The sequence below is a fragment of the Rutidosis leptorrhynchoides genome, chromosome 5 (assembly GCF_046630445.1).
Source record: "Rutidosis leptorrhynchoides isolate AG116_Rl617_1_P2 chromosome 5, CSIRO_AGI_Rlap_v1, whole genome shotgun sequence".
NCBI classification, from domain to species: Eukaryota; Viridiplantae; Streptophyta; class Magnoliopsida; order Asterales; family Asteraceae; genus Rutidosis; species Rutidosis leptorrhynchoides.
The window spans coordinates 42,129,201-42,201,289 of NC_092337.1; the positions used below are offsets into that span (position 1 = coordinate 42,129,201).

The following is a 72,089-nucleotide window of genomic DNA, read 5'->3' on the forward strand; positions in this document are numbered from 1 at the left end:
AAGCGTCCGGTGGTTCTCTTATGGACAAAACCGAGCAAGAGTCTTATGAGATAATCGAGAAACTAGCCGATTATTCTCATGAGTGGCATCAAGAACGCCCAATTACTCGAAATGCTCAAGTCCAAAGCGCCGGTGCTTATGATGACTTAAGCTCCCTAGGTGTAAAAATAGATGGTGTTGTCCGAAACATGGACAAAATCACCAAGGAAATCCATAGTATGAAAGTAGGTTGTGAATACTGTGGAGGTCTCCACTTAGGAAGAGATTGTGATGCCGGATTAACCATGGCTCAAAAAGAAGAAGTGGCTTTCATAAGCCAAAGAAATAATAACCAGTTTCAGGGAAGAGCCCAATTTAACCGGAACTTTAACAACCCCTACAACCCTCAAGGTCAAACTTCCAATTTTCAACAAGGGTCAGGTAGTGGGTTCCAACAACAAACTCCGGGTTTTTACCAAAAACCCCAACAGGAAGAGAAAAAGTCAAATTTAGAGAGTATGTTGGAAAAGTTAATTACATCACAAACTCAGCTTGTCACAAATATAAACCAAACCAACGAGAAAAACGAACATCAATTTAGAAACCAACAAGCATCAATTCAAAATTTAGAAAAACAAATGAGTGGTTTAGCCAATTTACTGAGCGAGAGGAAACCTGGTAGTTTACCGGGCGATACCAGTAAAAACCCACGAAATGAGCACGCAAATGTTATCACCACACGGAGTGGTCTAGCATACGATGCTCCAATAATGCCCGAAAATTCTAATTTCAGGGTTCCATTGAACTAAAATGATGAACCGGTTAAGGAGCCGGAAAAAGTGGTTGAAAAGGAAGAACAGAAAAAACCCGTAGTGAAACCATATCAACCACCGCTCCCATACCCAAGAAAACAACAACAAGAGAGGCTAGAGGCCGAAAGGTCGAAATTCCTAGATATGTTTAAACAAATTAACATAAACATGCCTTTCATTGATGTAATCTCAGGTATGCCCAAGTATGCTAAGTTTTTAAAAGACTTACTAACTAATCGGAAGAAAATGGAGGAACTTTCATTCGTCACCATGAATGCTAATTGTTTAGCAATTTTGATGAACAAAATACCGAAAAAGTTAGCTGATCCTGGAAGTTTTACCATACCATGTCTCCTGGGAGATTTGGAATGCATTAAAGCATTAGCGGATTTAGGGGCTAGCATAAATTTAATGCCTTATTCATTATATGTTAAGCTAAACCCTGAGGAACTGAAACCAACTCGAATGGCAATCCAACTAGCAAACCGCTTTGTTAAATTCCCTCGTGGAATTTTAGAGAATATGTTAGTAAAAGTAGGTACCCTAGTATTTCCGGCTGACTTTGTAATTCTAGACATGGAGGAGGACACACGTGTGCCTCTTATATTAGGTCAACCTTTCCTCAATACCGCTAGAGCTATGATAGATGTTCATGGGCAGAAATTGACCCTTAGTATTGAGGATATGAAGGTTACCTTTTCCGTTGACCATGCCTTGCAATACCCCGAGTCTACTGATGATCAATGTTATTATTTGCAAACCGTAGACACATATTCGGAGTTATTGCAGGAATTTCCAGAATTGCAAGGTACAGGAGAATGCATTTTTGCGGAAGGTGATGATGAAACAATGGTGGAAGAAGTGGAGATGTTGACCACTTTGATGGCTAACGGGTATGAGCCAAATGATGAAGAGTACAGAAAGTTGGATTTAGGGAATGAATACCGATGTAAAACATCGATTGAAGAACCTCCCGTTTTAGAACTAAAGCCACTTCCAAATCACTTGGAATATGCTTACCTACAAGAAGGTTCTACTCTCCCGGTGATCATTTCATCCGAACTCTCTGTAAGTGAGAAATCTAAGCTTGTTTCCATGTTAAAAGCCCATAAAACGGCTCTAGCATGGAAAATTCATGACATCAAGGGTATAAGTCCCTCTTATAGTACACATAAGATATTAATGGAAGATAACTATAAGCCGTGTGTACAAAGACAAAGGCGACTCAACCCCAATATGCAAGAAGTTGTTAAGAAGGAGATTGTAAAACTCCTAGATGCGGGTCTTATTTATCCAATTTCGGATAGTCCTTGGGTGAGTCCGGTCCAATGCGTGCCCAAAAAGGGTGGCATGACCGTTGTCACAAATGAAAACGACCAATTAATTTCTACCAGGACTATCACGGGTTGGAGGGTATGCATTGACTACAGGAAATTAAATGATGCTACCCGAAAAGACCATTCTCCCCTTCCTTACATTGATCAAATGTTGGAAAGATTAGCGGGAAAGAATTTTTATTGTTTTCTTGACGGTTTCTCGGGATATTTCCAAATCCCTATAGCACCCGAGGACCAAGAGAAAACGACCTTTACATGTCCTTATGGTACTTTCTCCTATCGGCGTATGCCTTTTGGCTTATGCAATGCTCCTGCTACCTTCCAAAGGTGCATGGTAGCTATTTTTCATGACATGATTGAAGACTTTATGGAAGTATTCATGGATGACTTCTCAGTCTTCGGTGATTCTTTTAACTCATGTCTTAAAAATCTTGAGCGTATGTTGATTAGGTGTGAAGAATCAAATCTTGTACTAAACTGGGAAAAATGCCATTTTATGGTAAAAGAGGGAATTGTATTGGGTCATAAAATTTCTTGTGCAGGTCTTGAGGTGGATCGGGCTAAAGTGGAAGTAATAGCCAAATTACCACCACCAACGAATGTGAAAGGTGTTAGAAGTTTTCTGGGGCACGCCGGTTTTTACCGGCGGTTCATTAAAGATTTTTCCAAAATTGCAACCCCCATGAACAAACTTCTTGAGAAGGACGCTCCATTTGTCTTTACGGACGAGTATCTTACCGCCTTTAATCTTCTTAAAGCAAAGCTCACGCAGTCACCGATTCTCATATCGCCGAATTGGTCAATACCATTCGAACTTATGTGTGACGCCAGTGACTTTGCTATTGGTGCCGTCTTGGGGCAAAGAATAGAAAAACATTTCAAGCCCATTTACTATGCTAGTAAGACACTGCAAGGAGCCCAACTTAATTACACTACCACCGAGAAGGAACTCCTTGCAATCGTCTTTTCGTTTGACAAATTCCGATCCTATTTAGTGCTAGCAAAGACGGTTGTCTACACCGACCACTCGGCTTTAAAGTACTTGATTTCTAAGCAAGATGCTAAACCCCGTTTAATACGTTGGGTCTTGCTTTTGCAAGAATTCGACATCGATATAAAAGATAAAAAGGGTGCCGAAAACCTAGCTGCCGATCACCTTTCTCGACTTGAGAACCCGAATCTTGGGGTTCTACATGAGACCGTTATCCAAGATAATTTTCCTGATGAAAATCTCATGAGAGTTGAGAAAATTGATGATCCATGGTTTGTAGACATTGCCAACTATCTTGCGGGTGGATTCCTTGAAACGGGTATGTCACACCAGAAAAGAAAGAAATTCTTTAGTGACTTAAAATACTATTTTTGGGAACACCCATATCTCTTTAAACAGTGTCCCGATGGGATAATCCGTCGGTGTGTTTCAGGAAAGGAATGCACCGAAATTCTACTTGACTGTCACCTTGGTCCCACAGGTGGGCACTTTGGTCCCCAAATCACGAGGAAGAAAGTTTACGAGGCCGGTTTCTATTGGCCTACCATATTCAAAGATGCCTACGCTGTCTGTAAAGCTTGTGACGCGTGCCAACAGGCCGGTCAAATAACTAAACGGGATGAAATGCCTCAACAAAGCATCCAAGTATGCGAGGTGTTCGATGTTTGGGGAATTGACTTTATGGGCCCCTTTCCAAAATCTCATTCTTACCTCTACATACTTGTCGCCATAGATTATGTTTCTAAATGGGCGGAGGCAAAACCTCTACCAACAAATGATGGCCGAGTAGTGGTAAACTTTTTTATGGAACTTTTCTCTAGGTTCGGCACACCAAAAGCTCTTATAAGTGACCGGGGCACCCACTTTTGCAATAAGCAATTGGAAAAGGTGTTGAAAAGATATGGAGTAATCCATAAAATTTCGACATCTTATCATCCCCAAACGAGTGGGCAAGTAGAAAACACCAACCGGTCATTAAAACGCATACTTGAAAAGACCGTTGGTGACAATCCCAAAGAGTGGTCAACCAAGTTAAACGATGCATTGTGGGCTTTTCGCACGGCCTACAAAACACCGATTGGAACAACTCCTTTCCGTATGGTATACGGAAAAGCATGCCATCTCCCGTTGGAGATTGAACATAAAGCACATTGGGCGCTAAGGGCATGCAATTTGGATTACCAAGAAGCGGGTCGGTTACGTTTGACCCAACTAAATGAATTAGACGAGTTGAGGCTTGAAGCCTATGACAACTCTCTAATTTACAAGAAAAAAACCAAACAATGGCACGACAAAAGATTGAAACGTCCAAAGGAATTCATGGAAGGCGATCGTGTCCTTGTTTATAATTCCTGTTTCAAGTTATCACCCGGAAAGCTTAAGTCCCGATGGACGGGACCGTTTGTTGTTAGAAAGGTGTACCCTTATGGTACAGTCGAAATGGAGAACGGGAAGGGTGATATTTTTAAAGTGAATGGCCACCGGGTCAAACACTATGTTGATGGTCCCCTAGAAATTGAGGATGAGGTTAGCCTCAACTTCAAGAAAAACGCCTAAATCTAAATGGGGACGAGTTTGGTGAACGACTCGTAAAAAAAAAAAACGGGTTCACAATTGTAATTAGGTTTGTATTGTGTGCACGATAAATTTTAGTTTGGTACAAAATGATTAACGTATGACCTCTAAACACGCGCGACTCAGAAAATCTGATCAGTGAGTTTTAGTGAAACAGGACGCCGTCCCAAAACCCTAGACGCCGTCCCACTTAAAGAATCGAGACGCCGTCCCAAAACGCTAGACGCCGTCCCACATTACAAACCGGGACGCCGTCCCAAAACGCTAGACGCCGTCCCCACTCTTAAACCGAGACGCCGTCCTGTTGGCCGAGACGCCGTCCTGAACCCCTGATTCAGAAAATAATACGCGTTTTATACACCTACCCACTCATTTCTTATCCACAAAACACACTCTTCTCTATTTTTCTCTGCCCTAACACGTACCACTCTCCAAAAACCCTAATCTCTACCTCAAATTCACGATTTCTTCTTCAAATTCAAGCTTCAAATCATGAACTTTTTGGTATGGATACTCCATTTTTACACTTTTCTTTATCAATTACTTGAATTGTATGTCTATATCTATAAATTGGTGAAGGATAAGTGTGGGGTGTTTGATTTGCATGATTATTGTTAAGATTAACATACCTTAGTAGTTTAATTGCCCTTAATGTGTTTATTTTGCAAAGATTACATGTTTTTAAGGGTTTGTTCATGATTCTAGGGTTTGTAGAAATTAAATCCGAATTTGGGATGCTTAATTTATGATGTTGAGTTTATGTATGATGTTTATGATTCTTGTGAAGTATATGATTGTGTTGGTGATGTTGATGTCAACTTGGCCGGGTCATTTTTGAATGTTAGTGAATTTCTAAGCATATTGTTGAATTGTAATGAATTTATGAAATGTGTATGCTTGTTTTTCATTTGTAAGGGCCTGTTGAATCAAATTAATGGAATGGAATGCCATAATGTATGATGTTAAGATGGTCATTTGAGCTAAAAATTGTGAAAATTGTATTATGATTTGTGATGAATATGATTAGAATGCAAAGTTAAATGTTATGACCTATGACACAACATACTTGAATCTTTGAGTCCTAAGTTTGTGCTACATTGTGAAGTTATGATTTTCATTTTTTTTGAAGGTGTACTAACGAATTCATGTTGACTTTGGTTGACTTTGGTTTAAAATTGTGAACATGCACTTTCGTTTAAATGAATCATAATGCTTTTGAACTAGGAATTGAATGATGAAGTTCTCCTGCTACTCGGTTATGTTTTTAGCTAACATTAACACGACGGTTTCTATGTTCTTTTGGTTTGGTGTATAATGTTTTGCAGGGACAATCAAGCAGAAGAGGACCGGCAAAAAGAGGAAGGACAGCAGGTTTGGCTCCTCCACGACAACCACCACCACCACAACAACAACATCATTCATCATCGTCTTCCGGAGAAGAAGAGGAGGAGGATCTAAACGATCCTCGAGTTTGGTTAACACAGGTTCAGAACGATGAAGACTATACGGAAACATTTGAGAGAATAAACCGTAGGCCGATTAATGCAACTTGGTATTTTATCTGGGGGCCATTGGAAGAGGCGGGCATGCGCCGACATGTTTCTAATTTACTCGCCATTCCTTACGGTAGAGTAGTCACCCACGTTTGGGAACAGGTTTTTAGCATCAATGAACCAATCTATCCGGTGCTGCTTAAAGAATTTTACTCTACCATGCGGTTTAACAATGTCAGCGATTATTTATCGAATGAGTTTCTACGGTTTCGTCTCGGGGGCCAAGATAGGGGTATAAGCAGTTTACAGCTTTGTAGAGTTCTGGGAATTTTTGAGGAATTCACCGATAATCAGTTAGGTGAATACTTACGGGCTTCTGATTACGTTGGCCGACATGTTTTTGATGACACTTCTTATTGGCGCAGAATTTGTAAGCCAAATAATGCGCCTGCACATTTTAGATCAAGCAAGCACAGGTACAACGAAATCGCAGCCCGGGATGATAAGCTGCTTCATCGACTCATCGCATGCACGTTTAATGCGAGGATTGAGGGTCATGAGAAGGTGAAAACATTAGATTTGTGGATTATGGATCAAATCAAGCGGGGTTCCTATACCGACATTCCTGGGCTAATCGGTAATTATTTCCTTGCCATTGCGACTGAGACACGGCTACGGAAGCCACTTCTGGGAGGCCACTACATCACCCGAATTGCCCGACATTTTAACATTGATTTCAGTAGATTACAGGAGTACACGAGCGTAATGAAACCATTAAAAAAGGTTTTTTATATTAATGCTGAAATCATTATGAAAGATAGAAATGGGCATTTGGTACCTTTTGTGGCAGTTGGTGCAGGTGACGCAAGTGGCAGTGGTGTTCAGCAAGAGCAGCAGCAGGAAGAGGAGGCGGAAATGGAGGCACAGACTAACGTCGGTGAACAGGTTCCGTGGCATCCGTCCCAATCGAGTTGGGACAGTTTGGTTGGTAGTGTTAATAACATGAGGTTGAGCCCGAACGAACAAAGGATGCACAACGATCGAATGTGGGGTAGTCAGCAGTGAATGGAGCAACGACAGATTGCTCAAGTGCACGATCAGGGATGGATGAGTTATGGTATTGATTGGAATAACCATAACTCAGAGTTGTTTTATTCCAACCCCGAGCAGTACTATGGGACGACACGTCTAACACCCCAATATTACACGGATCCTCAAAACCCACCTCCGCCTCACCCGATTTATGATAATACCGCTGCGTTGCAGGATGCTCGGAACAGATTTGAGCAGCAATATCCACAGGGACGCCCGTACAGAGATGGTTCGGGTAATTATTTTTGGCCGTTTGATAACTAGGCCTGCGTGCCTTTGATCATTTTGTACTTTGTTTTGCGACAATTTAATTTGTGTGGTGTGATTTTAGACAATATTTCGGTTTGTAATAATGTACTAATGGTGTGGTTTGATAAACGGTTGTGGTTGTAAAAACACCGTTATTTTTATTGTGATTTGTGTGGTTTGTTAATTTGTGCAGCATGATTGAACTTCAAAGACTGGCATTAAGTTCAGCGACATTTGATATTATGATGTGTGTATGATGATAATCGCGGACTGGACGATGCCCTTATGCTGGCAGTAAGTTCAGCAGCATCCGTCTACATGTTCCACGATTTACAGGTTAAAAAATTGAAAATTTCTACAATCGCCCTATCACTTTGCCCTCTAAATTTAATCCTTTTTCTGATTTCATGCAATGAGGGCCTTGCATGATCTCAAGTGTGGGGTGGGGAGTAGAAATTTATCGGGAACTCGTTTTACTAAAATTAAGGCGTTCAAGGCAACATAACTTGTAAAAGGTTAAATTTTATAAATTGATTTTAAAATTTATCGACGGATTAAGATCAGGTATAACAACCGAATTTCCGTTATAAATATAAATTTTTAAAAGATATTTTATAAACTTAATTGATTATAAGATTATTTAAAAAAAATTTAAAATTTTCAAGTAGCCTTAAAAACGATTAAAAGCCCAAAAACCACATTATACACATTATGGTCTTAAAATCTAGAAAATAAATGTTGGTTTACATTTTAAATTATTAATAGTCTTTGAAGTTGCACTATCATTCAATTATTTGAATGAAAATCCTACTAGTTTAGTAAGCTAACTTGTAGGTCACTTGTACCAAAACGAGTGTAAACCGTGAGAGAGCGGTGATTGTATAGCGTGGTCGGAAACCGGATCTCGCGCCAGATCGAAAACCTTAAGGACGATCCTCATTGTTTCTCCTAACAAGGACAATGTTGCGTCCGACCACCTATTATGACCAATAGGATGTATCCATTCCATCCTTAAGGAAGTAAAGTCTTCCGAATGACACACTTACTGATTCAATTCAGAAGATGTAGTCCAGACCAGTTGTAGGGTGATAAAAACTCTTGAAAAGTCATTACTAACATCGACTGGAAATCTACCAGGCCTCAACGTCAAACAGGGAAACTGGTAGTCAAGGTTTGTCTCAATGAGGGGGATTAACTAGTAAAACGGGGGGGCACCATGTATACACAAAATGTTAGTGATTTATCAGATCCCCGGAAGGATAACCTCCAGAAAGGTAAGATATCAGCTTTTAAGACTGATGAACCTCAATCTTAATGATTGATTTAACGGATTAGATGATTACCTCATAATTGTCAATGATATCCGGACGTAATGTGTATCCTCCTAAGCACATTATTTTCTACCGACATCTCATGATGTTAGGTACCGTGGGAGGGATTGGCTTGACCAATAGCGGGAAACCCGCACTCATTTTTCAAAATTCAGAAAATCCGACAAAATCGGAAAACGTGTCTAGTATTAAAAACTAGCATGATATTTTCAAAACCATAAAACGTTTTCATCAAGGTCCTGATTTTCCTCGGATCAAATTTTTCGGATACTTGGCTCTAATCTACCAAAAATGTGTGTGTGTGTTTCCATTGTGAATATAGCGTGCGAGTGATTTCAATAAAAGTGTACTATACTTAAAGCGTGTGTTTCCATAGTGTATATAGCGTGAGTGTGTTACTTAAAGCGTGTGTTTTATATAGTGTGACTTGTGTTTCATATCAACGTGTGTGTTTTGTGTGTTACGAGTGATTCATGTAATATTTGTAATCTATATTGTGTGATTATGTTTGATATTGTTCTACTTTGTAACGAAAGAATTGCTTGAGGACAAGCAAGGTTTAAGTGTGGGGTGTTTTGATATTGCTCAATAACATCATATATATCTATCGAAATATCATTAAAAACGCTCTAGAATCAAGGATGATGAAGGTGTTCTACAAATAATAAACCAAGATGCGCAAGTTTATATCGGAAGAATGATTTACAAAGAATTTTGATGATTTATGACATTGGTTGATCCTGATACGAGTTAGGGTCAAGATAGCACTCTAAAATGATAAAACAAATCTTCCAAGGTGATAGGCTTCGTCTGAATGAAGTAATATTGAAAAGAAAACGAAACAGTCAAAATCAGTAATTCGGGACGCCGTCCAGGGATTGAAGACGCCGTCCTGGCTTTTGATCTGGGACGCCGTCTAGGGGGTTCGAGACGCCGTCTTGACCTTTAATTCGGGACGCCGTCCTGCATTTTGGGACGACGTCCCGTAGTAGGTGTGGCCGACTTTTTGGCTTTTTACCTAATTTCTTCACTTTAAAACTTCAGTTTTTGAGTGACTGTTGAATGAGAATACGAACCAGGGAGTTTAGAGGCGATTTTCAGGAGCAAATTGGAGAACTCCAACCTCTTTGAAGAGGCTCAACATCAAGGCATCATCCATCAAAACCTTTTTCATCCAAGAACTCTTGTTCTTGTAGGTTATTTACTTGTTCTCAGCAATGATTTCAGTTAATAATTTGATTGTATTGTTGTCTGTTACCATGATTGTTGGCTAGTTTCTATAATGTTTGTCTAGATTAATAACCAAGGTATTGGATGTAATCTTATTGATTGAATGTATTATGCGTGATAGATTGAAGCTTGAATTAAGAACCATGCTTATTGTTGTTAAAATCATTTGTATCTAGTTAATTGATATGTTGTTGATAAAGAGAACTCTTGTTGATGTATCATATTGATTTACAATCAACTTGTCTTAGATTGATTGTTTGCTAAACCAGACCAAGGGGGTAAACTAGATTAAAACGGTTAAACAAAACAGGAATGAATTGTGTAGAGCGAACGCAAAGACAATTGTTATTCAAGTCTTTGATTTTGTTGATCAACTAGTCACAAACTAAAAGGTCTAAGTTATAGGGAATCCTCGCTTAGTAATTCTAGTTTGAGTACTTGCTAAAGAGAACTCTTGGCGAGTCGATTTAGGTGATTAGCATGCTTATAGTTATTTGATTACAAATACAAGAACCATAGTGAAAAGGGAACCCTTGATCTTGTTATTGTATTTGCGTGTTTATCCGAGAGAACTCTTAGTGAACCTATTAGATAACTACACACATAATTATTCAATCAGGACTTAATATCTAAAAATACATCCAATACCGAGGGTAAAATATCTAGATAAACATTTCATCTCTTTGATTTAATTCAAAACTATCTTACTTGCTTTATTTGTATTTATCATCATTTCATAAACTTAAAAGACAAAAATATTATTTTTACATTTAACCTTCTTTGATTTGGCTAAATCGTTAAATAGCCATCAAAACATAAAACTTGTACTTTTAACTTTCATTCACTTAGTTAATCATAATATAGTTTCTAATTCTAGTTTGACTGATATAACTGTCCTTGGAACGATACACGGAACTAAACCAGTTACTATACTACTACACGATCGGGTACACTGCCCGTTAGTGTGTAGCAATCTCTAAAACCGGTATTTTCCATACGATAATTCATATACCACTTTTCGCATAGTTTGCTGAAGGTAGTGCGTTTTATTATTGATTGTATCTTTTTTTTTTTACTTTATATTGTGTTTGTCATGTTTTGGTATCTATTTTATTGGTTGTTACTCTACGTTTCTTATGTATTTTGATGCGTTTAGTTTATTGTTACACGTATGTTTTCAATATTCGGTTTTTTATATTGTTTGTTGTCGTATGGTAATAATAGTGATAATAATGATGATGCATGTGCTATACAATCAGGTATTGTCAATTTGGGTTCGATTTCATCGGCTGTGTCACCTCGGCAGTTAGTGAGTAGGTGCTCTTTACAACAGAGGAATAAACTATGCCTGTGAGGAACCCATCGGTTCCAGCTGCAGCTGCAATTGTTAGGGATCAGGCTAACTGCAGCGAGGGTTCTGTTTTTATGGAACAGTCTGTACGCACAACCTCCAGTCAACAGACAACCTTTAATTTTATGGTAGGATTTACATTTAAGTATTTTGATTTTATGTACGATGTACGATTTTGACTTTTGGTGTTTGTTGAAGGTGCATGCATTTTTTCGGCTATAGTTGGTACCTACCGATCTATGGATACTGGAGGTATTATCTTTAAGTTTTCCTTTGCAACTATTCTTAGTGTACTGCTGTGTATAGTGTTATATTCTTTGTTGTTTTTAAAGGTTATTTTAAATATAGTTCATGTTACGTTTTAATACATGTTGAAGGTAATAACGGATTTGGCTTTACAATCATCGGATAATTGTCAATTGATAGAATATGCTTACATCTCATCCATTTAAGACTAATATAAAAATTGTAACGGATTATACTTGGTCAATGTTGTTGCTATAGTTGATTTATGGGTCAAAGTTGGTATGAACATGTTCACTTGGGATGATATTTCTATTACTATATTACTGGTTTGGGTCGAAAATGGATTTGTACTTGTGCTTTTGGGTCAAATCTGCCAGAACAAATGGAATTTGGGTGATGATTGTTACTGTGTACTCAGTGGCGAATCCAGGATGAAAATTCAATGGGGTCCTAATTTTTTTTTCCAAAACTAATTAAATTTAATGGCTACTTTAGTGGTTGTTTACCTTCAAAAAGCCTTACATTTTAAAAATATATATGAGGTCATATAGCTAAATTTAGTGGTGTCCTATACAATTTGAAAGGTACATTGTATAAATTTTTTTCCCACTAATGAGGTCATAGGACTCCACACCATACACCATATGGTGTAGATTCGCCCCTGTGTGTACTTACACCGGGTCAAGAATGGTGTTGGATTATAACTATGGGTTATTATTGCATATGGTGTGTTGAATTAGAGTATTTTGGCTTTTTCAATTGTTCCGAAAGTGAATTGGGTTATAAGTGCTACTATATGATTCGTGGTTTGGTTGGAAATCAAAATTTCTATGTTGGGATTGTTATTGATTATTTGATTAGTGGGCTGAATAGTCGTTTATCTGGGTTTCTAAAAATGTGCGATGGGATTATAGTACTTTCTTTAACTGTTAGGCCTATTTGTTATAGTTGTTATAGGTATAGGTATGTGTAGTTGAATGTATTCTTAATGGTGGACCAAAGTTTATGGGATTTTAAATACAAGGGCTACAATCATAATAGTGGACTTAATGGATTCCTTTTGGGCTCTGGATGGGCTGATGTGTATGGGAATTTTTTGGACTCAAGAACGTAGATTGAAGGTAAATGTTGCTTGAACTATGAAGTCTTATTTTTTTATGTAACATGTAATGTTTTAAAGTTTGCTTTAGGATTTATATATTTTGCTTTATATTTGGTAGAGATGTTATTAATCATTAATAATATTACTTTTGCTTTAGGATTTTTGTATTACTCTGACTTTTTTGTTGTTTAATCATTTTCTTATTTACTATGTCATTATATATGTAAAAGCATACTGTATTTAATTAATGATATTTTTTTCCCAAAAATTATACTAGGGAGATCGTATTTGTATTACTCTGAAAAATCAAATGAAAAAGAAACATGAACAACTTCTCAAAGAGCAAGAAGCTTTTATTGTTCAAAACATATTCGTCCAGAACAATCATAACATCAATAAGCTTAATCATTGGGTTCATAGTTCAAGGTTGATGATATTTAACAAGTCATCTATCATACCCGTCCCTTCAATGACTGGAGTGGCAACAATGGCTTTAGGTTCATCCCTTTTACTGATCTTTTAACATGCCAACTACCTGAAAAACATACAGCAGGTATAACATTTACAAACAAATATAATATACATTACCAATGATTAATACTTATATGCATCATTAATAATATAAAAAGATACTAACTTCTATTTTTTACTTGCTCTTAAAATTAACGTTTGTTGCAGATGTAATTGGAAATGTTCAGTACTATGATAGGGAGCCCAAATCCTATGGGTTCAATACTGATGACAAGTCGAAATATATAAATCTGGAATTGAAAGACCTTGAGTAACATCACTTAATCTTTTCTTTCATTGTCTAATATTTATTACCTTGCCATTTGTTTGTTTCGTTTATGACCACTAAAACTTTTGTTAATTTAATTTTTTTAGAGGTTCGGTTATTTCATGTCCTTAAAAGTGTATTGCCTTTTTCTAATCGATAATAATTGACTCCTAAGTTGATATTTTTCAGACTTGAATCAATTGACGTCATATTACATATACAATACAATGTTAATTTGTAATTGACTTCCTCTTATTTGTAATAAATCTAACAGAGTAATTGACATTTTGTGGTCAAAATTGGAATCACAAAATGGATATCTGATTAAGGGATTTTTGTCATTTAAAACAACTAATTAATTCCTAAAAACAAAAAATGGTATATCTTTACCAACATAGTCTTATTTCCTTCTTACATGTCATAACATAGAATTGAAATTTCTTATTTATAAAATTGAAAACTACTATTACATGACATACATTCACAATATACATTTTCCATGTATATTTCAGTTCATCTGTATTTAAGACATTGTTTTACTAATTTTTAAAGTTCTGCATCAGATTCTACCTACATGGCTACCGAGATTACACGTCCTTCCTTTTTCAAAGTCTTGAGATATCCTAACGAGAAAGAAATGGTAATGTTATTTTTATTTTATAACACAATTCCTTCCTACTAAATCTTTCAACATTTTACATATATAAATCATAAAAAAATTAAAATGTGCTCTTTTATGCTCTTAAACAGATGCTGCCTAAAGCTTGATCGAGACTCCATTACATTCAAACCAGGGACGTATCTGTGACGCCCCGTACAAAATCATCGTGTACAGTACATCAACAACAGGATCATTACAAGGTCAAACACTATATGCTGTTTGAAAACCGATATGCATTCATAAAAGATAACGTTTTTACAAAAGATGAATAAGAAACATTAACATGAGTACATGATACTAAGGTCATTACAAAGCTATTGTTCTGAAAATAACATAAGTTGCGAATGCAAAGTAAAAGTTCTATGCTTGAGACATCTCTAAGTAATGCAGCGGAAGTCTAACACAGCAAGTCTGTAACAGCAAGTCTATACACCGAGACTAGAATAGCAAGGCTAACAGCGGAAGCAACATCGTCTAAGCACCTGAGAATTACATGCTTAAAAAGTTAACACGAATGTTGGTGAGCTATAGTTTGTTTGTATCAGTAATGTAACGTAGGCCACGAGATTTCAGTGCTGCAAACAGCGTATCAAAACAGTATGTTCAAATCAGTATGAATAAGTATATGTATAACCGTGGGCACCCGGTAACTAGACTTAACGTTTATAACCCCCTGAAAGTGCACTTGGCAAGTGCGTATGACTTACGAAGTATTAAACACCCGTTAAATGCTAGCGCGACTAGCCCGAGTGGGGATGTCAAACCCTATGGATCCATATCTAAAATTCGCGTTCACCGGTTCAAAAACCAATGACTAAACGTTACCGTGCTAAAGGGAATGTTTATGCCGTTATATAACCCACACATATATAAAGTTTAAGTACTCGTGCCTAGTATGTAAAACATAAAATCCGCATGTATTCTCAGTTCCCAAAATAAGTTAAAGTAAAAAGGGAATGCTATAACTCACAGTGATAAAAGCGGTAAAGTCGGTAATGAAAGTACGCAAGTAGTAAGTCGGTCCGAAAGGTCGTCAACCTAAATCAAAGGTTACTAGGTCAGTAGGTTGTCTTAATAAGTTCTAATAGTGCATAAAATAAGTTTAAGTGTCATCATCATCATCATTCATCATCATAAAAGCTAAGTGAGTTTGACAAGAATAGAGATCGAAACAATAGGCTGACTTCGGTCAGCTTCTACGACCTCTACGTAAATCGAAAAGATGCATGGTCAGTGGCTATGGCTCCGTATATGAGTCCCCTAACAGCTGACCGATTTTCAGGACCTAACTCGTCTTCGTTTGACCGTGGCGACGGTTTAAGTGCGAGTAGGTCAGAAATTTCAGCACAACATTAATAGGGTGTAGTGACTCTCGGAGGGCCATAAATCCTAAAACGTAATTCGGATTAAGACGAGGCCTAAACGGAAAATCATCTACTCGAACCAAAATAACTAAAAATCAACTTTACAGTAGCCCAGGTGGTCTGATCATATACGAAAATCAGTGGACAAGTGCTCCGGTGGGGTTCTTGGTGCTCGATGCCCATCACGGTTCTCATCCTTGATGCTTGTAGCTTCAAGTGTACAACTCGTTGATGGTTTAACATCACTTTGACCAAGATTCACCATCAATACATAATATGTTAAGACCAAGTAAGAATACAACTCATTCATGAGTCTTAGATGGATGATGAACCAAGGTTACATCATATCCTTAGTCTTAACACTAATACAAGTCACAATAACAACTAAAGTTACAAACTTTACATCAATTTAACAAGTATGAACACAATCTAAGTCAAAAGAGGTGATGGAACCCTAAGCTAGAGAGCTTGGATCCATTTCACACAAGTTACAAGGTTACAAAGCTAGAAAGCTTGAACCTTTAAGTGTTCTTGAAGATCTTGAAGCATAAGGCTTGGATCTTTAAGATAAATGAAGATAACAAACATAAGTTTGAATCTTTTTCATAAAACAACATGATCAAAGCAAAAAGAACTTAGATCTAACAAAAAGATATGAAGATTCAAGCTAGAAAGCTTGCATCTTGATTGTTCTTGAAGATCTTGAAGCATAAAGATTGGATCTTGAAGATGCATGAAGATTACAAATAAAAGTTTGAATCTTTATCATAAAATAGAAAGCTTAAAGTATAAAAGAAGTAGATCTACAAAAGTTATGAAGATTCAAGCTAAAAGCTTGAATCTTCCATGTTCTTGAAAGATTCATGCTTGAATCAACAAGATATAAGTAAGATCAAAGCTAAAAGGAACTTTGATCTCCATAAAATGATGATGATGATCATGAATTTGAAAAGGAAAAGAAGAAGGAAAAGAAGACTTACAAGTAATGCTAGAAAGGAAAGAAAGAGAGAAAGAACAAGTGTGTGAAAAAAAAACCAAAATGATCAAGTGTGGAAATGAGAGGCTAAAGGCTAGTATTTATAAGCAAAGAGTGATCACATGGATTGATGACATGGCAAGATCTAGGGTGGTGGTGGTGGATGGTTTATGGAGGGGGAGGGGAAGGACAAAAAGTTTACTTTTTGGCTAATGGTGTCTAAAGTGTGTCCTTTTGCTAGAATCTTATGTAACAAAGTTAATTATCCTTATCCATAATGCTAGCATGACTCACTAATTATTTATTTATTTATTTATTATTATGGGCCACTAGTAAATATATTTGGGCTAATTAATTGGGTCACTAGCTAGAGTAGGGTGGGCTTGAGCCCAACAAGGTAAAAAGTCCAAAAAGGCTAACTATTGGGCTTTAGCAATTAAATAAATAAAATTAAGCATCCAAAGGCCCAAGTAATTATTATTATAAAATAATAATTAATATTTCGTTGTCCAAAAGTTCCGGTTCCAACAAAAGTCAAACGTACGCGCAGTCCGCGTTTTAATCGTAACGGCAAGTAACGCTAACGGTTATAAAGCATCCAATGGACAAGTTAAGCATTCTAATCATACCAAGGCACGTTTTAAAGTATATATGAATATAAAACACGTGTGCCAAGGTTCCAGAGTAATAAAGTAACGCAGTACGCACAAATACGCAGTTTCGCAAAAATACAAGGCACAAAAGCAAGTCGAAAAAGCCGGGTCGTTACAGTATCTCAAGACGAATTTCTGTTCAGTCACGGTTGGACTAATGTAATTAAGGATCATGACCTTAAACCAAAAGACGTATTCATTTTTGAAGAAATTGAGAAAACAAATATACGCATGATCTTTATTGACTCGAGCGGTGTTGAAAAGTTTAATCCTCAAGGCATGGTTCCTATGTGTCAAATAATCATACTTCATCCAGAAATTGAAAAATTGGTAAGAATGCTAATTACCCAAATTTGAAATAACTAATCTAACCGTTCATATCTAAAATATAAATATACTCATTTATATTTTTCACATGCATATATTTCCTATAAAGTGGGTTACTAAGGACACCACAAAGTACATGATGCCAAATCATGAACCTACGAGTTTAGTGAAGGTGATGTCTATCTTTATGTATCTTTTTATCAATAATTTCAACAACTTAATTGCATTTGTTGAATTCGAACATTGTTTGTTTACATGTCAACTGTTAAGTTTTATATTTACGATGTTGTGTTCCTTTTGTAAGAATTTCATTAACATTTTATACTAACTTTTAAATAGGACCCGCTGTGCAACGCACGGGCTCTTAAAGGCTAGTTATCAATAATAGTAACAACGTAGTTACTGTTCAAAACGTAGTTACTATTCAATCTGTCTAATTTGTTCATTTCACATGCTATCATTTTTATACGTGATAATAAAATATAACTGTAAAATATTTACCAGTTTTTTAGTATCATTTGTCTTCGGATTCGATTTCAAGGTAGATATATGATATTTAATTTTTTTAAACAATACAACTAACACGACGTGTATTTGGTTCTACGTGTATTAATCCAATCTATTTATTTTTGATACAAAACATATGTTGTAAAAAATTGTTCTGATTTAATTTCCATTCACAATCCACAATTATATAGCAAAGTTTATACATCAACTCCAACAAATAATTAAGAAATAATAAAGTTGGGTAAATTTCGAAATATAAATTTCTAATTATAAATCAATTTAGGCAAAGTCAAACACTCAAACACAGTACTACTAAACACTTGGGGTTAGAACTATAAATATTGAAACATCAGGTACTGAAAATGAAATATAAACAAAATTAGTAAATCTAACGTCTACTACTTAAAAAATTGGTTATTTAACCCTTTGTCATTTTCCCTTTTCAGCAAATAAATAAATAAAAATGAAACTCTGATTCCTCATCTATCTTCCCCTCCGTCTCTTTCTGCTTTGTTTCAAGAAAACAAAGACGAAGAAGAATACAATAAACAGAAGCACACGATAGTTATGGTGTCCACGCGTCGCAGTGGATCTATTCCCAACAATAACAGCAGCAACAACAACATGCGATCGTCTTCTTCTTCTGAACACAAACCCCCTTCTCCCAAACGCCAAAAGCTTCCAAATGTTATTATTCCCTTTCTTTTAAATAAATTTATTAAACAAATTTTTTAATTTAATTTCTTTTGTAAATTTACGGAGTATTATTTAATTGAATATTTTTTTAGGCTGATAACGGATGTGCATCGGAGAAATCAACGCCACATGAACAATCACAACCGCTTGTTGTGGACGATTCGAAGGAATTGAGTTCACCGCCGGTGTTAGATCCGCCGGAAAATGTCGCCGAAGGCTTTAATCGGAACAGTGAAGGTGAAATTGTTAGTGTTGCCAAGACTGATGCCGCTCCGGCTGCTTCTGTTGTTACTCCGATCGCACAAGGTTGGTTCTGTATGTATATAATTTGTATGTATATGTATATAAAATATATGTATAGTTCATGTATGTAATTAGACTACTGATAGTAGTTAGTTGTTCTGCATTTTTAATACAGTAAGAAGAGTGTAGTTACAGAACTGTTAGGGTTTAGAATAAAAGTAGAAGTCAACATATAATGTGTTAATTTTTAATTGCCAGCTGTTTAAAGAAGTATAAATTTTATAGTTTTTTTGTATGCATGCTTGCATGTATGTATACAGGACCCTATAGTGTTTCTTGTTTTGCACCCGGAAATTTAATAGTTTTTATGCGTGTACGAGTGTGGTTAAAAAAGTTATAAAGGTGTTGACTATAAGTAGAAGTCAACATATAATGATGTAATCAATTAGGCTAAAATTTGTTGTAGTTTTGGTATGATTTTGAGTTGATTAATGGATTAAGGCTTAGAGTTTGTATTGGCTGTTATTAAGGGTCGGTGCCAGTTTCAGCAGATAAGGCAAGAGGTTCGGTTTCTTTATGGAAACAGCAAAATCAGAGTAGTGAGATGGCCACACCTTGGTGCAGGCTATTTGCTCAGTCATCATTGGTTAGTTTATTTGGCTAAAGTTGAATAATTTTTATGAGTTTTATTGATTCAGCAGATGGTTTATGAAATGCATTGTATTGCAGAACCAAACCATTACTGTTTATACAACCACTTTTGTAGTCGGATCAAACAAGAATGCTAATCTTATCATTAAGACTACAAGTGCCATTCTTTGCACTATTAAGCTTACCGAGGTACTTTGTAATATTTCTTGCCAACATTGTTTTCATTTTAGGAGTTCATGTTGCATCATATGCATACTTATCATTTGTCGACAGGATAAGCTTGATGGCAGTGTTGTTGCTGTGCTTGAAATCAAAGGCAAAGGATCTGTGCATGTTAATGGAAATAGTATTAAGAAGGGTACAACATGCGTTTTAAAATCAGGGGATGAAGTTGTTTTTGGAAGTTTAGGCAGTCATGCTTATGTATCCTTTGCTTAACATAAGCCCTTATGTCAGTCAATTCTATGAGGTGTTTGGATGTGGTTTTTGGTAAAATTTGTGTCAAATAATTTGACAATCAGGTTTAATACGCAAATAAAACACTCCTTTATGCAATGCCTTTGCACATTTTATTATTTATATTTGTTGTTCTACATTTTGTTTTTGCTTAATTTCCATTTCAATAGATTTTCCAGCAGCTACCAAGTGATATTTTGTCAAGAACACATACATTTGTTCGTTGTGGAGGCTTGAAACCACTTCATATTGTTAAAAGGACTAAGGATCCATCAGCTGTTGCAGGTGCTTCTATACTGGCCTCACTGTCAAATATAAGACCAGATATGTCCCGTTTGAAGTCAACTGGTCTAACTGATCCTAAAACCTGTTTGGGGTTAGAGCCACGTCAGCGTAATCAAGATGATGAGCTTGACGGTTTAGAAGTAAATTCAGCTACACATACTGGTAATGATGGACCACCTGAAATTGGAGACATAAGCAAAAGCACACCTTTGGGAAGTAACCTAAACACTAATATTGTTGAAACGGGCAATGTAAGCCTTCTATAATCATTCTTTTGCTTAAGGTTTTAATATACTACAGTTTACTAGTTATGATTGGGCTTAAAAGCAAATATATTTTTTAACAGGCATTGGAACCAACGTTATTACCAACAATACCTGTTAGGTCTGCAATGTTGAAGGAAGAGATTCTTTCCGGGATTATTGATGGACGAGAAGTTGAAGTTTCTTTTGACGAATTCCCATATTATTTAAGGTTTTATTTTTAATTGGCACTATTGTAATATTATAGATGTTTTTGTGACCATATCATCCCTGTATCTGGCAATAAAAAATTGTAAATTCTGCTTTTTTATGCAGCGAGAATACCAAAATGGTGCTAATTGCGGCTTCTTACATACACTTAAAGCACAGAGACAAAGTTAAATATGCTTCCGAACTCCCCACGGTGAACCCTAGAATATTGCTTTCTGGTCCTGCAGGTATGGTTTAAATTATGTTTACTTATCATTTAGTTGGTTTAAATATCTGAAATAACGCTTTGCTATACATCATCTTTTCAGGATCTGAAATTTATCAGGAAATGCTTGCAAAGGCACTTGCTCATTATTACGGGGCCAAATTGCTTATATTTGATAGCCATTCATTTCTGGGCGTAAGCTTTAATCTTTCTGCATTTACACAATCAACAACATACTATACTTCTTTGCAAATGATGAATCATTTGTACGATTCTTTCAGCGTTTTTCATCAAAAGCTGAGCTATTGAAAGAAGTGATCACTAGTAATGTTCCTAAGCAAAGTACCCCGAGTGAACTGGATGCTACGGGAAATGAAAATGTTCCATCTTCGTCTCCCCTTGAACTTAAACAGAAAATGGAGGTCGACGTTGTCCCCTCTGTTGCAGGAACCTCCAAAAGCCCTGCATTTAAATTAGGTATTGTGAATCTAGCTGCTTAATCGTTGTTTAATTTGTTGTCTTCCTCTTTTTAACCAATCAAAATTAAATTGTGCAGGTGACAGAGTAAAGTTTATAGGTTCTTCTTCTGGAGGAGGCGTAGTCCCTTATTCATCTAGTCCAATGTATAATCCTTTTCTATTTTTTTTTTGTGCACAAATTTAGTTGAACCTTTCGTATTGTTGTTGAGAGTGATACATATAGTTTTGTCATTGTTCTGTTCTTTTCATCTTAGGGGTCCTTCTTCTGGAGCGCGTGGGAAGGTTCTTTTACCTTTTGAAGACAATCCTCTCTCAAAAATTGGTGTAAAATTTGACAAACACGTTATTGATGGGGTTGATTTTGGTGGACTCTGTGATATGGGTTATGGATATTTCTGCTCAGGTAATTTTCTTATTCTCATATTATTGTGTTAATATAGCTTGCTGTTAATGGTGTTATTTGTACCAGCTAGTGATATTCGTTTGGATTCAACGGTTGTAGAAGACTTGGATAAACTACTCATCAGCACATTGTTTGAGGTAGTTTAATTTCCTAAGATTATTTTTTAAATTTTTTTATAGATTCCATGGCACTTTGTTTGACCAAACGTTGTTAATTACCAGGTTGTATCTAGTGAGAGTAGGAATCATCCATTTATTTTGTTTCTAAAAGATGCTGAGAAGTCGATTGTTGGGAGCTCAGAATCATATGCAACTTTTAAGGTCTGGCTCGAAAAGCTCCCAGACAATGTTGTTGTAATTGGTTCACAAACTCTCACCGATACTCGCAAAGAAAAGGTAATATCTCATAAGACCATATACTGATGCACTATTTATCCTGTGTAATACCTAAATACTGCTATCTTACATTATGTAGAATTCATCTTTTTGACTGTAATATTAACCCTCATGTCTATAAGACTAGTTCTTGGTTGTTCAAAATACTTCTTATGCAGTTAACTTTGGTACATATATGAAATTATAAAAGTATATTTGCTACTAATTGCATGTCATTCGGTTTTCTTGTAGTCACATGCTGGTGGATTACTTTTCACAAAATTTGGTAGTAATCAAACTGCTCTGCTTGACTTGGCTTTCCCGTCTTCGGTAAGTAGTAAATATCACTGTATGTCTCTATTCATGTGCTACTTTTAAAAATAGAACTAGCATAATTCGTTCTTGAATGTCAGTTTTGATGGTACGCATTTTATTATTTACGTAGGGAAATTATATTAGTCGTAATGGTTTTCTTTGCAAGCTACTTGAATCTGCAAATCCAATCGCCTCTTTTGTTGCAAAACTGGAATTGTTAATTTTTTACGGCTTGCTTATGCTCTCTCAGTTCTTCAAGTTTGGTTGTTTACTTGGCTTCGTTATAGGGCCAAGCGTCTTTTAAATTGGAATTTATGGCTTTTAGGCCCTTTGTAATAATGCCTTTCTAGCTCCTTGCTAAATCAAAGATTCTAATGCTGTTGAATGTCTTTTATTTCAGGATGGTTTTGGGAGAGTACATGAAAGGGGGAAAGAGGTTCCTAAGTCAACTAAGCTTTTAACAAGACTTTTTCCTAATAAAGTCGTCATTCACATGCCTCAGGTTTGTACCCAAACTCCCGATTCGTATCTCAAGCAGTTGGGTAACACGTAACACCAATAAACGGGCCAGAGTTGGAATTTGTCATTTTTACACATACGCTTATAAGTTGTATGATATTTATGACTAACAAATATATTTTTCCTTTAATATACTGTAAATCTATGGGCTAATTTCAATCCATTTGATTCTTTTCTTTTATACTCAAACTTTATTGGTCGTCCTGTTTGCGATAATAAAACTCAATCCTATTTGACTAATTTTCTTGTAAATGGGTCGAAATCGCAATTTCCATCTATAATAATTTGTATCTTGACTACTGTATACAATACTTATGTGTCTTTACAGGATGAGAACCTTCTTGCTAGCTGGAAGCAGCAATTAGATCGAGATGCCGAAACTTTAAAGATGAAGGGAAACCTAAATAATTTACGTAACGTGAGCAACTATTAATTGCTTTTCTCTTGCTAATATTGTGTCTGAAATATGATATTATGTCGTTAACTTGTAGCAACTTGAGGATCACAATAGGTTTTTTTCATCAACATATTGTTTTCAGTAGTCATAGTAATGTGTGGGGACCAACAGGGTTTTTGGCTTGTAAACATACTTTCTAACTTAAGAAAACGTTTCCTTTCGTGAGTCCTAACGTTACCATAAAAGGCATTTGATGCGAATTTATGGAATGTTAAAAGAAAATAACTGTTGTAACTTTTGTGGGACAAACATATTATCTTTGAAGTTCAACCCCAGATAATTATTTAACAATTACGTTTGCAGGTATTCAATCGGACTGGGATAGAATATGACGGTTTGGAGACATTGTGCATCAAGGATCAGTTGCTTACGAACGAAGGTATGTTTAATCTTTTCTTATCTTTTATTACAGATTATACTTCACAAAGGATTTGTTACATGATAAGTGAAATGACATTTGATAGAGAGGTAATATAACGTTTGATAGAGAAATTGTTATTGTAACTAGTTAACTGTTTTGGAATTGTATTAAAGGTACTGAGAAAGCTGTTGGCTGGGCCTTAAGCCACCATCTAATGCAACATGCTCAAGCTGATCCAAATGCAAGACTTGTACTTTCAAATGAGAGGTATATGAATATGAACATTTCACTTATCTTAGCATTTTGCTCTCATTATTTTGTTATAATAATTTGATATATTACCCATTAATATTATGATTTAATGGGGGAGTATGTAACTGTTTGTTTGTAACATGGCCACCTGGCAGCATACAACATGGTATTGAAATTCTCCAAGCAATCCAGAATGAATCCAAGAGCTCGAAGAAGTCTCTTAAGGTATTAACTTAAGTGGTTCGTATATGTTGTAAATTGTTGAAACCGTTGCATACCGAATTGATTTTCAATTGATCATACCAACTTTTGTTGACTATTTGTAAATATATAGGATGTTGTGACAGAAAATGAATTCGAGAAAAGGCTTCTAGGTGATGTGATACCACCTAGTGACATTGGTGTAACATTTGATGATATTGGTGCATTGGAAAGGGTCAAGGATACATTGAAGGAGTTGGTTATGCTCCCTTTACAAAGACCCGAGCTTTTCTGCAAGGGCCAATTAACCAAGGTTTTCACATTTTTACTTTTTGTTAGACATTTATTTAGCTAGGGCTTAGTTTGTAGGAACTTAAATTTAGTTGCTTTTTGTTAGACAGGTGCCGATTTTCGCTCATTTGCTTATGCATAGGATGATTTGGTTGTGTTTTGAATGTTTTAAATCGTTTTCAGAGATTTAGATTAATTTTTTTTAACTACCATTTTAATAGTAATCAACACATTAGTTAGTTAATCCGTAGTAAGTCTTAAGAAAATGGACAAATAAGTGCTTGCAGTTCAACACATTTGGACCGACCCTTACCAAAACGACATGTTTCTACCTAGCCTGTTTTGGCCTGTTAACCGACTCGCCCTACTCATTTTTTTTACAACTTTTTGATAAAGCTTCACTTATACCCCCTAATCAAATTACATTCTTACCTTATGCACACACGGAGGACGTGGCTGTAAATATCTGAACTGTAATATGTAATTGGAGCAGTATTAGATATTTAGATCTGATATTAGTTTAATATATATATATATATATATATATATATATATATACAGCCGTGCAAGGGAATTCTTTTATTTGGGCCTCCTGGAACTGGAAAGACTATGCTGGCTAAGGCTGTAGCTACAGAAGCTGGTGCTAACTTTATAAATATATCTATGTCAAGCATCACATCGAAGGTACAATTCTTACAATTTTTTTGCCGATTAGTTCTATTTATATAGTCAACAGACCTTTTTTTCTCACTTCTGTATCCTCGTGTCTCTTATTCAGTGGTTCGGTGAGGGTGAGAAGTACGTCAAGGCTGTGTTCACACTCGCTAGCAAAATTTCTCCCAGTGTTGTCTTTGTGGACGAAGTATGATTCTGAAATATTTCATATTTGTTGATTTTAACCAGAGGGCTGTATTGAATTGAATAGTTCCATTAATAAAGATTATTTTTTGGTATGTAAAAGGTGGATAGTATGTTGGGGCGAAGGGAGAATCCAGGAGAACATGAAGCGATGCGTAAGATGAAGAATGAATTCATGGTGAATTGGGATGGTTTGTGTACGAAAGATACAGAAAGGGTTCTTGTTCTTGCAGCTACAAACAGACCTTTTGATCTTGATGAGGCAGTGATTAGAAGGCTTCCTCGTAGGTAAACTACTACAAGATTATGACTTTTTGTTTTTTTTAATCTCGAGAAAATTGAATTCATTTTAATGTATTCATTTTTTTTATTATATGTCAGATTGATGGTGAATTTACCAGATGCTCCCAATAGAGCAAAGATCCTAAAGGTTATACTAGCAAAAGAAGATTTGTCTCCAGATATGGATTTGGATGCAGTTGCCAACATGACCGAGGGCTATTCTGGAAGTGACCTTAAGGTTTAGTCTCTCTCTCTCTCTCTCTCTCTCTCTCTCTCTCTCTCTCTCTCTCTCTCTCTCTCTCTCTCTCTCTCTCTCTCTCTCTCTCTCTCTCTCTCTCTCTCTCTCTCTCACACACACACACACACACACATACACACACACACTATATATATATATATATATATATATATATATATATATATATATATATATATATATATATATATATATATCGTGAATGGTGTTAATGTGATTATTCTATATTGCAGAATCTGTGTGTCACTGCTGCACACCGCCCAATTAGAGAGATATTAGAGAGAGAAAAAAAGGTATGTTTTTCCTCCGTATAATGTGTTCTGTTTGAAACTGGCAAATAGTGAACATGTCCTATTTTATAACGGAGGGAAAATGATTAAGGTTTAACATGTTTAATTAAGTTGTAGAGGCTGCAAGATGGACATGGTGAAACGGGGTCAGTAAAACTGATCATTCTATTGATGGGTCAAAGCGGGCTAGTTGTTCCCCAAACACTTTTTTGTTAGCTTTTGTGAATAATTAATCTGCTAATGATGATTATATGTAAAAAAAAAATAAAAATACAATTGTAAATACTTGAGTGTGACAATTAAGGGGCTTGTATACTTTTGGAAGTGGGTTCTGGGTGAGTTTTTAAGTTTCAACCCGTTTGGCCATTTTTCAGTTTTGGTATTTATCTCTATTCGACTCATTTGCAATTAAATGAAACGAGGGTTAACCCATTAATAATTAAATGTGTCAAAATCTCCCCTTTAGTTTTTGGGTGTTGTCAAAATTTGAATGTGTTTGTTATGAAGTCACTTCCTCAATTATATTTTGGTTTGATGGCAGGAGAGTGCTGCAGCAATAGCAGAAGGCAAACCTGCTCCAGCTCTAAGTGAAAGTTCTGATATTCGGCCTTTAAACTTGGAAGACTTTAAATTTGCTCATGAACAAGTTAGAACAACAAACACTCCTTCGATGCTTAATTAGAAATATATATGATACTTTTGTCATATATCACATGATATATTATTTGACTAAATACAACTATCATTTTTTTAGGTTTGCGCAAGCGTATCCTCAGAGTCTGCTAACATGAACGAGCTTGTGCAATGGAATGAGCTCTATGGAGAAGGAGGATCTAGAAGAAAGAAGTCTCTCAGTTACTTCATGTGATGGATAGCTTCAGAACAGGAAGAAAATGATGGCTTAAAATCGAAATTGATTCAAAGCCATCGTGTTTGTACAATGAAGTATAGGCCTTTTTTTTTGTTTTGTGCAATTTAACTTAAATTTTTATCACTTCTGCCAATTGTATATCTTCTTAAATCTGAAGTTGTAGTCTTGTGAGATGGCTGGCATAAAAGCAGGTAGGCCTTCCCAATCCCAACTGTTGTTTGGTTAGGGCTGCTTCAGCTTTTGTTTTGTTTTCTCCCCCATCTCTTGTGATAACTATGAGGACCCTTCTTTTTTGGTTAATTTATTTGTCAGATATTGTTACAGAACTAATAATAATAATAATAATAATAATACATCAAGTTTGTGTATATTTTCCACATATCCTTTTTAAACCGTTTCGTACGAACACTAACTGAGCTTCATACATACTCTGATTTATTTGATCAAAATCTTAAACGTTTGTAACTCAAATGACTACAAATTTTGTCATTTACTCAAATTTAGAGAGATCAAGACCCCGTCTAGCCCCTATAAAGATTCCTAGTCTTGGATACGACTTGGCTCCACTAGTTACATATTTTAGTTTTTGATTGAAAATATATGCTATTGGGACGGTTATGATTTCATGTTTGAAATAATTTACGTTACGGGGGAAGGACTAGGAATGGAGGACCTCATGTCTATGATATGGCCCCATAATATCAAAACAACTGTTTCTGCACGAGGATCAACCATGGGGAAGTTAGAGTGGCCCTACGCAAGATGGGGAGAAACAAAGCAGTAGGACCGGACCAAATCCCCATAGAGGCGTGGCGGTGCTTAGGCGATGATGGGGTTAGGTGGTTGACAAACCTTTTCAACATGACGTTTAGAAGCGCAAAAATGCCAATGGAGTGGAGACTGAGCGAGGTTATTCCCATTTACAAGAACAAAGGGGATGCACAGACGTGTAGTAACTATAGAGGTATAAAGTTACTTAGCCATACCATGAAACTATGAGAGAGAGTGATTGAGACTAGGCTTAGACGTGAGACAAAGGTGTCAGAGAATCAATTTGGGTTCATGCCAGGACGCTCCTCGATGGAGGCAATTCACATTATTAGAAGTCTTATGGAGAAGTATAGAGAGAAACAAAAGAACCTACACATGGCTTTCTTAGACTTGGAAAAAGCTTATGATAGTGTCCCACGAGAGTTGATTTGGAAGACCCTTAATGGTAGAGGTATCCCAAGTAGGTATATAAGAGCTATTATGGACATGTACCAGGGGGCGAAAACTCGCGTTCGGACGACAGTAGGATACACAGAGTATTTCCCAGTAGAAGTAGGTTTACATCAAGGATCTGCTCTTAGCCCTTTTCTTTTCGCTTTAGTCTTAGACGACCTGTCTCAAAGGATACAAGGGAGTATCCCTTGGTGCTTGATTTTTGCCGATGATATTGTCTTAGTATCGGAATCCCAGGATGAGCTAAACAGAAGGCTGGAGCAATGGAGGAATGCCCTGGAACAAAATGGACTTCGGATTAGTAGACTTAAATCGGAGTATCTTAGATGCGACTACGGGAGGATCGAAGATCACAATGATACTGTGGATATTCGTATTGGGGATTAGGTCTTACATCCACAGGATTCCTTTAGATACTTAGGATCAATGCTACACAAATCGGGAAGGATAGATGAGGATGTGTCTCACCGTATAAGAGTAGGATGGCTGAAGTGGAGAGCTGCGAAAGGGGTTTTGTGCGACAAGAAAATACCTCTTAAATTGAAGGGGAAATTCTTCAAGGTAGCGATTAGACCGGCCATGTTGTACGGATCGGAGTGTTGGCCAATGACGAAGGCCAAGAGAGGAGGATGGAGGTGGCAGAAATGAGGATGTGTAACAACCCAAACCAACCCGCGAACAAACCACGTGAAAATACAAAATAAAAAAAAAATTGCTGAACTGCCACCTGGCGCGGCGCGCCATATAGGCCGCGCGGCGCGCCAAACCTGACTGTCCGGAAAGTCTTTAAATGCGAAAATGTTTGACTAGTTCCCGACATATTTAGGCGTAACGCTTTTAACCCCATGTTCTATATATAAAAACTAGCACGTTCTATTAATAAAATTATGTTTACGAAGCGGGGCCCACATTGACCCAAATTACCCCTTAAGTACCAAAATACAATTTTCGACCATACGACTTTTAATACAAAACAAAGCCGAGCATGGCGATTGGGGATACGCTACCCAATCCTAATAAATCCAAAAGCAAGCCTTCTACGCAAACTATGCAAGTCCTCTAATCCTCGCGCTTACCCGAGCCACCATCCGCATGCAATCTATAAAAAGAGTCAACAACGAGAGGGTAAGCTAACGCTTAGTGAATGATAATATACTACATACATATATATGTATAAAATGGACACGCCACACAAATATCAAATACCGCATACCGAGGCATCCATATAAGGCACTACACTAAGCATACCGTACGATCTCTAAGCAACGAGCTAAAGATACAACAACAATATAAGTTCACCAACGACGATGTGAACAACGCCAAATAGCTACGCCCGGAGGGTTAGCTACAACACAACAATACATTAATATATAACAATATAAACGAACAAGGTTAACACCTTAACCCAATACCGAGAACCAAATACCACAATGAAGATTGGCCGAACTACACGAGCCTTAGTAATCCGAAACCACACGAGATTACTATCTTCACAACATCGAGGTTGGCCGAACTACACGAGCCTTAGTAATCCGAAACCACACGAGATTACTACCTCAATAAGATGACCGAACTATACGAGTCACCATGAATCCGAACTACACGAGATTCATTTTGATAAGATGACCGAACTACACGAGTCACCATGAATCCGAACTACACGAGATTCATTTTGATAAGATGACCGAACTACACGCGTCATCGTGAATCCGAACTACACGTGATTCACTTCTCCAACTCAAAACCCTTCGCCATTGGGGTTATATCATCCACATCACAACCACGTGTGATAGTGTACACACAAAACGTGTACCTCGCCAAATATGGTCAACCAAAATGCACAACCGTGCCAATTGGATCTAAACGCAAGTCTATCAAATCCACCTATATGTGAAGTGAGCTCTATAGCCGAGAATCACTTCACCCGACCCGCACCCATCCTACACATACATATGCACATAGGATATTATCACTCACCTTGAAGTCTTGAAGAATGCTTCCAAGAAATCCGCAACTCGCCAATGGAAAGTACCTATTCCATTATCACAATTACAACAATACACTTAGAGTGGATTTACAAATCAACCCAATTCGTCACTTAGCGCAATTTCGACCCAAATGCACTTCCAAGCACAAACCGTGCCCAAAACTAACCAATAATCACTAACACAAGTGAGAATGGTCCTAATACGCCAATTAAACCCGAACTCAAGTGTTAAACACGTGTCATACCCATTTTGACACTTAAACCCTAATTTTGACCCATAAGGTCAAAATCTCACCATTTACAAGTTTTGACACCCAAAACACATTTAACTTGGTTTTATACTTCAACTTAATCCATTTCAAGTTTATAAACCTCATTAAATCGCCAAATGGGTCATAATCACCACCAAACCCTAATTTGACCCAAAGTCACAATTAGTCAACCAAATAACTTTAAATGGGTTTCAATACTTCCGTAATCACTAACTTAAGAGATTAAACTCAATTTCAAGTCCTAAACATGGCCAATTAGTTCACCAACCCAAAATCCACCAACAATTAACAATAAACCCAATTACTAGCTTCACTAAACCCATTTCATCACCTAAAAGGGTTTTACCACAAACTAACTCAAAACCCTAACTTGAATATCAAATCAAATAGATGAAATTCGGAGTTTGAGCTTACCAATACTACCACAACGTAGCTAGGAACGAAAGGAACAACTTTAGAACTCGAGCTTTTGATCCAAACGGCCTCCTTCTTCTCCAAAACCCCAAATCTCTCTCTAGAATCTCTCTCTCTCTCTCTCTAGATAGTTAGGAGTGATGGATGGATGTGAAAATGATCCAAAACTGATCCACACCAGCTAATATGGCTCACAAATTCGGCCCCAAGTGAAATTACCCAAATACCCTTCATTTAAACCTTTTAAAAAGGCTGAAAATTGCCTCAGCAGCAATCGGCGCGCCGCGCCAGAAGGTGGAGCGCCGCTCCAAATAACTGGAAATTGTGGTCGAGCCCAAAACAGGTTTCAGCAACTTGTTTTGGCCATAACTTTTCGACCGTAACTCCGTTTTTGATGAATCAAATATCGTTGGAAACGTAATAAGATATTCTATCCAATGGTAAGGCTTTGAAACATCAACTCAAACTTTATTTGGGGTTGAAAAGATACGTACACACCTTGTCACTTCGGACAACGTCCAGTTTCCTTCGACGTTCGAGCAAGCAACACGTACACTTCATACACGCATCATACACCATAAATACATTATGTACAATCAATATTTGGGTCTTACAACTCTCCCCCACTTAAACTCGATCACGTCCTCGTGATCCTCGTCACTTAACCAAACGGACCACACTCCACGGTCCTCAAACATACGTCCCAATCCGACTTTCCTAGGCAACTCTTCCCAATGAATCACCTCTAACAACCAAAATCGTCACACGCGATTTAACAAATCACAATCCGAGCACTAAAACCATGCTCAATCCCTCACATCGGGAAACTCAATCAATCTCGAACCAAGATATCAATTCCTTAGCGTACCTTTACCACAGACAACGCTAAAAACAACCAAATATCGACCTAAGGTCAACAACCCGAAACGATGAAGACCGAACCAAACGAACCCTTACGGATTACACCAATCACTAAACATCCCTTGTAGTGCGCCATACGACCAATACACAACTACCGTAACATCATAATCCAACGGCTAGAACCGATAGCGCCCAAGCGACTATGGCGACGCTAATCCCATGGTGTACAAAATCGACGATCGTCACACCCGTAACAACACGTGAGCGAAACACGGCTATCGCATCACTAATCACACAACACACGAAGGCTGGCCGAAAACACACGCGCCTTAGTGAATCCGAACTACACGCGACTCACTACCTTCACCACAACAACAATCGGGAATGGCCGAACTACACGCGCCATAGTGAATCCGAACTACACGAGAGTCACTATCCCGGAGGAATGACCGAACTACACGAGTCAATTGTGAATCCGAACTACACGAGATTCACTCCTCAATACAATGACCGAAACCACACGAGTCATTTGTGAATCCGAACTACACGAGATTCACTTCCACAACATCGAGGTTGGCCGAACTACACGAGCCTTAGTAATCCGAAACCACACGAGATTACTACCTCAATAAGATGACCGAACTACACGAGTCACCATGAATCCGAACTACACGAGATTCATTTAGTTAAGATGACTGAAACCACACGTGTCATCGTGAATCCGAAACCACACGCGATTCACAATCTCAACATAGGAAGGGTACTCGCATTTCCCACCGGTACTCGCATTTCCCGATAGTGTTACACCATACCGACATAACACTACTCCCTTGATGAAGTCAGCGGACCCCGAAGGTCATGCTCCACCAATCACAACACCGGATGAAGTCAGCGGACCCGAAGATCATGCTTCACCGATATAACACCACGCTCATGATGAAGTCAGCGGACCCCGAAAGTCATGCTCCACCAATCACGTATTCACATGATGAAGTCAGCGGACCCTAAAGATCATGCTTCATCAAACAACCATACCATAATCGAGCAAGAACCACCTATACCAAACATAGGTACCAAACAATAATTCTCCACAAGAGAACCCGACACACACCTCCCTTAACCGGAGGATTTCACCTTGCTCGCCAAACACGTCCATTATCTCTCAACGAGATTTACCACGTTACCACCTCGGTGATGATTCAAATCCAAACCATAAGTACAATTTATCCGAGATTGTACTCTACCACAAATCGACCAAATCTAGGTCTCGACAACATTTTCCGGATCTACCAAAAGCATCATCCGAAATCTCACACTAAAACTTCCTCGTGCGGGAGTGTAACTCCCCCACTTAGAACCACGTTCCATATCCACAACTCGTACAACCGCACAATGCTACCACAGGTAGACTTTACCAACAATTGGGCTCACACGACCCATTACCACATCTTACTCCAACCTTGAGCACACGAAGGATTTTAACCAACCCTTAAACACTTTGTACGAAAAGTGTACCGCAACACAATCAGAGTCGAACACCACGCTAGTAGGTATAAAAGAGGCACCTAATGTCGCGTCATAAAGACTCCATTACCAACACACATCGAGATTTAAAACACTCGATCTCAAGGGTTCCAACCAACCGACTAACCTCATGATTCGTCACTTCGACATAAAAGCGAACACGCGCTTAACAACCAAACACCAAAACCATTTCCGTGGCTTGGTAGAAACGTTTCCCAAATACTAAGGAATGCTTGGTTGCACCAAGTCTTACGCCCTTCGCCCGTCAATCAAACATCAACATAGGGTACTTCCATTAGGAACGTCACCCATTGCATAACATGCACAACAAAGGCACGCAACTCAAACTCAAACGGCATTTAATAAATAATCAAAAGACATATTTATCAAAATTAAACGTACCTTAACGTCTCCTGGCCGCACCCGTCCCCGCTAACTTGGGACATTCCGACTTACGATGTCCTTCTTTTTGGCAATTGAAGCACACCATACCATCACCCTTTGGTACCGACATTCCCAAGACTTGTGACCCCTCACGCCACAATTGTAACATCTAGCCGCACTAGAATCCGACATACCCGCTCGCGTACCACCCGTGCTCACACTCGGACCCTTAGCCCTCTTACTCGGAGCACCATAAGAAACGACCCTTCGCTCACTTGAAGGTTTACCCTTTTTCAATCGTGAATACGACTCGAAACCTCTAGCCAAGTCGAATAATTCCGAAAACGATTTCGCTTGACCCCGGCTAATTTTACTTTTCAAGTCATCATTCAAGGTCCGATAGAAATCTCCCATCAACAAACGATCATTCCCCAAATACTCTGGACAAAAACGAGCCTTCGCCATGAAGGTCGTCTTAAGAGTACTCAAATCCATAGATCCTTGTCGCAAATTTCGTAACTCATTACGCAATTCCCACAAATCGGCCGAAGTCCGGAACTCCTCGAAGAATTCCTCCTTAAAGTCGTCCCACGATAAAGCCATAAACGTCTCGCCACCGACAAGATCAATCTTACCATCCAACCAATCCCTTGCCCTACCCCGCAACAAACTCGTAGCGAGTCTCGTCTTTCTCTCGGGAGGGCAATCAATAGTACGGAAACACCCTTCGACGTTCGAAATCCAAGTTGTGCTTACCAAAGGATCCGGCTTTCCGTCATACATCGGGGGTTTAGTCCTCATGAAGCTCTTAAGATAACGCTCCATTTCACCACTACTTTGAAGTTCGGAATACCTCCTTTCCATTCTTTCTTCTAACGCACCCATTTGCTCCGCAACGGCGGCCGCAACCCTAGCGTTAAACTCCACGTCATTCGCCTCGGTCTCGTTTCGCGTCGTCATTCTAAAGAATGCAAAACGATTAGTCCACGAACGTGTAAAACCGTACGCACGACACAGCCCCATCTTGCTAAACACTCATCGTACATCACTTGTTAGACACGATTTGCACCCGTAATAAGGTTTGAAAGTTCTTATTACGCACACATGCCGCATCGACTCGTTAGTACAACGACCGTCTCGCTCGATGATATACACAAACACAACCAAAATTCTACGCGGTACAAACACACGCGAGAATTATTATCACAACACAACAACATATTAATAATATCCGCATTACTAATATAAACGTTAGTCAACCTATAGCCAAGGCACTAACCAAACCCATTCCGACCCGTAATCCTACAAGTCCCGCAACAATTTAAGCACACACAAGTCTAAGTCTAGGCACCTATCTCAAGTCACCTAAATCCCTTAGACCATGCTCTGATACCACTTGTAACAACCCAAACCAACCCGCGAACAAACCACGTGAAAATACAAAATAAATAAAAAATTTGCTGAACTGCCACCTGGCGCGGCGCGCCATATAGGCCGCGCGGCGCGCCAAACCTGACTGTCCGGAAAGTCTTTAAATGCGAAAATGTTTGACTAGTTCCCGACATATTTAGGCGTAACGCTTTTAACCCCATGTTCTATATATAAAAACTAGCACGTTCTATTAATAAAATTATGTTTACGAAGCGGGGCCCAGATTGACCCAAATTACCCCTTAAGTACCAAAATACAATTTTCGACCATACGACTTTTAATACAAAACAAAGCCGAGCATGGCGATTGGGGATACGCTACCCAATCCTATTAAATCCAAAAGCAAGCCTTCTACGCAAACTATGCAAGTCCTCTAATCCTCGCGCTTACCCGAGCCACCATCCGCATGCAATCTATAAAAAGAGTCAACAACGAGAGGGTAAGCTAACGCTTAGTGAATGATAATATACTACATACATATATATGTATAAAATGGACACGCCACACAAATATCAAATACCGCATACCGAGGCATCCATATAAGGCACTACACTAAGCATACCGTACGATCTCTAAGCAATGAGCTAAAGATACAACAACAATATAAGTTCACCAACGACGATGTGAACAACGCCAAATAGCTACGCCCGGAGGGTTAGCTACAACACAACAATACATTAATATATAACAATATAAACGAACAAGGTTAACACCTTAACCCAATACCGAGAACCAAATACCACAATGAAGATTGGCCGAACTACAAAAGCCTTAGTAATCCGAAACCACACGAGATTACTATCTTCACAACATCGAGGTTGGCCGAACTACACGAGCCTTAGTAATCCGAAACCACACGAGATTACTACCTCAATAAGATGACCGAACTACACGAGTCACCATGAATCCGAACTACACGAGATTCATTTTGATAAGATGACCGAACTACACGAGTTACCATGAATCCGAACTACACGAGATTCATTTTGATAAGATGACCGAACTACACGCGTCATCGTGAATCCGAACTACACGTGATTCACTTCTCCAACTCAAAACCCTTCGCCATTGGGGTTATATCATCCACATCACAACCACGTGTGATAGTGTACACACAAAACGTGTACCTCGCCAAATATGGTCAACCAAAACGCACAACCGTGCCAATTGGATCTAAACGCAAGTCTATCAAATCCACCTATATGTGAAGTGAGCTCTATAGCCGAGAATCACTTCACCTGACCCGCACCCATCCTACACATACATATGCACATAGGATATTATCACTCACCTTGAAGTCTTGAAGAATGCTTCCAAGAAATCCGCAACTCGCCAATGGAAAGTACCTATTCCATTATCACAATTACAACAATACACTTAGAGTGGATTTACAAATCAACCCAATTCGTCACTTAGCGCAATTTCGACCCAAATGCACTTCCAAGCACAAACCGTGCCCAAAACTAACCAATAATCACTAACACAAGTGAGAATGGTCCTAATACGCCAATTAAACCCGAACTCAAGTGTTAAACACGTGTCATACCCATTTTGACACTTAAACCCTAATTTTGACCCATAAGGTCAAAATCTCACCATTTACAAGTTTTGACACCCAAAACACATTTAACTTGGTTTTATACTTCAACTTAATCCATTTCAAGTTTATAAACCTCATTAAATCGCCAAATGGGTCATAATCACCACCAAACCCTAATTTGACCCAAAGTCACAATTAGTCAACCAAATAACTTTAAATGGGTTTCAATACTTCCGTAATCACTAACTTAAGTGATTAAACTCAATTTAAAGCCCTAAACATGGCCAATTAGTTCACCAACCCAAAATCCACCAACAATTAACAATATACCCAATTACTAGCTTCACTAAACCCATTTCATCACCTAAAAGGGTTTTACCACAAACTAACTCAAAACCCTAACTTGAATATCAAATCAAATAGATGAAATTCGGAGTTTGAGCTTACCAATACTACCACAACGTAGCTAGGAACGAAAGGAACAACTTTAGAACTCGAGCTTTTGATCCAAACGGCCTCCTTCTTCTCCAAAACCCCAAATCTCTCTCTAGAATCTCTCTCTCTCTCTCTAGATAGTTGGGAGTGATGGATGGATGTGAAAATGATCCAAAACTGATCCAAACCAGCTAATATGGCTCACAAATCCGGCCCCAAGTGAAATTACCCAAATACCTGATGTCGAACGAGGTGTATATAAAATAGCTTATATTTTACTAGGAAAAACTATTAAATACGATACAATTTTACACAAGATATTTATTTATTTATAGAATGGATATACTTAAACCTTGCTACAACACTTATAGGCAGTGTACCTAACCGTACAGTAGTGTAGTTTTTAGTAAGTCCGGTTCGTTCCACAGGGAAATCTTTAAACAAAGCTCAACGCTATATTAGTTTATTTTTATAAAAATACAAATATATATATAGGTAATATTATTATTATAAAGGGGGGTTTTTACCGTTTAATGACCGGTTTGTCGATTTTAAAACTTTAGTCGCAGTTAAAACCTAATGTAAAATATAAAATAAATACAAGACTTTAAATTAAAGCGTAAAGTAAATAACGATAATGAAATTGCGAATAATAAAAATGCGATAAAATTAAATTGCGATAATTAAAAGTACGATAATTAAAAGTGCGATTAAATAACAATAAAAGTGCGATAATTAGAAGTGCAATTAAATATAAAATAAAGGAAATTAAATATGAAATAAAAGAATTATGCTTATTTAAACTTCCGTAATCATGATGTTTGACGTGTTGATTTTAGTTTTATGCCCATGGGTTAATTGTCCTTTGTCCTGGATTATTCAATATGTCCGTCTGGTTTTTGTCCATAACAGTCCATCAGTCATAAATATAAATTGCAAGTGTCCTTGTCAAATTATTATTATACCCGAAGATAAATATTCCAACTAATTGGGGATTCGAATTGTAACAAGGTTTTAATACTTTGTTTAATGAATACACCAGGTTATCGACTGCGTGTAAACCAAGGTTTTACCACTTTGTTAACAATTACACCAATTACCCTTGAATGTAATTTCACCCCTGTTTTGATTATTCTAGTGGCTATTAATCCATTCCCGTGTCCGGTAAAATGAACGATTATTCGTACATATAAATACCCCGCCCATCGTGTCCGATTGAGTGTATATGGTAGTTTATAGGGACGCCCAATTGTAAATTTTTATATTAACATTAACAAACTTTCATTTAGTTAAACAAATATAAAGCCCATTAATAGCCCATAGTCTAGTTTCCACAAGTGTCGTTCTTTTGTCCAAACCCCAATTATGGTACAAAGCCCAATTACCCAATTTTAGTAATTAGCCCAACATCATGATTACTTCGTTTTAAATAAGCATAATAATAACTTAGCTACGAGACATTAATATAAAAAGGTTGAACATAACTTACAATGATTAAAAATAGCGTAGCGTTACACGGACAGAATTTCGACTTACACCCTTACAACATTCGCTAACATACCCTTATTATTAGAATTATAATTAAAATTAAAATATAAATTATAAATATAAATATATATTACTTATGAAGAGGAAGAAAAAAAAGATGCTTAAAACTCGGCAGAAAACTGGCTTTATATAGGACCTGACCAGCAATCTCACACCATGCGACTCGCATGATTTTGTGCTTCTGGCCATGCGAGTCGCATGGCCACCCTGGATTCAGCCAACTACTTTGTTTTCTTCTTGCCGACGTAATATAATAATAATAATATATATAATATATAATTATATATAATTATATATATATATTATATTATATTCTTGTGCATAGTAGACTAGATATTTTTGGTCCGTTGCGTCGGGCGTTTCTTCTTGGCTCAGGTCCCGGTTCCGGATTTTCGGACGTTCTCGTGTATTATTTTGATTCGCGTACTTTGCGTTCCGCAACTTGTACTCTTGTCATTTTGAGACGTTCCTCATCAATATTTTGAACCTTTTTAGTTGTATCTTGTACTTTTTAGCTCTTTGGACCTTTTTGTCTTCAATTTGTCGAATCTGCCTTTTATCTTCTCTTTTTTAAATTTAAACGAATATCGCTTGTAAATAGAACAATTGCAACTAAAAGCTTGTCTTTCTTGAGGAATAATGCTATGAAATATATGTTCGTTTTTAGCATTATCAAATATTCCCACACTTGAGCGTTGCTTGTCCTCAAGCAATATCGTCTTGAAATACTAGAATCACTTCTTTATTCTTCACACTTTGTACATCAGTGATTTCTATACGGCGGTATAAACAATGGTAGTAACGATATGGTTTACAGTCCCACATGACTATGAAAATTTAGATCCATTAAGGAAATTGGATCTTTATGAAAACATTTGATCTTTCGAAATCTAGTTTTTACCCTAGATAAGTTTTCCGGAATAACCCTTTACCGGTGTTTGCAAAATATTTTTGTGGGTTTGGTGGGTTTCAGATTTGAAAATTTTAGCTCAAAACTTGCGGTTTTGTGTCACCCACTTGCTAACCTTGTATTTGGAAAGCAACACGTCCAGTTTACTTGTTCCGTATATTACCTTTCGGTAAACTACCGTCCGGTTGTAAAGGAAAGCGTTGAACAAGCAACTGTTAAGGCAATGTCCCGTGACATGCTTTTGATTATGGTCTATAACGTGTCGGACGCAATTACTATCCTTGGTAGGAGCAATAGTAAAGCTCACCCTTATAATTTTTCGGTCTGGCACAAGGTCCTGTCTTTGACCATGCTATGCAACCACCGTTCTTACGGTTGACACCCGATTTAGTTCAGGTGACCTAATGAATTCCAGGTGAATTCCTAGGATTTTACGTTCAATGGTAATGAACGCATTGAAAATAGGGTTTTCAGAAAACAAATCGGTTTGTATTTTTGATCAAAATATTTTCTCGTTCAAGCTCGAGTTTAGATATCATCGAATTCCATGAGTTTGAATTCTCAATCTTTAAGGTCAATCTCTAGGATTGAGTAATATCAGTCTTAAAAGCTGATTTTTAATCTTTAAGGAGATTATCTTTTCTGGGGATCTGATTCATTAGTCTTATCCAGCTAATTTGCATGGTGCCCCCCCATTGTACGAGATAAATCCTTCTCATGGTTAGGATAAATCTGACCACTTGGCGACCCTGTTTAATGCTAAGGTCCGTGGATTTCCTGCTGATTTTAGTGATGACTTTTCTAGATTTTTCGTCAACCTACAGCTGGTCTGGACGACAACTTCATGACCTAAATCAAGAAGCGCGTGTCTTTTTCGGAAGACTTTACTTCCTTTTAATGATGGAATTGATTCATCATGTAGATCCATCTCTTCTTTTCTTTCATCGGGTAAAACAGTTTAGTTTAGTCCAAAGCAAAAGTATTTTCAGTTATTTGTTACAGATATATGTGACATATGTTTAAGATAACTTGGTAAATTTTCCCACACTTGGCTTTTATTTTCCTTTTTATCGTCCTCTATTCCATTTTAAATGAATTTTAACATTTTAGTTTGTTTCTCAATTTATGTCCTTTCCGAGGTAACAATAATTTCGGTGTTAAAACCTAGTTTTATCGTTCATAAATATGTATAAACATGATTTTGAATTCATTTAATTGAAAATTAATAAAAATTTTACTAGAATTGGGTAGTCAGTATATAAGACTAGGGCTGTTCTTTTTTATCAGAGAGCACTAGATTCTAATACAACTACTGATTTACTAGTATTTTTAATGGTAACCAAGTGTTTAATATAAAAATTTTAAAATCCGAAAGAATTTAACCCCTTCCCACACTTAAGATCTTGCAATGCCCTCATTTGCAAGAAATCAGTAACAATTTAAATTATTGAGGGTGATTTGTGTGAAAATGATTAAATTTTTACCAAAGTTTCCAAATATATTGGCGTTTGTTTGCTGAATGATAAATGGTGCACGTCATTTGTTCATTCCGTCTTGTTGTTATTTCACATATATTTTGCATCATTGTCGTCAAAATTACTTGCTTTTGCTGAACTTAATGCCAGTCTTTGAAAACGCGTTGTTTAACCCTGTTTTGTGCATAAAATAGAATACATACAATACAAATATAATCATACATGTAATTTGAAATGGAACTTTGGCATCCCACTTTCAAACTATAAGAAAAATATTAGTACACAATAATAATAAGAATATCAAACATTACATAAACGTAATAAAATGTTAAGTGTTTAAAATAATAAAAATAAAAATTACCAACTTATCTCTACTGATCAGGAGGTGGGTTAGGAGGAAAATTAGGATATGGATCCCAATTCATGTTCGCGTCCGGGTTCCATGGCTGATTATAGGTGAACTGGTATGCTGCGTCATAATCATATGAATCATAGGGTGGTCTCATTTCTGGCTGATGTGCGGGATAGTATGCGGGTCGGGTCGGATAATACATCTCGCCAGGCTGCAACTGGCTTATAATTTGGCGCTGATGATAATCCCATCGACCATGCTCTCGTTGCCGGGAATGCTCGTAGTCATTCCGGCGTTGCCATGCCTCGTACTGCATATGCCTATCATAGTTCGTCATGTATTCATCCTCCATACGAATGCCTAAATCAAGAGCAGTCTCCCGAACAACTCCTATAATGTTGTTCGCCTCCTCCATCTCATCATCCGAACCTCTCTCTACCTGTCGCTGAGGTCCCTCGTATCGATATACCCGACCACGTCTCATCAATAATACCCTTGCACCGTGATAAAGGTTTGAACTTATAGTTTCACCTCCGTCCTCTATTTCGTTCATTGGACCCCCTTGGTGCTTATCTACACCTAAATACTCTCCAATGAGAGTAATGAAAATACCACCACCTATAATACTCCCCGATTTCATCCCCGAAACTACATTAGCGAGATAATAACCAACACAATAGGGAATGTTAACGAAACTCCTCGGGTCTCTAATACACTTGAGGTAGAACAAATCGTTTACGGTCAATTTCTCCTTATTCCTACCCCTTTGTGTAATTGTGTTTGCTAAGAATCTATGAATCACCCGGAGTTCAGCTCTGTCTATATCTAAGTATGTATGATTTCCACTGGCGTGAAATTCATTAAAGTGGGACATACGCCTCCAGACAGCGTTAACATCAAATTCCCTATCTACCCTTTCTCCTTGGGCAATCAGGCTATTACAGTCGGGGCTCAAAAGTTCAGCAGGGGTGTAAATCTGTAAGGCCCTGGCTAAATCTATCATGGACATTCTGTACATTCGTCCACCTAACAGAAATCTAATAAAGCTTCTATCATCTATCCTCCTAACATCACTGTTTAACTTAATAGTACTAAGTAATTCTATACACCATTCCCTATATATGGTTCTACGAATGGAAAATAGACGCATCCAATCGTTAAACTGAGAATTACCATACCTTTGCACCAATAATTCCCGAATCGGTTCGGCAAGGTTAACTGTTTCCAAAGGTACCCAGTCAATTGCCCTTGGCATTTCAACAACTTTAAAGTAGAGAATGTGCATGTTCTTTTGATAATCTGGATACTCTATCCAACATCGATCAAATCTCAGATTTGGGTGTAACTGATCTTCATTAATGTCTAAGCTCAGAATCCTTTGATGTGGAGCGAATTGACGAAACTGATTCATGAATAATTGATCTTGATCGTGATATGGAATATGTTGCTCCTCCTGTTCTTCTTCTTCTTGTTGCATATGTTGTTCTTGTTCATGAAACATTTCCGGTTCGGGCTCTGGTTGCCTGGACGATGATGCTCCTGAACCTCCAGTATCGGCTTTCTGCAAAACACATTAAACACAAAATTTGTGCATCCAAATATGCATTAGTGTTAGCAAAATAATAACTTGAAACAATTATGATGACATGTTCAATTCATAACACATTTTATACACATTTTCTTAACAATAACAATTCTACACTTTTACATACGAAAATGTGTACAATGTTTTATCACATTTAAACTTTTAAACATGTCAACAATAATCATTATAGCAATTAAACACTTGTTACATGGCATTCAAATCAAACTAGTGCTCATTTTCATATTTTTGTCAAGTTTACACTTTGTCAAATAAACATATACGAAAAATGTACATCAAGTTCATAAGCATTTATCTTAAATAACATGCCAAATAATCACTACTAGCAATGAAACAAGTTTCAAATGGCCTTTATATCAAATTATCCAAGTTCATGAATTTTTAGACTTAAAAAGTCTACTTTAATTCTTAAAAACATGTTTAGGCTCAAAGTTTGGATAAATTAACTACCTAAACATGTTACACTACTTAATTTAGCAACAATTCATGAAAAAAATCGGCCATAACCTGTTTATATCAAAAAGCCCCAAATTGCTCAAGAACACAAACCCTAGATTCTTAAAAATTTGAAGTTTTTAGCTTCAATTCATGTTAAATAGCTTCTATCTAGGATATACATGCATAATATAACAACAATTTAGCTCTAATTACACCTAAATTTAACAAAATCAAAATATAAATTTTCTAGCTCAAGAACACAAAAATTCGAATTTAAAGAGATTAGGGGTGAAATCTTTACCTTTCTCCTGAAGGGGTTGAGACTACTGAATCTAGGCATGATTATTGTGAAGTTTTGCAAGAAATTTGGTGAAAATTGGTGAAAAATTGAGAGAGTTTGGGAGAGTTTTCGTGTATATGTGTGTGTTTGTGAAAGAAAGAGCAGAACTCGGCTGGATTTTGATCCTGTCCAGTTTTTTATGGCCATGCGAGTCGCATGGCTTCCTGCCCATCCCCATGCGACTCGCATGGGGTGTAATTTCTGGATTTTTTTTTTTTAATTTTTTTTTTTTTTTTTTTTTTTTTTTTATATAAAAACCTTATACTTTTAAAACATAAAATTTAATAAAATTTTAAAAATTTTGTTTCTTTTTTAAGACGAGGTCGTTTCGGGACGATGCTCTAGTCCGTCCCTCGACAAAATTTTAAAATTTGTCTTTTTGTAGCGATTGTTTTAAAAGCTTAGATTTTTGGGTTTTTTCAATGTTTTTGGCATACTCTAATTCAGTAAGATTAAAAATAATGATAATAAAAGTTCTCGTCCCTTCCTCGGGTAAAGCAATTTCGGTTCAAAGACCTAGTCTTCAACTTACGACGAATTTTAAAAATCATATTCTTAACTTAATGAGATAAAGTAAATTTTTGTTTTTAAATTCACACAACTTAAATATAAAATTCAAAATTTAATATTAAAAATTCACACCAAACTTAAAATTTGAAATGCATAAAATTAAAAATTCATATTTTAAAAATTCACACCAGACTTAATTTATAAATTCATATTATAAATTCACACCAAACTTATTTAAAAATTCAAATATTTACAATTTTAAATATATTGTTTTTACAAAGTTTACAATATTAACTTAAGATTTAAATATTAATTTTAAAAACATGGTAAAAATAAATTTAAAAATCTTTTTGTCTTTTTATCCCACTTTAATCAATCAAATATTATCAAAAATATGCGCCCCTCTTTTCGGTAAAGTAATTTCGGTTCCAAGACCTAATTTAACTCATGACGAACTTTTGAAATATTTTGGGTTGATTGATTAAAGATATTTATACCTTAAGAATAAACGTTAAATTTCGCAGTGATGTAGTAAATTTTTGAACAATATCAATAATTTCGGTCGCCAAACCTAATTTTATTTAATACCAATTTAATACTTTTTAGCGAACAAATTAGCGTTTATTATCAAAAGGTTAAAAATAAAAATAAAAATAAAAACTGTACAGACATACCTGTGAAATAGATTTCTTAGTTATATGATCTATTATATTCATAAGATAGTCGGTTTAATTGGTTTTCCATGGCTGCATAGGCGTAACCTCGAGCATTCATTGTCTTTTCTTCTAAACATATGAACGGTCCGTCTCTGCATAAAGTAACAAATTCGGTATTGGAATAGGTTTGATTATTTGAACATTTACCTCCATGTGACCATTTTCCGCATTTGTGACATCGTTCTAGGTGTCGTGCTCTTCTTTTCGCTGCGGATTTTGATTTTCCTTTACCAAATTGTAACTTATTATCTTCGCATCTGGATCCTTTTCTAACTCCGTCCATTCTTTCTCTGATTACTGATACTATTTCACTCGGTAGTATGTCATTATTTCTTTTAGTGATCAAAGCGTGTAGCATTAGACCATGGTTTAGTTCACAGGCAGTCTTCATTTTGTAAAAACCTAAAAAAATTAAAAATTCAGAATGGGGGGAGAAGACTAGTTCTTTAGGGTCTGCTAGGGAAAGACCATACGTGTTCCATTTTCGAGAACTACACGAAAACAGACAATCTAACTCTAACAGAAATACATATTATCCTTTAAAGACTTGATTCTCCCCACACTTAGTTAGCTGTGGTGTCGAAATTGTGATTAACTTCGTTGTCGACTTCCATCGGACCATGTATGTAATGTTTAACTCTGTGACCATTAACTTTAAATTCAATCCCATTTGAATTTATCAATTCTATCGTTCCGTATGGGAAAACTCTTTTGACTATGAATGGTCCAGACCATCTTGATTTCAATTTTCCAGGAAATAGCTTGAATCGTGAATTGAAAAGAAGAACTCTGTCTCCTTCTTTAAATTCTTTTGAACTTCTGATTCTTTTATCATGCCATTTCTTCGATCTTTCTTTATAGATTAACGAATTTTCGTATGCTTCATGTCTTAATTCTTCTAATTCGTTTAGTTGACTTAATCGTAGACGTCCGGCTTCATGTAAATCAAGATTACATGTCTTCAAAGCCCAAAATGCTTTGTGTTCAATTTCTACTGGAAGATGACACGCTTTTCCATAAACAAGTCTAAAAGGTGTGGTTCCAATTGGAGTTTTGTAGGCTGTTCTAAAAGCCCAGAGTGCATCCTCCAATTTAATGGACCATTCCTTCGGATTTGATCCTACGGTTTTCTCTAGAATACGTTTTAAAGCTCGGTTTGTATTTTCAACTTGTCCACTTGTTTGTGGATGATATGCGGTGGAGATTTTATGAGTTACTCCATATCTTTTAAGAACTTTCTCAAGTTGATTATTACAGAAATGAGTACCCCGATCACTTATTAAAGCTTTCGGTGTTCCAAACCTTGCAAAAAGACGTTTTAAAAAGTTGACTACAACTCGTGCATCGTTAGTTGGGAGAGCTTGTGCTTCCGCCCATTTAGATACATAATCAATGGCTACGAGTATATATAGATTATTATGAGATTTTGGAAATGGACCCATAAAGTCAATACCCCAAATGTCAAATACTTCACATACTTGGATGACATTTTGTGGCATTTCATCACGTTGACTTATTTTTCCGGCCCTTTGACATGCATCACAGGATTTGCAAAGAAGGTGTGCGTCTTTGTAAATTGTAGGCCAATAGAATCCAGCTTCATAAACTTTTCTTGCTGTTAGTTGAGGCCCATAATGCCCTCCTGTTGGTCCTGTGTGACAATGGTTTAAAATTTTACTAGCTTCATCTCCAAATACACATCGGCGTATTATTCCATCGGGACAACTTTTAAACAAATGTGGATCTTCCCAGAAATAGTGTTTTATATCACTGAAGAATTTCTTTCGTCTTTGGTACGATAATCCTTTTTCAAGGAATCCACAAACTAAGTAGTTTGCATAGTCTGCAAACCATGGGATTTCTTTATAATCTATCTTCAATAGATATTCATCAGGAAAGTTGTCTTGTATGGCCGATTCATTCAGAACTTCTAATTCGGGATTTTCAAGACGAGAAAGATGATCAGCGGCGAGATTTTCTGCTCCTTTTTTATCTCGGATTTCAATATCAAACTCTTGTAAGAGTAAGATCCAACGGATTAATCTTGGTTTAGCATCTTGTTTTGAAAATAGGTATCTAAGAGCAGAATGGTCGGTATAGACCACCGTTTTTGCTAGAACGAGATATGATCGAAATTTGTCAAAAGCAAAGACAATAGCAAGGAGTTCTTTTTCAGTAGTTGTATAGTTCGTTTGTGCTCCTTGTAATGTCTTACTAGCATAATATATAGGTTGAAATCGTTTTTCAATCCTTTGTCCTAAAACGGCTCCCATTGCAAAATCACTTGCATCGCACATTAGTTCAAATGGTAGATTCCAATTTGGTGTTATCATGATCGGTGCATTAGTGAGTTTCTCTTTAAGAATATTAAAAGATTTGATACACTCATCTGAAAAGATGAATGGCGCATCCTTTTCTAGGAGTTTATTCATAGGAGTGGCAATTTTAGAAAAATCTTTTATGAAACGTCGGTAAAAACCGGCATGCCCTAGAAAACTCCTAACTCCTCTAACATTGGTGGGATGTGGAAGTTTAGCAATTACATCTACTTTAGCTCTATCCACTTCAATTCCTTCTTTTGAAATTTTATGTCCAAGAACGATGCCTTCTTTAACCATGAAATGGCATTTCTCCCAATTAAGTACTAGATTTGATTTTTTCGCATCTAATTAGCATTCGTTCCAGATTAACTAGACATGATTTAAATGTATCACCGAAGACTGAAAAGTCATCCATGAATACTTCCATGCATTCTTCTATCATGTCGTGAAAAATCGCCATCATACACCTTTGAAAGGTTGCAGGGGCGTTACAAAGTCCAAATGGCATGCGTTTGTAAGCAAAAGTACCATAAGGGCACGTGAATGTAGTTTTCTCTTGATCTTCGGGTGCTATTGGAATTTGAAAATATCCGGAAAATCCATCTAGAAAACAATAGTAACTATTTCCGGCTAATCTTTCCAACATTTGATCTATGAAAGGTAAGGGAAAGTGATCTTTTCTGGTGGCGTCATTTAATTTTCTATAATCAATACATACACGCCATCCTGTTACAGTCCTAGTAGGAATAAGCTCATTTTTCTCATTTGTAATGACAGTCATGCCACCCTTCTTAGGCACGCATTGAACTGGGCTTACCCATGGACTATCAGAGATTGGATATATCAAACCTGCATCTAGCAGCTTAATAATTTCTTTCTTAACTACATCTTGCATATTAGGATTTAGTCTTCGTTGGCGTTGCACATACGTTTTATGACCTTCTTCCATAAGGATTTTATGTGTGCAATACGAAGGACTTATTCCTTTAATATCATGAATCTTCCATGCAATGGCTGGTTTATGAGCTTTCAACACAGAAATGAGTTGTGATTTCTCATTTTCAGTAAGAGAAGACGATATTATTACAGGTAATTCAGATTCACCATGTAAATAAGCGTATTCCAAATGGTTTGGAAGTGGCTTTAACTCTAATTTCGGAGGTTCTTCTATCGATGATTTATATCGATATCTGTCTTCTTCTTTTAGCATTTGAATTTCTTCTGTTGTTGGTTCATATCCATTAGCTATAAGTGTAGCTAACATTTCAGCTTCATCAATTGGTTCATTACCTTCTCCTAAAGAACATTCTCCTGTTCCTTGTAATTCTGGAAATTCTTCTAATAATTCTGCATGTGCATCTATAGTTTGAATATAATAACATGTATCATCTGCAGATTGTGGTTGTTGCATTGCTCTATCAACTGAAAAGGTAACACTCTCATCCTCTATACTTAGGGTCAGTTTCTTACCGAACACGTCTATCATTGCTTTAGCCGTGTTTAAGAATGGTCTTCCTAATATGAGAGGAACTTGAGAATCTTCTTCCATGTCCAAAACAACAAAATCTACTGGAAATACTAAAGTACCAACTTTAACTAGCATGTTCTCCATTATCCCTCTAGGATATTTTATTGATCTATCGGCTAGTTGTATGCTTATTCTGGTTGGTTTCAATTCTCCAAGGTCTAGTTTAGCGTATAGTGAATACGGCATTAGATTTATACTAGCACCTAAGTCTGCCAATGCTTCTATTGAACTAAGACTACCCAGAAAACATGGAATTGTGAAACTTCCTGGATCAGATAGTTTTTCTGGTATCTTATTCAACAGCACTGCTGAACAATTAGCATTCATAGTAACAGCCGAGAGTTCTTCCATTTTCTTTCTATTCGTGATTAGATCTTTCAAGAATTTAGCATACCTTGGCATTCCTGAAATCACATCAATGAAAGGAAGATTTACATTTATCTGTTTAAACATATCCAAGAATTTGGATTGCTCGGCTTCTAGTTTTTCTTTCTTCATTTTACTCGGGTAAGGAAGTGGTGGTTGATATGGTTTAACATAAGGTTTATCCTTAACTGTGTTATCTTCATTAACCTTTTCAACTACCGGTTCTTTTTCCTTATCTTGATCAGGTTGTGGTTCTTGTGGAGTAGGAATAGTTTCATCAGAAGTTACAGGTATTTCAGGTGGTTTAAGTGTTGTACCACTTCTTGTGGTAATAGCTTTAGCTGTTTCATTCCGGGGGTTAGCATTTGTATCACTAGGTAAACTTCCCGGTTTTCTTTCACCTATTAACCTTGCTAGGTTACTTACTTCTTGTTCCAGATTTTGAATAGAAGCTTGTTGATTTCTAAATGCTTGAGCATTTTGTTCATTGGTTTGTTTCTGAGATGTGAAAAATTGCGTTTGAGTTTCAACTAGCTTCGTCATCATATCTTCTAAATTCGGCTTTTTATCATCGGTTTGTTGTGGTGGTTTGTTTTGAAAATTCGGTCTTTGCTGATTATAAGTATTATTGGATACTTGTGGATTGCTAGGACCTTGTTGGTTGTTATATGGAATATTTCGGTTATAATTCTGGTTTTGATTGTAAATCGGTCTTGGCGGTTGATAATTATTCTGATAATTATTTCCAGGCCTTTGGTTTATGTATGAAATATTCTCTCTTTGTTCTATTGTTAATTCAATACTGAGACAATCTTTTGTCAAATGTGGTCCTCCACACTGCTCACAACTAATTCGTATAGAGTGAATATCCTTAGTCATCTTTTCCATTCGTCTCTCGAAAGCATCTATCTTTGCCGAAATGGAATCTAAGTCATGGCTAGAATCGGCTCTAGCTGCTTTAGATGATCTAATGATATCTTTTTCTTGGTGCCACTCATGTGAGTGGGAAGCAGTGTTATCAATAATTTTGTAAGCATCAGTTTCGGTTTTCTTCATAATAGAACCACCAGCTGCTATATCTATGTCTTTCCTTGTAGTGATGTCGCATCCTTGGTAGAATATTTGTACTATTTGACAGGTGTCTAAACCATGTTGCGGACATCCTCTTAACAACTTTCCATATCTTGTCCACGCCTCATATAGAGTTTCATTTGGCTTCTGTGTGAACGTAACAATTTCTGCTTGAAGTCTTACGGCTTTAGATGCAGGAAAAAATTGTTTAAGAAATTTGTCAATTAAAACGTCCCATGTATCGATCGCCCCTTCAGGTAACGATTCCAACCAATCTTTGGCTTCTCCCTTTAAAGTCCAGGGAAATAACATGAGATATATCTGTTCATCCTCCACTTCTCGGATTTTAAATAGTGTGCAGATCCTATTAAAGGTACGTAGATGTTCATTTGGATCTTCCTTCGGCGCACCACTAAATTGGCATTGATTAGTCACCATGTGTAGAATTTGTCCTTTGATTTCATAATCTGGCGCATTAATGTCTGGATGAGTAATTGCGTGACCTTGGCCAGTGCGTTTAGCTCTCATTCGGTCTTCCATACTTAAAGGTTCCAGATTCTCCATAATTGAATTTGTTGACTCGGTATCACTAGATGATTCTGATTTAATAGTTCGTTCCTCAACAATCTCTGTTTGAATGATTGGTGGTTCCGGAGGAAAGTTTAATGGTTCAGGATCTATGAACCGTTCCTGAATATTTTCTGGATTCTCAATTGTGAGGTTTGTTTCAAAAACTGGATTATCGGAAATTTGAACTGAAGTACTTGGTCGACTGGATGACGATTCTAAAGAAAAATTAACGGCGGTTATATTTGTTAAACGATGTCTTGATCGAGTTACAGGTGGTGAACGTACAAAAGGTGATGAACGTCTTGCTCGGTGCATTCACTGAATATCCTATTAGTTTTTAAAAGGAAAGAAAAATTATAATAAGTTATCCAATTAATAGACTTTTCTGATTTTGCCCACGTTTCGAATAGCCAAAAGATGCAGCAGAGGGGCAGGATTCGTTTGGTCTCAATATAATTGAGGACTGTTTGGCTCCAATAGCCCGGTCCATGTACAAATCCAACTATTACTACGAACCAGAAAATTTTGATGTCTATTAATTTAACCACTTAAAATAAATTTTCGTAATTTTAAGAAATTTAGATAAGAAGTAGAAAAAATTCTAAGTCCTAAAACTAGAATAGCGAGAAATAAGAGAGAAAAAGAGTTCGTCGAAAAAGGTCGAAAAAGAAAAATTGGTTGAAAAATAAAAGGCGACGGAAAAATAAAAGAAACTTATAAAAACTTAAAAATACTTTACTAACCTAACCTTATTACTACAACTAACTTAAAATTATAATCGCAAATTGAAATTACTAATTGGAATGATAATTGATACATAGTAAAAGGTCTAAAAATATTAAAGCTTACAGGAAAAACTAAATCCCAAATGGAAATAACTTAAAAAGAAACTAAAACTTAAAAAGGCGTCGCAAAATTCTAAAGCACCTAAATCTTAGTCTAAAGAAAAAGCACTTAAGGAATTCTACGGCAAAGCCTAAAAATATAGGAGTAAAAATAACTATAGCAAAAACTAAGTTTAAAATTAATTATGAGTTAAAAATACAAATATTACGCTACAACGATTAAAAAGGGACAAAATATTAAAAGAAATAAAAAGTGATAAAAAAAATACAATTTTTATTAAAATATTATTTTTATATTAATTATATTAAAGTATTAAGTTTTAAATATAATAAAACTAATTAAAAGTAATTAATTAAATAAATTAAACTTAATTATAATAATAATAATAGTATTAGGGTTTAGTTAATAATAATTAAATAATAATCGTAATAAATGCTGAATTAGGGTTTGGATGTGGCCCTGTCAGACCCCTCATGCGAGTCGCATGATTTAAAAGGGTGGGTCATGCGAGTCGCATGACTGAACTGGACCGGTTCAATTGACAGGTTCAATTTGACAGGTCACGTATATTTAATATTTATTTTCTTTTTTTTTCTGTTTTATATTTAAAATATAAATATATATATATAATTAAAATAAAACTTAATTTTTAAAACTAAAAATAAACTTAAAATACTTTATAATTTTGTAAAAATAAAAGAAAAACTTAAAAAATATATTTAAAATACTTTTTTTTTTTTTTTTCGATTTTAAAAGCTTTTTCTTTATATATATATTTTTTAATTTTTAAACAAAAATATAAATTTTACAAAAACTAACTATAACTTAAAAAAAAAAAAAAAAAAAAAAAAATATGGCGTTTCGCTTCGGCGAATTGTCCCCGGCAGCGGCGCCAAAAATACCTGATGTCGAACGAGGTGTATATAAAATAGCTTATATTTTACTAGGAAAAACTATTAAATACGATACAATTTTACACAAGATATTTATTTATTTATAGAATGGATATACTTAAACCTTGCTACAACACTTATAGGCAGTGTACCTAACCGTACAGTAGTGTAGTTTTTAGTAAGTCCGGTTCGTTCCACAGGGAAATCTTTAAACAAAGCTCAACGCTATATTAGTTTATTTTTATAAAAATACAAATATATATATATAGGTAATATTATTATTATAAAGGGGGGTTTTTACCGTTTAATGACCGGTTTGTCGATTTTAAAACTTTAGTCGCAGTTAAAACCTAATGTAAAATATAAAATAAATACAAGACTTTAAATTAAAGCGTAAAGTAAATAACGATAATGAAATTGCGAATAATAAAAATGCGATAAAATTAAATTGCGATAATTAAAAGTACGATAATTAAAAGTGCGATTAAATAACAATAAAAGTGCGATAATTAGAAGTGCAATTAAATATAAAATAAAGGAAATTAAATATGAAATAAAAGAATTATGCTTATTTAAACTTCCGTAATCATGATGTTTGACGTGTTGATTTTAGTTTTATGCCCATGGGTTAATTGTCCTTTTTCCTGGATTATTCAATATGTCCGTCTGGTTTTTGTCCATAACAGTCCATCAGTCATAAATATAAATTGCAAGTGTCCTTGTCAAATTATTATTATACCCGAAGATAAATATTCCAACTAATTGGGGATTCGAATTGTAACAAGGTTTTAATACTTTGTTTAATGAATACACCAGGTTATCGACTGCGTGTAAACCAAGGTTTTACCACTTTGTTAACAATTACACCAATTACCCTTGAATGTAATTTCACCCCTGTTTTGATTATTCTAGTGGCTATTAATCCATTCCCGTGTCCGGTAAAATGAACGATTATTCGTACATATAAATACCCCGCCCATCGTGTCCGATTGAGTGTATATGGTAGTTTATAGGGACGCCCAATTGTAAATTTTTATATTAACATTAACAAACTTTCATTTAGTTAAACAAATATAAAGCCCATTAATAGCCCATAGTCTAGTTTCCACAAGTGTCGTTCTTTTGTCCAAACCCCAATTATGGTACAAAGCCCAATTACCCAATTTTAGTAATTAGCCCAACATCATGATTACTTCGTTTTAAATAAGCATAATAATAACTTAGCTACGAGACATTAATATAAAAAGGTTGAACATAACTTACAATGATTAAAAATAGCGTAGCGTTACACGGACAGAATTTCGACTTACACCCTTACAACATTCGCTAACATACCCTTATTATTAGAATTATAATTAAAATTAAAATATAAATTATAAATATAAATATATATTACTTATGAAGAGGAAGAAAAAAAAGATGCTTAAAACTCGGCAGAAAACTGGCTTTATATAGGACCTGACCAGCAATCTCACACCATGCGACTCGCATGATTTTGTGCTTCTGGCCATGCGAGTCGCATGGCCACCCTGGATTCAGCCAACTACTTTGTTTTCTTCTTGCCGACGTAATATAATAATAATAATATATATAATATATAATTATATATAATTATATATATATTATATTATATTCTTGTGCATAGTAGACTAGATATTTTTGGTCCGTTGCGTCGGGCGTTTCTTCTTGGCTCAGGTCCCGGTTCCGGATTTTCGGACGTTCTCGTGTATTATTTTAAATCGCGTACTTTGCGTTCCGCAACTTGTACTCTTGTCATTTTGAGACGTTCCTCATCAATATTTTGAACCTTTTTAGTTGTATCTTGTACTTTTTAGCTCTTTGGACCTTTTTGTCTTCAATTTGTCGAATCTGCCTTTTATCTTCTCTTTTTTAAATTTAAACGAATATCGCTTGTAAATAGAACAATTGCAACTAAAAGCTTGTCTTTCTTGAGGAATAATGCTATGAAATATATGTTCGTTTTTAGCATTATCAATACCCTTCATTTAAACCTTTTAAAAAGGCTGAAAATTGCCTCAGCAGCAATCGGCGCGCCGCGCCAGAAGGTGGAGCGCCGCTCCAAATAACTGGAAATTGTGGTCGAGCCCAAAACAGGTTTCAGCAACTTGTTTTGGCCATAACTTTTCGACCGTAACTCCGTTTTTGATGAATCAAATATCGTTGGAAACGTAATAAGATATTCTATCCAATGGTAAGGCTTTGAAACATCAACTCAAACTTTATTTGGGGTTGAAAAGATACGTACACACCTTGTCACTTCGGACAACGTCCAGTTTCCTTCGACGTTCGAGCAAGCAACACGTACACTTCATACACGCATCTGTAGTGACCCCGACAAATCGTCAAGTGACGGCGTCGGCTACGTGGGTCCCATTACCTGATTATAAGTCTTTAAGATAACGTTTGACCAAAATATGTCGCCTTCATTTCAAAATAAAGATTGTTTCAAAGTTTACAAGAATTGTTCAACCAAAAGTTAAGTTACAATGTTATAAGTACGATTGAAATCTAGGCGATACGGTTTAAAGTAAAGTCAAAAGACGCTCCATGAAATGCATGTATACTCGACATCGGATACAAGTATCAAATAGTAAGCGGAAGCATGTTTCACATATCGTGCAAGACCAGAGAAAAACATAGAAATCTGTCAACGAAAACGTTGGTGAAATCATAGGTTTAAGTAAGTAAGTGAGTAAAAGTAAGTAAGTCGAACCACAAGGTTTGCAAAGTTGAAATAATAGTAATACATTCTAAAAGTTAATATTCACGAGCACCCAATTATCAAAGCTTAACATTCCATCCATTGTATACCCCATCCATAGTGCTATAACAAACACTGATTCTCGAAAATATATTTCATCCGTAGACGGTAGCGAACCGTCAAGGATGAGGGTTGTCAACCCATATGGCCATATAACATAAGTTCTCGCTTACACCCGGCAAGTGTAACTAATGATAATCGAATTGAGGATTTTTGTTCTAAACTCGTATGTAGAATGTTTGTTTTTCCGTTCTTGTGTTCACTTAGTTCAAAAGAATCGTTTATGTTTTCTCATCCCAAATATAAGTTCAAAAAGAGTAAAAGTGGGACTATGATCTCACCTTTGATTGCAAGAGTGAAATAGTACTTCAACAAGTAAACGTGCAAAGAACAATGCTAGTCTCGACCTAAACAATTAGGTTGTATCAATAACGATAGTCACGAAGGGTCAAGGATGTTCAATTAGTCCTATGGCTCAATACGACTCGATTAATATAGCATGTGAATCAAATTGTCAAGTTTCATGCAAGATACAAGTATAGAATCATGTTAGAAAGATTGCATAATTAATTGGTTAAGTTTGACAAAAAGTCAAACTTGGTCAAAGTCAACGAAAAAGTCAACACGTTCGGGTCGGGTCCCGGACTATTTTTCTATGCTAGTTATTCATATACAAGTATATTAGAACAAGTTTCATGTGAATCGGAGGTCGATAGCTAGTCAAACATTTCACGTGAAATGCGCCAAACAAAGCAGAATCTGGCCAGGCCAATCCGCGCGCCGCGCGGGGATGGGGCGCGCCGCGCCACCATCTGGGCAGAGATTTCTGGTCAGTTTTTCAAAGTATGCACGAACCAAACATCAAACATTCACCATTTATGATCCGCAAACAACCAAAACATGTATCTTATATCCTCGGAAAGGTATTTTGACGAGCAATACAACTAACCACATATCATCAAACAAAAACATCATTTACAATAGCCGAAATCTCATCAAGTGATCAATAAAAGTCCATTTTCAAAGTTTCAAGTTCGTAAAACGTATTTTATGATTCGGGAATCCAATTTACACATACGATATGCCGTTTCGAAGGTAATTAAGCATACATTGCATCTAAACACTTACTAACAACATTAACAAGTATTCAACGCATCAAAAGTTCATTTCAAAGTCTATCAAACCCTAGTCAAACATCACAAAATCCTTAATCGGGTTTTTGAAGTTTTCTTAATCAACCTACACATCAAATTGAAGCTAATGATGCTAGTAACACATTTAATACATGAACTTTAACAATTAAACAACATTTACTCATCCAAAATCAAAGATTAAGCACACCCATTTCAAAGTTCATACTAGTTACTCCCAATCAACAAATCGAGCAAACAAAACATATATTCATGCTAGACACGAGCCATAGACACTAACTAACACAATTTCAAGTCAAAAACACGAATTTAGAGAAATCTAGAGTTTTAGAATTGTTACCCAAAATCGATGAAGTTAGTATCAAATCGTAGAGAATGAAGAGAGGATCACGAAAATGTAATTTGTTTTGTTGTAAGCCTCCTAGATCGAATTTAGATGATGATTTTATGAAGTTGAGGTTTGTGTGTGTGTTCTTGCTAGAGAGAAAGAGAGAGAGAGGGAGATGGTTGAATGGTGGTGATTGGGGTGGACTAGTTGACCTAGTCAACTAGTTTGCCCCGTGTCAATTTTAGTCCCTCGAGTTTAGAAGCGGGTGCGGGATTTAACCGATCGAATATTTTTAAAACGCAAGTTAACGAGAGATGTTATAATTAAATAACGAGAATATTATGAACGTTCGTCAACGGAGTCGACGAATTTAAATACGAAAGATATTATTTTAAAAAAAAAAGACGGTGTTAAAATAAATTTAACGGAAAAACGCGGGATGTTACATTATCCACACCTCAAAAGAAATTTCGTCCCGAAATTTAGTTGGAAGTAGTAGTCGATATCTCTTACTCGAGACTTTACGTTGTTCATAATATGAATAAGTGTAGGTATGTCCTTGAGTGTTCTCATGAATTTGGATAGTCAGGGTTTTACGTTGTATTAAGGTTTGGTTTTACGATCCCCGGTTTCAACTGGTTTTCCTATGAAGAGAAGTTTGTCATCGATAGTTGATGTACCTAGCAGGATTGCACGTTCCTGTTCCACAGGACACGTTTCTAAGTTTGTTACACGAAATGTAGGGTAAACGGAAACTTAATTGAGTCTGAAGTTCTAAACGATAGGAAGCGGTTCCAATACGCCCCAAGGTTTCAAAAGGTTCGATATTGCGGATATAGCCTTTCTCGATTTCCCAAATTGGATTACACCTTTCCAAGGTGCGGTTTCTCAATATTACGCGGTTACACACTGGGATTTGTGAGGTTTTCATCTAAGTTTGGTATGACTCTTTTGGGCGACTACGGGTCGTCTCGAGCCCTTCTCGGACTTGGATTATCTCAATTGTTGTTTCTTGGATGAGTTAAGATTCGGTGTTTTGTTTGCCACATGCTTTGGTCCAACGAATAGGGGTATGACATTAGCGGTCATATAGGGTTTCGGAAAGTGCGGGTGAACACACGAGTGGTAACTACTATTGTAAGAGGGATCTACTAAAAGCGACCATGCAAGTTTGAAACATGTCTTTTGAAGACGTAAATCGTTCGTTTGTTCGGTTCGTCTGTTTGTGGGTGGTACGCGGTACTCATGTCTAAGCGGGTCTCCAAGGGTTCTTGTAAAACTAGAAGTGAAACGAGTATTTCGATACAGAATAATTGACAAAGATACACCGTGTTGGAATAGAATCTCTTAAGATACGTTTGAACAAGTTAGTTAGGGTTTGAAAAATGTTCGTTAGGACTATTCACCCTCGTGGCGAATACTTATGTAATATGAGGAGTTTCTCTATCCATGGATAAATGTTACAAGGAGTTTCTTTAAACGGAAATGCGAACGGTAAAGATAGTAGTGAAATGAGGACTTAGAATAGGATGAGTTTACATCTCGAGGTTGCTATAACGTGCCTCTAGTTGTCAAAAGTCGAAGTCTGAAAGAGAAACGAGGTAGTACACGTAGTTGTATAGTTCGGGGTTGAGTAATAGTTGTCCGATTATCAGAAACACAAGGGCGTTAAGTCAAAGAAGAGTGAAGTATCGTTGGATTGTGTGTTATCTTAATTTCCAGTAATATCAGACGGTAACGGTGAAATAACAGAGGTATGTAGTGTGGTACGTGATGACAAGAATATTGATCGGATCCACAATTTAGTATTCGAATTCTTCGTGCAAAATAACGAATTTCCGTCCCGTTGATTTCGAGTCGAGGGAGTATGCCTTTCGGCGTTCATGTAGAAATATTTCCATGTTTGAGTTCCATCTGTTGCTATACGATTTTAACTAGAAATGTTGGTGTGAAGAATCACGCTCAAGGTTCGAACACGGAGAGGTTTAGAGTTTTCCTTAGTGAGTTAATGAGTTTAAAAGTCGTGTGACACCGTGTGATACCATTCTGTAACACCCCAGCTTAACATGACCACAATATTGTCCGCTTTGCCCGCATGCGCACGGCCTTTTTTTTTTTCTTGGCGATAACACACGAGAAAAGTCAGAAATGAATCTTCGGTAACAACCGGTGAGATCTAATATTTTTACGAATATAAGTCTGAGTTGGGAGAGTTTCCTGATTACATGTGGCTTGATTTCGAGATTGATTGTAATGCCTTGACCATTAACATCATGGTCTAGAAAATTTGACTTCGTTCAACAGAAATTCTCACTTGGAGAATTTGGTATAAAGTTGCTCTTTTCTCAAAAGTTCGAGCGTAAGATGGTGATGTTGTTCGTTTTCCTTCTTTACTTAAATAAGTTAAGATGTCATCTATAAATACGATAACAGATTAGTCTATATGAATTTGCATACGCGGTTCAAGAGGTTTATGGATACGGGCGAGCCCTAAATAAATCAAACGGTACTAAGAGAGTTTTACAACTAACGTTGCGAGTTCGGAAAGTGGCTTAGGAGACATCGTCTCACTTAACCCCCAATTGATGATAACCGGAACGGAGGTCGTTTTGGAATACACACGAGTTTCACGCAAATAATCATGAGGTCATGGATACGAGGAAGAGGGTACCGGTTTCCGACCGAAAATTACTCAGTTCACAATAATCTATACAAGATGATGGGGAAACATTTTTTTTTTTTTTTTTTTTTTTTTTAAACGAATAGGTTCCGAGCTCCCTAGTTCTATAGGTGTCAAGTCAAAAGTCTTAACGTATATCCTCCAATAAAATTTATAAGCACACAATATTTTCCGTTGGTCACTTAAATTGCCTAAGTAGTGTATAGTGGAAAAAGTGAAGTGCAAAGAGTATGAGTCATGGCCTTGTTTATAAAACGTCTAACGGTAACCGAATCGAATAAACATGAAACGTGAGAATTTCGAGAAGAAACATACCCGTGACTAGTCCATCGTCGCCTCGGGCATCCTAGGCGTTGATGTTGAAAGTTTAACGGCGTGCGTTGGGGTTGATTTTCTTATTTGGGCACACATTCCTAAAATGACCCAGTTGGCCACATTCGAAGCAAGCACCCGTTCTGTGTGCGTTGGGCATCTTTCGAGCGACGGGTCCTTGGCGCCGGTGGCGAAACCTGCCACATCCTTCAAAGTGATGCTTGTGGCATTCGTCACAAAAAGGCAGTTTTCCGGCATACCCTTTCTTGTCGCCGGGGAAAAAGGGCTCTTTGGTGAAGTTGTTATTGTTGCGGTTGTTTGATTGGGAGGCTCCCCATTTTCTTTTGTTGTTACTCGGGTGGTTCTCGACCATTGGTGCCGGTGCTTCCATTTCATTCGCCGTTTCTAAAGTTTGGCGGGCCTTGGTTAAACCCTCTTGTAGGTTAGTGGGTTGGGATGCTATTACCCCGTGTTGAATGCTCTTAGGGAGGCCATCCATGTAAAGTTCGACTCTTAGGGATTCGGGAGTCATGAGATTTGGACACATTGAGACTAGTTCGGTGAACCGTTGATTATAAGTTCCGAGGTCATTCCCGACCGTTTTTAAATTCCTTAGACCCTGTTCGAGCCTTCGAGTCTCGTCGCGCAGAAAATATTCGGTGATCATTCTTTCTCTTAATTCGGTCCATGAGAGTGTGTGGGCTTCATCGATACCCACCGATTGTACGTACTTGTTCCACCACGAAAGAGCAATGCCGGTGAAAGTGAGGGTGGAAAACTTGACCTTATCTTGGTCTCGACAACCGCTTGTGTTAAAAACGGTCTCCATTTGTTCAAACCATCGGGTGAGGGTAACCGGTCCCCCGGTTCCATCGAAAGTGGGAGGATTGTACTTCATGAAGTTCTTGTAGGAGCAACCTTCGATTGAATTACCGGCTCCATGATTGTTGTTGTTAGAAAAGTGATCGGCCACGGCCGTACCCACGGCGGTGGTTATCATTCGTTGAAGAGCTTGTTCTAGAGTTTCGAGAGGAGTATTGTGTTGACCTTGGTGAGCCATTGTTCCTTCATGAGACAAGAATATCGTTGGTTAGTATTTTCAACAATACTAACCGTGGCATGGAATAAGGATAGAGAGAAAATTTTCCTTGACTCGCCTTAAATTCTCTATGTCATAATGTCGGAACGTCCATGTGAATCACCGTAATATAGTCCCGGAAATTATATTACCCTGATTCTCATGTGCATTTAACATTACTTCATAAAGTCAAGGTGGCGCATCAACAAAATTTATCAACGTAAGATCAAGATCGAATACGAGTTAGATATGATAGAAGAATTCGAGTATAAATGCACAATTAGTCAAATAATCCCTACTTCAGTCTATATGCCGGTTGTAGTCTAGATTCACCTATGTACCCTATGACTCGGGGTGGACACAAATGAACTCTAAATCCCTACAACCAAGGCTCTGATACCACTTGTAGCGACCCCGAAAAATCGTCAAGTGACGGCGTCGGCTACGTGGGTCCCATTACCTGATTATAAGTCTTTAAGATAACGTTTGACCAAAATATGTCGCCTTCATTTCAAAATAAAGATTGTTTCAAAGTTTACAAGAATTGTTCAACCAAAAGTTAAGTTACAACGTTATAAGTACGATTGAAATCTAGGCGACACGGTTTAAAGTAAAGTCAAAAGACGCTCCATGAAATGCATGTATACTCGACATCGGATACAAGTATCAAATAGTAAGCGGAAGCATGTTTCACATATCGTGCAAGACCTGAGAAAAACATAGAAATCTGTCAACGAAAACGTTGGTGAAATCATAGGTTTAAGTAAGTAAGTGAGTAAAAGTAAGTAAGTCGAACCACAAGGTTTGCAAAGTTGAAATAATAGTAATACATTCTAAAAGTTAATATTCACGAGCACCCAATTATCAAAGCTTAACATTCCATCCATTGTATACCCCATCCATAGTGCTAGAACAAACACTGATTCTCGAAAATATATTTCATCCGTAGACGGTAGCGAACCGTCAAGGATGAGGGTTGTCAACCCATATGGCCATATAACATAAGTTCTCGCTTACACCCGGCAAGTGTAACTAATGATAATCGAATTGAGGATTTTTGTTCTAAACTCGTATGTAGAATGTTTGTTTTCCCGTTCTTGTGTTCACTTAGTTCAAAAGAATCGTTTATGTTTTCTCATCCCAAATATAAGTTCAAAAAGAGTAAAAGTGGGACTATGATCTCACCTTTGATTGCAAGAGTGAAATAGTACTTCAACAAGTAAACGTGCAAAGAACAATGCTAGTCTCGACCTAAACAATTAGGTTGTATCAATAACGATAGTCACGAAGGGTCAAGGATGTTCAATTAGTCCTATGGCTCAATACGACTCGATTAATATAGCATGTGAATCAAATTGTCAAGTTTCATGCAAGATACAAGTATAGAATCATGTTAGAAAGATTGCATAATTAATTGGTTAAGTTTGACAAAAAGTCAAACTTGGTCAAAGTCAACGAAAAAGTCAACACGTTCGGGTCGGGTCCCGGACTATTTTTCTATGCTAGTTATTCATATACAAGTATATTAGAACAAGTTTCATGTGAATCGGAGGTCGATAGCTAGTCAAACATTTCACGTGAAATGCGCCAAACAAAGCAGAATCTGGCCAGGCCAATCCGCGCGCCGCGCGGGGATGGGGCGCGCCGCGCCACCATCTGGGCAGAGATTTCTGGTCAGTTTTTCAAAGTATGCACGAACCAAACATCAAACATTCACCATTTATGATCCGCAAACAACCAAAACATGTATCTTATATCCTCGGAAAGGTATTTTGACGAGCAATACAACTAACCACATATCATCAAACAAAAACATCATTTACAATAGCCGAAATCTCATCAAGTGATCAATAAAAGTCCATTTTCAAAGTTTCAAGTTCGTAAAACGTATTTTATGATTCGGAAATCCAATTTACACATACGATATGCCGTTTCGAAGGTAATTAAGCATACATTGCATCTAAACACTTACTAACAACATTAACAAGTATTCAACGCATCAAAAGTTCATTTCAAAGTCTATCAAACCCTAGTCAAACATCACAAAATCCTTAATCGGGTTTTTGAAGTTTTCTTAATCAACCTACACATCAAATTGAAGCTAATGATGCTAGTAACACATTTAATACATGAACTTTAACAATTAAACAACATTTACTCATCCAAAATCAAAGATTAAGCACACCCATTTCAAAGTTCATACTAGTTACTCCCAATCAACAAATCGAGCAAACAAAACATATATTCATGCTAGACACGAGCCATAGACACTAACTAACACAATTTCAAGTCAAAAACACGAATTTAGAGAAATCTAGAGTTTTAGAATTGTTACCCAAAATCGATGAAGTTAGTATCAAATCGTAGAGAATGAAGAGAGGATCACGAAAATGTAATTTGTTTTGTTGTAAGCCTCCTAGATCGAATTTAGATGATGATTTTATGAAGTTGAGGTTTGTGTGTGTGTTCTTGCTAGAGAGAAAGAGAGAGAGAGGGAGATGGTTGAATGGTGGTGATTGGGGTGGACTAGTTGACCTAGTCAACTAGTTTGCCCCGTGTCAATTTTAGTCCCTCGAGTTTAGAAGCGGGTGCGGGATTTAACCGATCGAATATTTTTAAAACGCAAGTTAACGAGAGATTTTATAATTAAATAACGAGAATATTATGAACGTTCGTCAACGGAGTCGACGAATTTAAATACGAAAGATATTATTTTAAAAAAAAAAAGACGGTGTTAAAATAAATTTAACGGAAAAACGCGGGATGTTACAGCATCATACACCATAAATACATTATGTACAATCAATATTTGGGTCTTACAGGATGCTTAGGTGGACGTGTGGTAAGACCATGTTAGACATGATACCTAATGGAATTTTTAGAAAGAACTTAAAAGTTGGGAATATCGTCAACAAGATGAGAGAAGGACGACTTAGATGGTTTGGCCATGTAAGGAGGCGGCCACCCACAGTACCGGTCAGGAGAGTGGAAGCCCTCACGGTTGGCGGCGTAAGGAGAAGAGGTAGACCTACACGTAGGTTGGAGGATAGACTGAAGCTTGACATGGAGTTTTTATTGACCGAGGACATGACTTCTGATAGAAATTTGTGGAGGAGTAGAATTAGGATTGATGACTAGGTTGTATATATATATTTTATTTTATATTCTTATTTTTTTAATTTTCTATTTAGTTTTATATATTTTTATCGTATGCCTTTTTGCCTACTTGCTTTTTTCTTCATATATGTTTGTATTACCATTTTTTTTTTCACATACTAATACTTATTGTAGCATATCCCAACATGTTGTGTGCATTACATTATACTTATTTACATGTCTTATAGCACTATACCGTTACATGTTGCATTACATTATATCGCATTAAATTACACGTATTTACATTTACATGCTACATGTCTTTATGCTTACATAGTATACTTATATGTTTTATACTGCATATTATAACTACATGCTTTATACCTACATGCTTACATACACATTTTATACTTACATGGCTTGTTATACTTGCATACTTGACACTTACATTTTTCACCTATATGTTCTTTTACTTTACTTTGTTACATGCCATATTTACCTTTACATTTTTCACGGTAAGGTTCCTTTTATCTACTTTACTTTACTTGCATTTAGTTACTTCACTTAACGGATTTCATGGTTCTTCTGGCCGGAGGTCCTTGGGAAGCAGCCTCTCTGCCCTATAGTATAGGGAGGGACGACTTCTTTTACCCGCGGACCGATAGGTATCCGTGGGGGGAGGAATGACTTCCCTTTTACTCTAGGGTAGAGGAAAGACTGTCCACATCTAACCTCCCCCATACTCCACTTTAGTGGAATTGGGTATTGTTGTTGTTGTTGTTGTTGTGAATTATGTAAAAAGAATATAAAAGATGATTTCTATCATAACCTCTCTTAAAGATGAAACCTCCTAAAGAGAGGAAAAGGTAGGTACATGTTTTCAGATATGAAAATAACACACAACAACAAAACCCAAAAAACCCAAAAAACCCAATCTCGCACCTGCGAGGTATGGGGAGGTGATATGTTGACAATCCTTCCTCTACCCTAAAGTAGAAAAGAGGACGTTTAGAGTCGAGAAAAAATTCTCCACCAACAGGAAGAGAAAACCATCTCTCTCTCTACTCCAGGATCCTAAAGTAAATAAATAATAGGAAAAAAGATAAAAAAAAAAAGTGCATAACAATAAAGTTATCTAAATGTTGATTAAGTAGTTCATACAACCACATTATACAACCACATTATGCCATATCAGTGTCACCTTAGGAACTTCTTCCTATGACTTAACCCATTACACTCCCTAGTATCCGTGTCATACACATTTACCATAAAATGGACCCAACAAAATTAATTAGTTAATACAATGTACCACTTTTAATGGGTAATGTACAACAAAAAAATGTCAAATGGTGAAGCATGGTCTTTGAATGGCGCTACAACCACACTTGCTAATATCGCCTCCATTTAATGGCGATGGCAACCTCGCAACAGTTGCTAGCAGCTTTAACCCTTATGATATAAGCAACTTTTTTATGGTGAGAATTTTGATCTATCGGTTTAAAAGTGATCATTTTATTTTAGGGTTACCTAATTAAAGTTTTTTTTAATATATAGAATAGAATAACCGTAGTTCGTTCATGTAGTAGTGGTTGCATCTCTTAGCGAGAGGTTAGGAGTTTGATTCCGTGGGGCGCGATATTGGACACAAGATTGTCCCTTTACTCTTGAATTCCACCAAGAGTGTCTTTCGCATATCGCGTTGTGGAGTCAGTGGGAATGAGGGTTTTACGGTTCATGTCCTCGGATTGAGCCGAGTTTTCTTCTGGACATGACGCGTTGGTGATTAAGACTCCCCTCCTCCTATAGTGTTGTTAAAAAAATAGATATAGATTGAATAGAAATAGATAGAAAAATAGAAGATAGATAAAAGTAGATGCTATTTATCCCTTGAACACTAGAATAACCCATAAGTTAATTTTTAAAAAGTTAATTTCATACGGTAGCAAATTGGATTTAGCCTAATTAAATACTACTCCATATTCGCTTAAACTGTAGAAAAACTTCATCTATCTATAGAGTTTCTATTAAAATTCTATAATGATGATGTCATTATTAGGTTAATTCATTTGCTAAGAAAAAATTAAAAAAAAAAAGAAAAAAATCTAAGCCCTTAAGGTGATGTCATTAATCTAATTAGTGACTAATTAAATTAAATCTACTTATTTATTTATTTAGTTTTTGAAAAAAAATTCACTCTCATTAATTATTATTATATTATTATTCATATTCAAATTAAATATGAGTTCTCTTTACGAGATTAATTATGTTTTATATGTATACGAAATACACGTCTCAATAAAAAGTTCTAATGTAGGTTTTTATGATAAGAAAAATAGTAATTGTGATGAAAATTGGAAAATGATGGTGAGAGAATAAATGTAGTTCATTTATTCCGACCAAGTTAAGTACATCAATGTGTTTGTAAAAATAACGAGAAGTTTCTTAGTCGGAATCAGCCGGGTCATTAAACTAAATGACTTTAGCGTTTAAATTCATTTAATACCTAAAATATACCATTAAACTGTTTCGTTTAAACAAACCCGTGGTTCCACGGGTCATTTCGTTCATTTCACTAGAGAGTATTTATACTAGCAATTTGCATTTTGCCTAATCATTTGACGTAAATACCACTTTTATCTTGTTTATCTTGTTAAATATATTTAAAACCCTATTTGTCTTAAAAACCCTAAATTAGTCATCACCTTCAACGCCAACTGTACGATAACCTCTCAGAGTGCGTTTGAAGGAGAAAAACAGAAATTTGGCAGCCGCCATTGACACTCAAATGGCTCAAATGCATGTCACAACATCTTCAACAAAACCCCTAATTCCATCCCCAAATCTAGGTAATTTATCTGTGTACACGTATTTTGAAACAAATATGTGTAAATTTTACGCCTTGTAATAATTGTTATTGTTTGATGTTATGATAGAATTAGAAGCTAAAGCAGCTGACTTTCATGGAGTTGCATTTGTTCATCATCTGAGCCTTACCAAAAATCTTTCTCAACGATGCAAAAGTAAAGGTATAATTTTTTTATTTTATTTCTTTATTCATTTAATTACTTTAATTCAACAATTTAGGATGCAATCTGATGTTAAGTACCATGTGCTCAAAGTGAGTGAACTGAAAAACATTTGTTTTAGGCTGACTAGCTCATATTTATCTGATTTTTTCTTCTTCTTATTACCACTTTATTGTTTTATTGTAAATTGTGATTATAAATTATTAATTATTATGTAGGTTTTTCAGAATATGCCTTAGACATTAGATAAAACAATTTCTCATTTTTTTTCGACTACCGAATTTACTTTTCTCTGCTTTTGTTGATAATTGGAATCTATAAGGGAAAAAGTAGGGATTTTGTTTGTATTTAAAGGTATAAAGTTGGTTATATTACATGCAGATTAATTAATCAAAGGAAGAGTATATACTAATATTTTGGTGACTGATATATGTAATGTGCTGATGAACAGGTGTCCAAGCAGTCATGGCCAGTGATAAGGAAATTGATTCGTCGATTGCTACTACAGAAAAGGGTCTTCGTGGAAAATTGAACAAAGTTGTTCTAGCGTATAGTGGTGGCTTGGATACCTCGGTTATTGTTCCTTGGCTAAGGTATATAACCTTACTCATCATCTTAATCAGTTAGTTATTACTTTAAATGTAAATGTGAATATTACTCATCCTTTTACTATTTTCAATGGTACTAACTTAACTTAAAATATTGTAGGGAGAATTATGGCTGTGAAGTTGTCTGCTTTACTGCTGATGTCGGTCAAGTAAGTTCTTTACATTCTAAAATAACCAGTAAATTTGGTCAAAATTTCTATCATATTTGTTATGGGGCTCATTTACGGGATTGGTTCCTGTAACTAATTTTTCACTTTGTCTGTTTTTAGGGTATCTCTGAATTGGAGGGTCTGGAAGCAAAGGCTAAGGCAAGTGGTGCGTGCCAATTGGTTGTGAAAGATTTGACCGAAGAATTTGTGAAGGATTATGTATATCCTTGTTTGCGAGCCGGGGCAGTATACGAGAGAAAATACTTATTGGGAACCTCAATGGCCAGACCAGTTATCGCAAAGGTGAAGTTCATTTATAAATTATTATTTTTAGGTGAAAAGAAAGTGCTGTCAGGTTGGACTGTACTAAACCCGCCCATTTTACCACTTATCGTACTAACCACCTGTTATGCCATGGTAATAGGCAATGGTGGATGTGGCAAAAGAAGTTGGAGCAGATGCTGTTGCCCATGGATGCACAGGAAAGGGAAATGATCAGGCATGCTTTAAAATTCATCTTCTTTTATTATTATTATTTTTTTCAATGTCATATATTTATGCTAGATTTATACAGTAGAGATGTGATTAAATGTTTGGACTTTTTGTGTGTTTTGTTTTCAAAGTACAGGTACGTTTTGAGCTCACGTTCTTTTCTCTTAATCCTGATCTTCAAGTGGTGGCTCCATGGAGGGAATGGGATATAACAGGGAGGGAAGATGCTATTGAATACGCCAAGAAACACAACGTGCCTGTCCCTGTCACAAAGAAATCCATTTATAGCAGAGACAGGAACTTATGGCACCTCAGTCATGAGGTATGTTATTTTTTGCTAATATAGATTTCCAGCCTTTTAAAGGTGTGGCTAAGTGGGCGGGTCTGTCTGGTTGGATAATGAGCTTAAAATGTAGCTTTTGGTACGCAGAATCACTGCTATTTCAGTTTTTCAAATACCATTTATATAATAGTTTGTGTTAAATATTTCTAATAATAATGTATTACAATGATCATATGATTTTTTGAATAAAAAAATATAGTTGGTTGTATACATTAACAATATACCGTGGACAAGTTTGATACCTGTTTCACACGAGCTCTTTATTATCTATGTTTTCCCATTTGACTTCTTGGAGGAAAAACGTAACCTAAATCGTTTTTTGTTTTATTATTAAATGGGTCGAAATTGTCACAATTGCTTATTTGTGGAAAGCAAAGTGGTTTTGTTTATTTTTTATTGGTGTGTAATTGAAGGGAGATATATTGGAAGACCCTGCAAATGAGCCCAAGAAGGATATGTACATGATGTCCGTTGACCCAGAAGACGCACCAAATAAACCAGAGTAAGTGCTACTCGCATCTTTGTATGCTTTTTTTTCTTTTTTTCCTTTTGTCACATCATCTTTCCTCTTAGCTTTGTTGCGAATGTAATTATGATTCAAAAGCTTTTATTAAACGTTGCAACATATATCAAATTCTTTTTTTTAACTGTAAATAACATGGGCAATTTCATCTTAGCTGTTAATACGTATAATAAACAATTAATTATTAATTTAATTTGAAACATAATTAATAACATATCCAGATTTCAGATATTCTTCAAAAATCTACAGTTTAGTTTACTTTTTAAATATTTTTTTGTTTGTTAATGACATTTTAAATGTATCAACACATCTTTAATATTCAAAAATAATAGTAATTCTCTCTCTCTTTTTTTTTGATGAAATATTCATCAAATTAGGTACCTTGAAATAGGTATAGTTTCTGGAATCCCTGTTTCCATTAATGGAAAAGAACTTTCACCTGCAACTCTTCTATCCAAACTGAACGAAATTGGCGGTCGTCACGGGATCGGCCGAATCGACATGGTCGAAAACCGTCTAGTTGGAATGAAAAGCCGTGGGGTCTACGAGACACCTGGTGGGACCATCTTAGCCGCCGCTTGCCGTGAGCTCGAGTCTCTCACATTTGACCGAGAAGCCATCCAATTCAAAGACACTATGGCCCTCAAGTATGCTGAGTTAGTTTATGCGGGCAGATGGTTTGACCCGCTTCGTGAGTCCATGGACGCGTTCATGGAGAACATCACCAAAACAACTACGGGTTCAGTGATGTTGAAGTTGTACAAAGGTTCGGTGATTGTTGCTAGCCGAAAGAGCCCGTATAGTTTATACAGGGAGGATATATCGTCGTTTGAAAGTGGGCAGATATATGATCAAGCTGATGCTGCCGGGTTCATAAAGTTGTATGGGCTGCCAATGAGGGTCAGAGCCATGCTTGAAAAAGAGCAGGCTAAAAAATGAAAATAAAATCGTAATTTTAATTGTTGTGGTTGTTTGCATTGTTCTATGAATCCATGTGATTTTGACGTTGAATAAGTATGCGTTTCTGCTCTAATTTTTTTTTTTGTTTTTTTTTTTTTTTTTTGTTGTTGTTGTTGCTGCTGCTGATCTTATTTATGTTTTTGGCAAATTTGTAACATAGTAAAGTGGGAATGTATTATTTGTTGCATTCCGTTTCTGTAGTTGCAAGTTGTACGATGATTGTCCTTTCAGACAAATTTTCTAGCAAGTATAACTATTTTGAAGATGGTAAGTATAGCCCGAATCGTGCCTAGAGCACCCAGGGTCGTTTACATTTATGATGATGAACATCGGGGCAGAACATTGTCGTCTAATCAATTACCAAACCTGCATAGTACCCAGTGACATGTCAAGCAGTTGACAGGAACGTATGATAAAACATTACAAGTCGTAAGCATGCTCAATTTATTAGAGAAGCATTTCATTTATAAGTCATCTCATATAAGTAGCTAGCAAAAGCAAGTTATCAATTATTATACCTTCAATCCCTACATTCTCTCTCATACGCTCCCTAGAGCTGTGTGCCTTCCTCTTCAATTCTTTTTTTTCCGTTCACTTACAGCTTACTCCGATCAACCTTTTGTTCTCCATATAATTCTTACTTTTCTTAATCCTTGTTCGCCGGTTTGTAAGTCCGGTATCATACCCCTCTCCGACCACCGGCATCTCGCCGGTGGTTCGGTTTTACTGCTTTCTGTCTAATAATTACAACCACGTTCCGTCTCCTCCGGTGATTTCCTTGGCCCGTTCATCTTTTCCGGTCTCCTTTCTGACTTCCAGGCGGCGATTCCGTGTGCCTTTATACGGGATCTGGGTGTTGATTGGTTTTGGGGATGGTAATAGTGCTTCTGGCGTCATTCGGGACTGATGGTTCGCTCGCTAATGTTCTACCTCTCCGATGGTCGCTTCCGTTTCTGTCCCGTGGTGGTGGTAGGCGACGAATTCCACCGGAATTCTACTCTCATCTTGGTAAGTCTCGGTTTCGTTTTGAGGTTAGGGTTTATATTGGCGGTTTTGTGGTTGGTGTTTGTTTTGTATTGAAACCTGGCGATTTCCGGTGGCCGGCCACCGACCGTGGCCACCTTGGGCGGATGACGGCTGTTAACAGCCGTGGTTTATTGCTAACGGCTGACGTCTGCTTTGGGTGGGGTATGGGTGGTTTCATCCAGTGCTGTGGCGGCTGTTGGATGGCTGTGAAAGGCTGCCGACGACTGATGACGTTGTTGGCGGCCTTTTGTGGCTGTCTGGAGCCAAATGGCGGTTGGTTTCTGCTGGTGGCTACTGGCGGCTGCTGCAGTCGCCGGCGGAGCCGGCTACTGGTTTTGGCTACTGGTGGTTGCGGGTTTGTAAAAGTCCTCAGAAAATTCGGCGATGATAGCCTGGTCTCTATTGGTTTGACTTCGTGATTTGCATTGTTCGGTTGCTGTTCTGCTGTAGTGTTCATACCTTTCCCGTAGTCGAGTCTATTCGGGCGGACTCGATGTCGTTGCCGACGTGTGTTGACTTAGTTGACCTCGGAAAATTGATGTATTTTGGAGTAGTTCTCTCGGGGTCCTTTTCTCCGCTCGAACGGGGATTTGATCTTACTCGATGAGCCTGTGGTTCTCTGGTTTAGGAGTTGTTATGGGGTTCTTCGGGTACGTGGGGTTATTTTGATTTGCAGGCCTCGGGCTAGGTGTTGCTGGAGTGTC

At 36.7% G+C, this 72,089-nt stretch overlaps 3 protein-coding genes and 2 long non-coding RNA genes across 5 annotated transcripts; all 5 read left to right on the forward strand.

The window, feature by feature from the left end:
* The first annotated feature begins 11,358 nt into the window (after positions 1-11,358).
* LOC139848253 (uncharacterized) lies at positions 11,359-13,033 on the forward strand. The gene is made up of 3 exons (XR_011759892.1): positions 11,359-11,568; positions 11,639-11,692; positions 12,635-13,033. It is a non-coding gene; the product is annotated as an uncharacterized lncRNA (long non-coding RNA).
* A 37-nt stretch (positions 13,034-13,070) lies between these two features.
* LOC139848254 (uncharacterized) lies at positions 13,071-14,354 on the forward strand. The gene is made up of 4 exons (XR_011759893.1): positions 13,071-13,341; positions 13,467-13,569; positions 14,130-14,206; positions 14,317-14,354. It is a non-coding gene; the product is annotated as an uncharacterized lncRNA (long non-coding RNA).
* A 4,163-nt stretch (positions 14,355-18,517) lies between these two features.
* On the forward strand, positions 18,518-27,610 carry LOC139848045 (uncharacterized). Its single transcript, XM_071837781.1, has 28 exons — positions 18,518-18,741; positions 18,843-19,056; positions 19,524-19,639; positions 19,723-19,833; positions 19,918-20,067; positions 20,271-20,636; positions 20,732-20,859; positions 20,964-21,085; positions 21,167-21,258; positions 21,345-21,540; positions 21,620-21,686; positions 21,797-21,945; positions 22,012-22,082; positions 22,167-22,340; positions 22,572-22,649; positions 23,035-23,136; positions 23,482-23,571; positions 23,914-23,989; positions 24,145-24,238; positions 24,379-24,448; positions 24,558-24,737; positions 25,277-25,399; positions 25,494-25,577; positions 25,677-25,861; positions 25,955-26,093; positions 26,345-26,404; positions 26,943-27,047; positions 27,156-27,610. The coding sequence occupies exons 1-28, from the start codon at positions 18,622-18,624 to the stop codon at positions 27,267-27,269; spliced, it is 3,576 nt and encodes a 1,191-aa protein (XP_071693882.1). The 5' UTR covers positions 18,518-18,621; the 3' UTR covers positions 27,270-27,610.
* An 808-nt stretch (positions 27,611-28,418) lies between these two features.
* On the forward strand, positions 28,419-28,883 carry LOC139848557 (secreted RxLR effector protein 78-like). The gene has a single exon (XM_071838284.1). The coding sequence runs from the start codon at positions 28,419-28,421 to the stop codon at positions 28,881-28,883; it is 465 nt and encodes a 154-aa protein (XP_071694385.1).
* Positions 28,884-66,942: 38,059 nt separating this feature from the next.
* LOC139847422 (argininosuccinate synthase, chloroplastic-like) lies at positions 66,943-70,436 on the forward strand. Its single transcript, XM_071837092.1, has 9 exons — positions 66,943-67,104; positions 67,192-67,284; positions 67,736-67,877; positions 67,993-68,041; positions 68,162-68,344; positions 68,466-68,540; positions 68,670-68,855; positions 69,290-69,378; positions 69,777-70,436. Exons 1-9 carry the CDS (start codon positions 67,044-67,046, stop codon positions 70,336-70,338), a joined length of 1,440 nt encoding a protein of 479 aa, XP_071693193.1. The 5' UTR covers positions 66,943-67,043; the 3' UTR covers positions 70,339-70,436.
* Positions 70,437-72,089: the final 1,653 nt, after the last annotated feature.

Coding starts and splice junctions, on each gene's coding strand:
- LOC139848045 (XM_071837781.1), top strand. CDS start 18,622: ATGGTGTCCACGCGTCGCAGTGGATCTATTCCCAACAATAACAGCAGC. Junction 20,637..20,731: donor ATATTGTTGAAACGGGCAAT/GTAAGCCTTCTA, acceptor ATTTTTTAACAG/GCATTGGAACCAACGTTATT. Junction 24,449..24,557: donor GCTCGAAGAAGTCTCTTAAG/GTATTAACTTAA, acceptor GTAAATATATAG/GATGTTGTGACAGAAAATGA.
- LOC139848557 (XM_071838284.1), top strand. CDS start 28,419: ATGGCTTTCTTAGACTTGGAAAAAGCTTATGATAGTGTCCCACGAGAG.
- LOC139847422 (XM_071837092.1), top strand. CDS start 67,044: ATGGCTCAAATGCATGTCACAACATCTTCAACAAAACCCCTAATTCCA. Junction 67,105..67,191: donor AATTCCATCCCCAAATCTAG/GTAATTTATCTG, acceptor ATGTTATGATAG/AATTAGAAGCTAAAGCAGCT. Junction 67,878..67,992: donor GTTATTGTTCCTTGGCTAAG/GTATATAACCTT, acceptor AAAATATTGTAG/GGAGAATTATGGCTGTGAAG.